The sequence below is a fragment of the Pygocentrus nattereri genome, chromosome 11 (assembly GCF_015220715.1).
Source record: "Pygocentrus nattereri isolate fPygNat1 chromosome 11, fPygNat1.pri, whole genome shotgun sequence".
NCBI classification, from domain to species: Eukaryota; Metazoa; Chordata; class Actinopteri; order Characiformes; family Serrasalmidae; genus Pygocentrus; species Pygocentrus nattereri.
This window is the reverse complement of record NC_051221.1, coordinates 9,245,001-9,317,089: the sequence shown is the minus strand read 5'-3', so window position 1 is coordinate 9,317,089 and position 72,089 is coordinate 9,245,001. Positions and strand designations below refer to the sequence as shown.

At 40.5% G+C, this 72,089-nt stretch overlaps 2 protein-coding genes and 1 non-coding gene across 4 annotated transcripts; all 3 read right to left on the bottom strand.

The window, feature by feature from the left end:
• Nucleotides 1-17,225: 17,225 nt before the first annotated feature.
• Nucleotides 17,226-22,770, bottom strand: LOC108439810 (calphotin). Of its 2 annotated transcripts, none has more exons than XM_017718415.2 (2): nucleotides 22,417-22,770; nucleotides 17,226-21,775 (listed from the first exon to the last, which is right to left on the bottom strand). In XM_017718415.2, exon 2 carries the CDS (start codon nucleotides 21,703-21,705, stop codon nucleotides 18,958-18,960), a length of 2,748 nt encoding a protein of 915 aa, XP_017573904.1. In that variant the 5' UTR covers nucleotides 21,706-21,775; nucleotides 22,417-22,770; the 3' UTR covers nucleotides 17,226-18,957. The 2 variants fall into 2 exon arrangements, with proteins under 2 accessions (XP_017573904.1, XP_017573905.1); XM_017718416.2 differs by lacking the exon at nucleotides 22,417-22,770 and adding an exon at nucleotides 22,261-22,365.
• A 15,172-nt stretch (nucleotides 22,771-37,942) lies between these two features.
• Nucleotides 37,943-71,180, bottom strand: sncb (synuclein, beta). The gene is made up of 6 exons (XM_017718381.2): nucleotides 71,019-71,180; nucleotides 70,132-70,263; nucleotides 55,852-55,881; nucleotides 53,876-53,994; nucleotides 45,288-45,377; nucleotides 37,943-38,806 (listed from the first exon to the last, which is right to left on the bottom strand). The coding sequence occupies exons 2-6, from the start codon at nucleotides 70,250-70,252 to the stop codon at nucleotides 38,774-38,776; spliced, it is 393 nt and encodes a 130-aa protein (XP_017573870.1). The 5' UTR covers nucleotides 70,253-70,263; nucleotides 71,019-71,180; the 3' UTR covers nucleotides 37,943-38,773.
• On the bottom strand, nucleotides 39,871-40,059 carry LOC119264549. The gene has a single exon (XR_005131116.1). It is a non-coding gene; the product is annotated as a U2 spliceosomal RNA (small nuclear RNA).
• Nucleotides 71,181-72,089: the final 909 nt, after the last annotated feature.

The window sequence follows — 72,089 nt, the reverse complement described above, 5'->3', positions numbered from 1 at the left end:
TAGACCAAGAGAACTCTCCTGGTCTGAATGCTAGACCCCTGCAGCGACGTCTGGATCTCCCAGGAAGGGGCCCTGCAAATCAATACAAAGCTGTTCTCCTTGATTACCTTTCTGCTACTATGAAACATTTCTGTCCTGACTGGGGTGGTCTTTTTCAGAATGACAGTGCCCCCCATTCACAGGTCAGGAGAACTCACTGAATGGTTTGATGAGTATCAAATTGATGTACACTGTATGGCCTTCTGAGTCATCAAGTCCCAGTTTAACACCTATGGGCTATTTTGGTTGAATGTGTTCTTCACATCCACCATCAAAACACCCACTGAGGGAATATCTTATGGAAGAACGATGTTTCATCCTTCCGGCTCCAGATACTTGCAGAATCTATGCTAAAGCATACTGAAGCTGTTCTGGTTGCTTGTGGTGGCCCAGTACCTTACTAAGACCCTCAATGTTGGTGTTTCCAACTGTACAAACTAAACATTCTTACATATACAAACAGTATAGAAAGAAATACTAAAAATATACACATTGTGGAGAGCCAGCCAGCCACCTAAAAGTGGTAAAAGATACTGTTATTTTAAGTAAAACTTTGAATGTTAAAATATGGCCTTAAATATGCCTTCTTCTGTGAGTTTCTTGGCTGGTTTCAAAGCAGAAATCTGATTACTGTCTGACTCATGTAGACCTGGAGTTTCTCCATTATCTGATTACTCACGTGCATGTAAACATGTTGATCGGATTACTGACAAAATCTGATTTTCTGCAGTTATTGGATTATCAAGTGCATGTAAACATAGTCATCGTTTGTGCCACCTGTGGTTTCAAACAGGTAAGAGGGGCGTGACTGCACATTCGCACCACATAGAAGTCCACTCTTTCTAGTTCCTTAGGCCAGCAGGTGCTGCCATGTGTACTTTTGATTACTGGCATGCGAAATGTAGAGTGGTTAGCGACGCGACACTTGTCGCGACTCGACGCTTGTTTGACCACCAAGCCTAAGCACTATTTATGGTTTGTAAAATAAAACAAATTCAATTGTTTGTTGAAAGAAAATAAAAAGAATCGAACAAACTAAGAAATACGAGAAGACTCTTCAGAATTCAGAAGTGCAGGTCCTTTATTCCTTTTGAGCATGGAGAATGTATTCCCAATGGGCCCTTGGGCGACACTCATACATACACAGGGTTTGTACACATGTTTTATACCCTCGGTGAAGGTGGGGTGACATCGCTCCACCTCTTTTTGTCATCTTCTGATTTCATAAAACCACCATTATATCCAAATTGACCTTCATACGTCTATCATATAGGGTCTTGTGTAAACCATTATCTCCAAGCCTAGTCTGAATCTATTTTTTTTTTAAAAAACATTGTGCCAGGCGCATGCTGGTACTTTTTCATCTCTGCTTTTGGCCTTCACAAGTTCACAAGTTCACTCGCTCCCTATAAAGTGTCTGTCTTCTCTCTTACGCCCTACTGAGGAAGTTTGTTTTAGGGCACTTGCTCCAATGTGCTAGGCCTTTATTTTTAATTTACATCAGTAGGTGAGCGTGGTTAGGTTTTGTTGTTAGGTTTTCTTTGGTGCTATGCACAGCTTGACTCTTCCAATGTGGTACTAGGTATCATAGCGCATCAGTTTCATTGTGGGTAGTTTTAATAAAATGGCTTCAGAAGCTCTTCTGGAGTGTTCCTCAAGGGTTTAATCCATCGCCACCAGTTCAGTCTTTTAATGCCACATTGCTGTGGGGTCATAACAGGGAGTCAATCCAAAGGCTTGTCAAAATCTTTAGAAGAGAATACAACACAATGATTGAATATAGAGTTTTTGAATATTAACAATGTTGGAACCATCATTCACTCACTCTGTTATGAGTGATTCAGCAGAGGATAGGCAATTTTATGTGCTACACAGCAGTGTCGCTCTGTGAGTTCATGTGGTCTACTGCTTTATAGCTGAGCTGTTGCTGCTCTGAGGTGCTTCCATTTCACAATAATAGCTCTTACAGTTGATTGGAGCAGATTCAGCAAGGAAGACATTTCATGTCTTCTAGTGGAAAGGTGGTGTCCTGTGACAGGCCCATGCTTAAGGTGACTGAGGTCTTCAGTTCACTTGATATTACTGATTGTACAGAGTTCTGCGATAGTAGAAAATGGAATGGACCATGATCTGTTGAGCACCAAGATCAGCAAAATTTGTATGAGGAACAGTTATAATAGCAATATTATCGCTAGTTATTTGCCTTTCTGACAGCATGGGATCATGGTTCCTCTCATATACAACATCAAAAAAGTAAACGATCTGAAAACACTGATGAGTTTGTATGAGCTCATGTGAGAAGGTCATGAAAATAAGATGAGCATACAAATCAAATAATAAAATTATTGTGTTGAAATTATTTATGGTCTCTTTTTTTCAGATGTTTATTGTTTGGCAGTGATCTGCAAATGGTAGATCCATGGCAGCGATAAAACAAAATAAACACATTTGTTTAAAAGACAGTGCCATCTAGCCACACTGTAAATATTTGTCTGCAAATTTCCAAAGGCAAGATACCAGTGGGTAACATACCCATGATCTTAGTGTTGAAATCATGTTAATTATTTCAGGTTAACATTACCCAAGGCTGTTTTTGATGTGCACCAATGGGCTGATTTTTCATGCATTTTGATGTGGTTTGAACAATTTTATGTCTAGAATACACAGAAGCAATCTGGCAACCCTGATTTGGCTACAGTGTGGTTTGCCTACTACTTGTTACCATGCCAGGAAATTAAGATGACACTTGAAACCTCAGTATATCTTGTTCCTATTCTCCACCCTGTCTGAGATGTCACTCACATTTATGACAGTTATATCATGTGGATTTTGCCTTGTGCAAACACACATCTGAAATGCAGGCTGGAACAGGCTGTACAGCAGGCAGATGTGAGGAACATGTCTTTGCAGAAAGCCAGGCTGGGTCACATACAGTCATTTTTCATTCGCAGTCAGATTTAAATGCGTCAGACTTGGTGAACATCTGAAACTAATGGCATCCATAAATCAATGAAAAGCATAACACTTTGCAGGACGTCGGTCTTCATGTCATTAATCTGCTTGTCGTCTTGCACAACTAGTGAGTGATTCATTAATTAATTCATTGATTCATTGTGGAACTGAAAGATTTTGCCTCAGGGAATGTGAGGCAGAAATAGGCATGGGTTGACTAAGCCACCATGTTTTTCAACTTCATCTATAAATGAATGGTGTGAGCTAAATAGCTAGCTAGCTAAAGGTAACCCTCCTCATAGTTCTAGCGAATTCTGCAAAACTGCTCCAAGACTGGCACAACTTATCACCTAACCAATGTTACCTTGCTAATAAGCTTAGACACCACAGTAAAAACCTTAAACTAGCTAGCTAGGCTAATGTGTTGGGATAACAAGCTAGCTTGAAGTATTAAAACATTGCGAGAAGGGGACTATGCCGAGCTAGCATGCTAATCTAAGAATAACCACAGATTACCAAAAAACTGTAAAATGACTATCAGCATGAATAAAATCATAAATACTACTGTATGACCAAAAAGTTGAAATAATCTTAAGATTTTTCCTGGCTTGATACTATAATTCTTCTGTTCCAGTGTGTTGCAACATTGCTTTACAGCTTGGGATTACAAACGATGCTGCCTTAAAATTCAGTTCTTTTAAACTGCCTGTTTAAGTATATCAATGATCACTTGAGTGAGTTTTTAAGGCTACAACTTTGACTGCCAATCCACACCTCTGCTCAATGATATTTTGAGATTTAAAAAATCACTTAGTACTGTCACAAAAAAACATTAAAACACAATAGAAATGGTTTATAAATGCTGGCTTGTTTACAGATCTAAGATGAAAATCCAGGTTGGTTTTGTAAATTATACACGTTTCCATCAATGCACAGTGAGGTCCAAAAGTCTGAGACTGCTGATGAAAATGCTTCTATTTTACATTCTTTTCGATTTTAGTACAAGGCTTTTCACCACAAATTCTAGTTTGAACATAACAACTTGAAGGAAAAGCAGAATCTTTGAAACATTTGCATGTATTTCAGAATTTTAGTATTTGGCCTGTCCTGCTTTTGCTTTAATGACAGTGTGCACTCAAGCTGGCAGGGGCTCAATACCTTTGTCAAAGACATCTCAGATCAAACGCAGTGGCTCGTCAGATCTACCTAAAAAAATGACCTTGTGGTAACAAGCAATTAAACAAGTTTTATTCAACTCAAAAAATGACTTTGATTGAAAGAACCCTTCATTCAAAGTGTTTATTTCGGTTGAATGAAACTGGTTAATTGTAAAAAAAGGACGTAAAAAAAAGGACATAATATTGTCAATGTCACAAAATTTGCATTAATTTGATCCAAAAATAGTGCAGAATCTTGTCACAACTTTTTGTTTAAAATGGTTTAAAATGTAAAAAACAAATGATTATTTCTTATTATTATAAGAAATATTTATTTCCAGTTTTTGTGTGCCCCCCCCCTTTTGGACTATATATATATTCCATTCCATTCATGTTATTAAAGAAAAAAAAGACATAGATCAGTTGAGGGAATTTAACACTGGGAGAAATTGCATTTATGGCTACTGTGAAAAAGGGTTAAACAAATGTTTGTTTTTTTGTTGTTGTTTTTGTTTTGAGGCCTGAAAGTAATGGGACTGATTCAGTTTGAACTTAAACTATCATCAGTAAACATGAAGTCACTGCACAAATCAGGTTAGCTAGCTTACCACAAAAAAGCTTTAGGATTTGTTCATGCCAGGTCTGCCTGAAGAGTCATTTCAAAACTGAGCATCACACAGAATGAAACAAAGGAGCCATTACACTTCTGCAGTTCCAGATAATGAGACATAGGCCCTGCCAGGCCGAACAGCAACTATGCTCCTGGTTCATGGGTGAACATTTTGCAGAGGTCACAATGTGCACACCTCCAAAGTCCTGTGTCAAGCAAATTCTGCCTAGCTGTTTTGTACATGGGACAAGATCCCAAAATCAAAACGGAGCAGTTCCAGGATTGACTGGGAGAAGAAATGCAACTTTATAAACATTTATATATGACATTCAATTTATTACATTATATAATTTTTACTATATTATACATTATTATATTTATTGCAGCGAGTGATGAATGAAGCGAGTCTTCTTTCTTGGAGAAAAGAAAAACACCAGACTATCTTATTGGTTTTCTCTGCAGGTATGTTGGCAGACACCTATGCAGCACATGTTCACAGACATGGAGGTGGAGAAGTATAATTAAACTGTCAACACATCATGAATGTTTAAAAAAATACTCTGTAGTTTTCCATAAAATATAATAAGTCAATAACTCTGAAAGACCTGCACAATGTCGATAGTACAAGCAGTAAAATGGCACCCTTGTGCATATGTTGTTGATTTGTAAAAATAAAAAAGAAGTAAATACAACCACTAAAACAAAGCAAATTTTTGTGGTGAGGTATTGCAGGTACAGCTGAATCTCCTCCAATCACACAATACTAAGGAGGGTTAAGTCAAGCATCTGCTTCCAATGAGACATATGAAACACCACAGCATCTTTTTAAACTACAGCTAATGCAATGCTATTGGACAGCTTAACACACTTGAAGGAGCTAATTGTCAAGTGTGTTGCACTTCTGGTGACTCCTCTAGGTACACTATATTGCCAGAAGTATTCAGTCACCCATCCAAATCATTGAATTCAGGTGTTCCAGTCACTTCCATGGCCACAGGTGTATAAAGCCAAGCCCCTAGGCCTGCAGACTGCTTCTACAGACATTAGTGAAAGAATGGGTCGCTCTCAGGAGCTCAGTGAATTCCAGCGTGGTGCCGTGATCGGACGCCACCTGTGCATCCAGTCCAGTTGTGAAATTTCCTCACTACTAAATATTCCACAGTCAACTATCAGTGGGATTATAACAAAGTGGAAGCGATTGGGAACGACAGCAACTCAGACATGAAGTGGTCGGTCATGTAAAATGACAGAGCGGGGTCAGCGGATGCTGAGGGGCATAGTGCGCAGAGGTCACCAACTTTCTGCAGAGTCAATCACTACAGACCTCCAAACTTCATGTGGCCTTCAGATCAGCTCAAGAACAGCATAGAGAGCTTCATGGAATGGGTTTCCGTGGCCGAGCAGCTACATCCAAGCCTTACATCACCAAGCGCAATGCGAAGCGTCAAATGCAGTGGTGTAAAGCGCCGCCACTGGACTCTACAGCAGTGGAGACGTGTTCTCTGGAGTGATGAATCACGCTTCTCCATCTGGCAATTCCCATAAACGCACTCCTAACCCTTGTGGAAAGCCTTCCCAGAAGAGTTGAAGCTGTTATAGCTGCAACGGGTGGGCCAACATTACATTAAACCCTAAGAATTAAGAATGGGATGTCATCCAAATTCAAATGCGTGTGACGGCAGAAGAGCGAATACTTTTGGCAATATAGTGTAGATCATGTTCATATAAGTATTGCTGCAGAGTAGAATGGTGCATCACCACTCCTGTGTCAGCTAAACCTTCCTGCAGATGCTCTGCTGTCATGTGGGGGTTTTGCTTTGCCTTTCTGGCTGGTGTATAAGCAGTTCTATCTAAGAGTTTTCTTAGTCCTCCACATCTTGCCTTCACAATACCACAGTTCTCTTTTACTGCCATTTCTTGAAGACATTTCAGGAAGTGAAAAATAGAAACACTTTAGCTTCATTTTCAGACCTGCAACCAGCTGCTTAGAGGAGCCCCTGGTTATTGAGCATTACAACAAAAATGCCCCCCCCCCCCCCAATAAATATCCCTATTTATGCTACATCATAGCACAGGGTCTGTCCTTTACATTGTATAAATAAGTTCAGGATATATGGACCGATAGACATGCTCCAAAATCACTTGGAATAAAACCTCTTTACACCAACATACATTGAAAAAATGAGCTAAGGAGAACGTTCATGCTTTCTTCTGTACTGTTGCACTATTTTGGATACATATGTTTTCCTTTGGATGCCAACAATATGTCATTTGGCCAGGTGTTTCCAAATGTCTGCATACAGCTGTGGTTCTGGTCTATATCTCTGTACTTTTTGCGCTACTGTTGTTTTTGAACTCATTAATAATACACATGCTAAGCATTTATGTCTTCTTCTGGGGGGATTTCCAGGGCGATGTCAGCTTTCATCTGTGGGCCCATCACATTAGCATGCTGTTACTCATCATCTGTGGTCAGGGACGAGGATGACTTAATCACAATGACATCTGCATATGTTATGGATCCTTGTTGTATCATGTGAGAGCGGTAGTTCCCATTTAAGCCTTGCCTGAAATACTGAAGGGATACTGAGCAGATCTATAGTATTTATGAACACTGCCATGGGCGCCAACTTGGGTTAAACATTGGGGGGGGCAAAAGAATTTTGAATTTACATCCTAATCTGGTGACATATGTTTAATTTGGGTGGGGTTGAAGCAAGAGTAAGAATTATGGGTGAATACATGTAAAACTATTTATTTAGTTTCATTCTCATACACTTTTGTGTAAGAAATGTTGACAATGTGATCTGCTTATCCTGTTAATTTCTATCATTATTAAGTGAACATGGTTTTAATTTAAAACACCACTTCTGCAGAATGTCCTGCTTTTCATTTTGACGTTCCAGTTAACAGGTCAGAGATTTTACACACACATTGCGAGCAGAGCAGCAGAGCGTTCAAGCTGTGGCACAGGGACAGCACAGTGTGTAGGGAATAGACTGGGAACATACAGCAAAAGTGAAACAAACAGTCAAATAAGCCACAAGAATCAAGGAAAATGAAACTGAAAATCAAAAAACACTTTTAAAAATGAAATTTCTTTGAGTCATGACTATATAAATTTCAATACTTGCCTCCTAATCTTTAACACACATAGATGATTCTCTCCTTTCGTGATGTTATGTACGTTAGCCGCTCAGGTTTACAGTGCTCAGGGCACCTTGAGCTATCAGTAATGCCACCAAACAAGCTTTACTCTTCTGCCACTTCCCTTACTGGTCATGCCTGTGTGTCTTTCAACAGGTTCAGTATACACTTACAAATGATTTGCTTCAATTTCCACGGTACATCTGGAAAATTCTCAAAACAAAATGCGCTCCACAACTATATAAAATCCAACCACGCTGCACTTTCAAACTAGACGGATGTGTCAGGAAAACTGAATGTGGTAACCTTGCATGACAGGAAAGGAACTCATGAGTGAAACACATGCATGTGCTAAACCCTGCAGGCTTCAACACACTGCCTCATAAAACACAACTGATTCAACTCATCAGTTAATTAGCAAGGCCTTCATGACTGAATTTAGAGCGTTACATGAGGGTAAATGTTGATCTCTGTAGCACTTTTGCCCAGAGGGTGCTCAGTTGGACATGCCCCCTGTAGTGACCCTGCAGCTTAAACCCCCCCGCCCCCCTCATTGGTAAATGCACTTCAACTATAGCAGCTGTTTTCAGACTATTCTATGGAATTTCACTGCTGTGGCTTTTCTCCAGACTTGTGCTAGTATTGGTGAGGCATTGCCCCCTCCTTCTTTAGTTTTGGAGGGTGTGAACGACCCATTGCCCCCTGTAGCTGGTGCCTTTTACTAGTGCACTATCAGGTTACAATTTACGGTGGGGCTTTTCTGGCTGAAACAAACACCCAGTTCATTTCAGGAGATTTAAGCAACAGCGCATCACTGGGCTTCAACACAATGGAACATTTTGTTCTTTTCCTAGAAGATATCAAACATTTTATTTGCACCTCACTGAAACTTTGGTTAAACTGGCACAAAGTGCTAATAAATACATTAAATTCAATTCAATTCAATTCAACTTTGTCATTATACAATACAGGGTAGTACAGTATAACGAAACACTTTCGGGCTACTTTTCCTGTGCAGTAATAAAAGATAAATAGCAAACAGTGCAAAGACAAAAGACAGTAAAAGACAAGATAAAATGTGCAGAGTCAGTAAGTACAAGTATCGAACATACAGTAGACAAGATGTGCATAGGCAAAGGTTATAACAGGTGTATTGGACATATAGACAGTTAGTGCGTAGTCAGATATTCAAGTGTATCAGATATATAGACAGAAATGTGCTCACGAACTGCAGGACAGTACAGTAAATGCAGAAGCACTATTGGTGCAAAAAGAGATGTAAACAGTGATCTGTATATAAAGTGTACAGTGCAGGTACAGAGTAGCAGCATAATTTTCAGGTAACATCTTAAATAAACAGTTACAGTATAAATATAAGTATACTTGAAATAAGGCTTAGTCAGAGATGAAGTACACACGCATACAGTCCTCTGATCTAGTGGAGCTCAGTGTGTAGTGTGCTGGGTGATCAGGCTGATCAGTAACAGACTGTAGTGTTGTTGTTAAGCTCAGGTCGATGCTGCCGGTGTGACCAGTTTGACAGCTCGGGGATAGAAACTGTTCTTGAACCTGATAGTTCTGGCTCAGATGTTCCGATACCTCTTTCCGGATGGCAGAGTTTGGAACAAGGAACATCCTCTGCAGGGCCTTGCGTACAGCAGCAGTGGCGCTGCCGTACCAGACGGTGATGCAGCTGGTCAAGATGCTCTCCACTATGGCTCTGTAGAAGTTGTAGTTGTTGTGTCAGGTTGACGTTTTTTAACCTTCTGAGGAAGTGATGGCGTTGTTGGCTTTTCCTGATGATGTGGGATGTGTTGAGTGACCAGGTGAGATGCTCGGATATGTAGACACCAAGAAACTTGAAGCTGTTGACCCTTTCCACCATCGCCCCCTCGATGCTCAGTGGTGCATGCTCTCTACTTCCCCTCCTGAAGTCAACAATCATCTCAGTCATTGCAGAACCTCATGTCGTTTATCATCTGTGACAGAAATGAAACCATTTATTGGACTGCGGCCTAGAATAACTGTTATTTTAAAACGGGTTAATGAGAAGATGAAGGTGTGACACGCCACTATTGTGGCTTCTCTATCTATAATCATTTCCCTGTTCCTTATTTGCATGTAGTCAGTTGGCTACAAGTCTCATGCTTTTCATGTTTCTATCATTACAGCGTCAGTACAGATTTCAAACTACAACTCTGACCCACCATGGTGAAGCATACAAGCAAATGTCATAAAATATCTTTTTATATCTCTAAAATATCTTTTTAATAAGTTTTACTTTCTGGTTCACCTGTCCTGTTCTAGTTTTTTTAATCTTTGGACGTTCACCATAAAAATGTACTATGTCATTACAGTAATTAACTTATTAACAAAATAAATGACTAATACCTCTCATTTCTTACAAATCATTAACACGTTTTTCTAGTTTGACCCTTCAAGCCATCTGAACTTCCAGGCTGAAGCCCAGCTGCAGCACGCTGTGACTATTACACCATTTCATACAGCTTTTCAACAGTAAATTCCATTGAAGGCTCTCTTGATATCAGTTATTTCCAGCTACTGCAATGGTGAATATGTTTATCACTGAAGTACATAAAGTCTGAAGTCATTGGCAAACAAAATGCAGCACTAATTCCAGGAAAATCAGTAATATCAGCAATGTTAGTACTGGAGGATGCCTTAAGCAGGCTACACTGGAGAGTGCTCATGGGAAACCTATGGAAAAAAGTCAATGAGTAGCTAATTTAAAAATCAGCAGCATGTTTCCCCTTAAAACAAGACATAACACACCAGTATAAGAGGGAGGGTCTATAATTATAAAGCACGTGTAGCTTCTGTTGCTCTCACTGGACATCAGTGATGAAATTTCAAAAACTGTGTTTACCCTATTTTCGTGTTCACTCTGCAATCACGTCAGTGGTAGCTGGGGATGTCTGACATGAGGGAAGCGCATGATGATAAGCTAATGGGAATTTTTGTGTCAAAAGTGTCAAAGCAAGCAAAGTGAATATCATTTCATATTCAGTAATACTTAGAAATGGAAAGTACCAATATTATCTATATTCAAAACACACTAAAATACATGAATGGACATTTTACTCAATGGTTTTTACTCAAAAGAAGTATTTTTAGGGAGCAATAAAAAATCGTGGCAAACAATTTAGTGTAATTATCTATTTAGAATTGTTTTCTGAAGTGTTCAGACTTAAGATTTGACCACTCCATTTGACACACAAGGCACTATTAATTAATTATCATTTTTTATGTTATAGAGATTTATTAGTCTACAGTTTTGTTCATCATTTGAAACAAAAATCTAACACTGGCTTCTATTTATGAATATGTTCTACTGGTTTTATATATTATATAAAATGATTAGAATCATTTATACATCTGTCTGCAGCCAAGTGTGTTTTATTTTATAGAAAACATTGATTCCAAACATTTCTTTAGCTAATCCTCTATAACAAGGTTGATCTTAACAGTAGTAGTTAAGTTACCAAATGTTTTACTCGTAACATTTCATTTACAAAATACCAGAATTCCACATTTGTCATTTATTTGCAAGACTTTCCAGGCAACAATTGAAAAAGACAATTAAAGCTTGTGGGTTTTATCAAGCTGACTGATTTTCAGGTGGGACAAAAGCACATTTATTAAAATCCTGCATGCCAGTAAATGTAGATACTTTTAATTTTGATTTGATTTTCTTATGCAAAAATGCACTTGCATTAACCTCATAGACTTCTGGTAAAGCACTGTTGCACTGTCATTATTTTTTTGTGATGTTACATTTACCTATTTCTACTTATTCAGCTTACCATTTAAGATTTTATTTTTGTAAAAAAAAAAAACAAATGTGTTTATTTCTCCTAAATATGTGGGTTTATGTATAAAATGGTAAAAAGGACATTTCCCATTAATTATGTTAGTATATTATTATATTAAGCATTATAAGTGGTGTAGTACCACTTATCATTCTTCAAGGGTTATTTAGTAAAGAAAATGGCTCTACATAGAACCATGAACACTCAAAGAACCCTTTGCATGATTAAGGAGCTCTTTGCATTTTGAAAGGGCTCTTCACTTTAACTGAGAATATGCTGTAGGTGGTTCTATGTATATTGTAACTTTTTAAAAAGGGTACTGTACAGCACCAAAAAGGGGTTCTTCTGTAGTTACGATGTCAAGCTTGTAACAATAGAACTCTTTTCCAAAAGGTGCAATACAGAACGGCCTACAGCATATTCTTCATCTGAAGAATCCTTTCACCAGGCAAAGAACCACTTAATCAAGCAAAAGGTTCTTTGGTTCTGTATAGAACCATTTTCTTTACTAAAGAACTCTTCAAGAGCCATCTTTTTTAAGAGTGTAGCTTAATAGGAGAAGGAAAAAACATTCTTAACCTGTAATGGAAGTTAATGTAATGAGACTTTTTCCAAGAATTTTGGACCATTTTTGCTGGTCCAACTGTTATGAAATTTTAACTTGCAGATGGTGCTCAGTTTTCAAATTACGTAAAAAAGTAGAAAACACCAAAAACTGAGGTTTTTTTTCTCAGTAACAGAAACATGTTGGCAGACTATGTAATAAAAGAAAAAAAATTATAATACCTTATCTATCTATCTAATATCTATCCGGAACACTGAGAAGAATATAATGACTTGTATTTCACTTTCGACCAGTCTCCTGTCTGCAAATCTCTTGAAGAACATGTTTTACAACCAACAATGAGTGAATAGAGTGTTAATAATGACATCTAGTGGCCGGATTTGAGTGCACACGGTTTAGTTTACACAAACGGCCACATCAACTTGAGAATTGCACTCAAGATTCTGTTTTAAATGCTGAGATTTTCATTGGGAGTGACAAGGCTGGACAAGATTAGAAATGAGCAGATCAGAGGGACAATGAAGGTGGAGCAGTTTGGAGATAAAGCCAGAGAGGCCAGGTTGAGATGGTTTGGACATGTGTTGAGGAGGAATAGTGGATATATTGGGCAAAGAATGTTGGAGATGGAGCTGCCGGGTAGAAGGAGAAGAGGTAGACCTCAGAGAAGGTTTATGGATGTAGTGAAGGTGGACATGGAGATGGTTGGTGTGAAAGTAGAGGAGGCAGTGGATAGGGCAAGATGGAGGCAGATGATCCGCTGTGGCGACCCCTTAAGGGAGCATCCGAAAGAAGAAGAAGAAGATTCTGTTTTAAATGTGCTACTTTTTAGCTAAAGAATTTAGGATTTTACAATTTGTTGTTCCTATGAAATTCTCAGAGGCTTGGAGATGGTGTGAGTCAGATTTCATGCTTGCAGATGCTGTGATTTTGGGGCAAGGAAGTGCCAGTTGGCCTTCTAGGCCATCAGAGAAGGCTTAATGATCACTGTGAAATAAAAAAGGAATACATGTGTGTAATGTTTAGTTCATTTTAATGTAATATGATTATCAAGCTTGTTGAATTAAAACTCAAGTACTGCAAGAAGTGTAGTAATACTCTTATTTCACTGTCACAGTTTGACAGCAAAAGGATTAAACTCTTGAAATGCCCAAAAGATATTACCCAGGATATTTTCTCTATAGAACCAAGTGAGCTCTCCCATTGGATAGGACTTCAGGAACTGAACAGAAGGCCAAATGTATTATCTTAACCACAAACATTATTAGGAACTAACATCTGAAATACACCAATCATGCTTTGATTTGACATTGAGTTGAACAAATTTTGTGAGAAATACATACCTCTACACTCTACAAAAGATGGCTCTTCAAAGGCTCTTTACTAAAGAAAGTAGTTCCATGTAGAGCTATGAACATTTAGAGAATCCTTGCATGATTAAGGGGTTCTTTGCATCATGAAAGGGTTCCTCAGGTTGATGGAGAATGTGCTGTAGATGGTTCTATATAGCAAGTTTTTGGATGAGGTTTTTTATAGCACCCAAAAGGCTTTTATTGTTACATAAGTTTTACATTGTCACAATAGAGAAACCCTTTTGGGTGCTATATAGAACCCTTTTCCAAAAGTGTTTTATATAGCTCCTAACCATCTTTTTTTAAGAGTGTTAGCCTTCTGGAAGTTCTAGATATGTCACTGACTATATCGCTGTTGTATCGCTGTACATGTGTATGTATATATATATATATATATATATATATATATATATATATATATGTGTGTGTGTGTGTGTGTGTGTGTGTGTGTTTTATTTGAGCAGGTATTATTTGGCTGATGGTTCATTCTCAGGTGTAGGTGTACCTAATTAAATGACCATGGATGTGTATTGTAAGAAAAAGGATGTAAAATTGATAGTACTGCTGCTGCGGCACAGTTCTGCATTTCCCTCCTCTCTAACTGACCTGATTCACCTCATGGAGGGTTTGATAAGTAGCTGATGAGCAGTGAAAGCACTCCACTGTGTACTGCAGTACTCTGCGCAGCTCGGGGTCTGTTGACAAGTGGCTCTCGTTCAAACATAGCAACCTACCGTATTCTCACGGTACAAACCTGTGAGTGCCTTTTCTACATAATATAGAAATAAAAATGTACTGCTTGTATACATTTGTACAGATGTATTGTACGGTGCAAAAGTCGTGGGCAACCATAAAATCTGTCAGTAAACTGTACAGTAAACTACACTTTGGATGTAACTGGTAATGCTGGCGTCCATCGTTTATTTGTCCTCACACTTACCGTGTAAGTGTGGGTCTATGTTTACCAGTGTAAGTTAATATCCATGATTTCTCTGCTAAATGCAGAAATGGTTGCAGCCTCTGAAGAGCAGTGCTTCGCTTGTGTGAAGTTACGGCTTTGGCCTTTTCCAAATTGCAACAAAAAATCCCATTCACCACACAGCTCCCTCCCACAAACATCCATTTAATGCCTACTCACCTGCTCCACTGATACATCATCAGGGTTTGTGTTTTAATGCACCTTTTTTGGTCAAAAGTTAATTCTACTTTGGCAGCATTAAGGCCAGAACATTTTAACCAAACATTCCGAAACAATCACCAATATTCGGATAGCGCAGCTGTCTCATGTCACGAATGTTCAGAGAAACTCTGACCAGCCAGATGAAACAGAGTGAAAGGGGGAGCAAATTCTAGAACAGTGTGAATGGTAGAAGAACATTTTAGAACAGTACAATTGAGTATTATAAAGCTTAAGAATGTGAAAAAGAGTGAACACTCTAGAAGAGTGTCAATGGGGAAAACAATGCAGTGTGCGCAAGAGACAACAAGCTAAAACAGTGCAAATTGAGGCTAACATTCTAGAACAATGTAAAAAGGGAGAACATTCTAGAACAGTATAAACGGGGGAAAAACATTCTAGAATAGTGTGAAAAAGGAGAGCGTTCTTAAACAGTGTGATTGGGGAACATTCCAGAATGTTTAGAATGGTGTGATGAGAGAACATTTAGAACAGCATGATGACATTCTTGAACAGCATGAATGGGGAACATTTCAGAACATGAAGGACAACTGTATAAAATGTTGTGAGGAGAAAACATTTTAGAAACACGTGAATGGTGGAACATAGTAAACCAGTGTGAATGGGGAGAGTACTCTATAACAAAGTGAATGGTAAATAACGATCTAGAACAGTAAATGGGGTGAATGAGAGGAAACAATTTAGAACAGTGAATGGGGTGGACGTTCTAGAACAATGTGAATGAAAGAGAACATTTCTAGAACAGTACATGGGGTGGGCATTCTAGAACAATGTGAATAAGAAAACATTGAAGAACAGTGAATGGGGTGGACATTCTAGAACAATGTCAAAGAGAGCACACACTGTAGAACTGTGAATGGGGTGGACATTCAAGAACAATGTGTATGAGAGAGAACATTATACAACATTATACAAATGGGGTAGACATTCTAGAATAATGTAAAAGAGTGAACAATGTAGAACAATGAATGAGGTGAACATTCTAGAACAATGTGATGAGGGAGAAAGTTCTAGCATAGTGAATTGGGTGCACATTCTAGAATGATCTGAGGAGAGAGAACATTACAGAACAGTAAATAGGGTGGACATTCTAGAATAACGTGAAAGAAGGCGAACATTAGAACGGTGAATGAGGTGGACATTCTAGAATAATGCACTTGAAATCAAAAATTCTAGAACAGTGAATGGGGTGGACTTTCTAGAACAATGTGGTTGAAAGCAAAATTCTAGAACAATGAATGGGGTGGACTTTCTAGAACAATGTCATTGAAAACAAACATTCTAGAACAGTGAATGGGGTGTAAAGTCTAGAACAGTGTAAATGGGGGAACATTTTAGCTGAAAGTGAGTGAAGGAAGTGTGTTTACAGTCTGCAGTCTGTTTAGTCTACTTAGTTTATGATTAGTCTGTTCTGCAAGTCATTATTTAGCCGTTAGTAGTTGTTCAGTATTAATTTAATTGTTTATTTATTGATGAACCTGTCCTGTTAAATATCGGTGTGTTCCCCTCAGAGACCTTATCTTTCCCATTCCTCCTCCTAGAGGCAGTGCTTTCGTTGTGTGACGCATGCTGTAATGGTTTGTGACACTGTTGCTTCTTGATGAGAAACAGTCTTGATGTAAGCATCAACAGCGGGACACGACCTGACGTCCCCATGGAAACTCACAAATGAATGTAATCACAGCAGGAAAATGTGCATAAGATGTATTAAATGAACAGCAAATGAGCAGCAAATTCCCATAAAATCTAGCTATTTTAATCCCTCGAATGGACAGGACCTGCTGGCAGTCCAAAGATTTATTACACACTTAAGAATAACTGAGCCAGTTTGCATTGCAGTTGTAGTTACTGAACACAACATGGCTTAGGATGTAATAAGGCTGAGATTTAAAAGGGTTAACTGTAGAAACCATATCTGACAGTTATATCTGACCAATATCTGATCCCTTGAGTTTGCACAGTTTAATCATTTTATGACAAGAATAATGATTCACTATTGTCAGGGTTTGTGTGCACTTCTAGTTACTTATAAACCAATCCAATAAACTACTATGCAATAAAAAAGCCTTTAGAGCAATTTCAAATTTAAAAGGTGTGGATAACTTTAAGCTTGTAATCACTTTATTTTGCAGGGTCATTTTTAAAGTATATTTTTTAAAACTTGCTATACACATTTTAATTTTATGCTTGTTTCTTTTTTATTGTTAAATAGGCAAATGGAGTCAAACCTATTTAATGCTAACTGGTTTTAAATAACCTCTTATATCCAATAAATGACAATGTGTGATGTTTACTTTTGACTCCTGTCCATTAAAGCACTTGAAAAAGTGACCCATTTTCAGAATGGCCACGTGTGAATGACACTATTACACCGGTAGTGGAGCTTCATGTAGAATGTTTATGGACAAATGGGCATCATAAATCAGCGAAAGAATATCATCATCAAAAAAAGAAAGGAAGTAATCAGCTGTAATTAAATTTAACAGTCCTTAAAAAGGCAGAATGCTGAACCATGTGTCTACACACCTTGTAGTGTCCACTTTATTACAATGATGACTATAATGAGATCAACCATTTTATAAAAGTAGTCATAAAAATTGTCAGGTACAGGGCTGCGTTTTGACCATGTGTAAATAACAGTAATGTATTTCTACTGCCATCACATTACTAAATTTTAAAACATTGCTATTTCACTTTTACAATAGCCACAACTGTCACAGAACATAACATAAGGCCTGCGGCTAACTGCGACCACAAATACAGGATGAATCCACTGAAATGTGGTGTGATTGTACAAAAGCTGATAGAAAAGAGTAATTATTAATACAACCAACAAAATGTGCCAAACATTCTTCTAGTAGCTTTAGAATAGGTCCAGATCAAGTCCCTCAACCATTCCTTCTATTATTTCAAACATTTTCAAAAATTGCAATGTACAACATACACCTTTTTATGTTCACTTCATAATACAGGTCAAAATGAAACCATTTTAGAGTTTGGTGAAGATATTTCTCGAAAGCATCACAGAATCGTGTAAGCAATCTGAGCGTAAAGAAGAAGAATATTAAATACACAAATATAAAGGACGCTTAGTTTTGTGAAAATGACCTTCTGTGATCATTAAACCATTCAAAAACTATAGCTCTGACACAGGCTTGAATACACCGAAAATAAAAGTCAGTACACAGAAAGAAATAACCAGGATTGTCTATGCTATTACCATTTATGTAAAACTATGCTAATATATCAAATTATACATATATCTATGGAATATTTTTTTCCTGCTAATGCTATTCCAGTGTCAGTCATTAGCCTGTATTTATCCCTGCAGGTCTCTCTTATTCAGAGGTGGGTGGAGTAGCCTAACATGAAGCAAAAGTATTGTTACTCTGTGAAATCTTAGCACAAATTAACTTGAGGGGGAAAAAACATCAGGTCACAAGTACAGAGGTCTCTGTAAGACTTCTCTGGAATTAGCACATCTTGCTTCAATAAGCATAAAAACTGATCTCAAATAAGTTCAAAAATGAGAGATAGTGACAGTAAAGTAGTACAGGAACTGAACCAACAGACCAGAATGACCCAAAAAGGGAATTAGCAACTCAATGTGAATGGCTAAAGTGAAACCGAGTAAAATACATCTAACTGAGGAAATGTAATAAACTTCTACTTTATTGTACTTGCATGGGAAGGTGAGGGCTATCAGAGTCTAACTATGCTTGGAGGAGAACACTACATACCCAGTAATGTCTCACTGATTTAGCGAATGGCAAATTGTTCTCTTGTGGACGTCTCACCCAAGAATTGTAGGGCACATAGTTAACATTTCTGCTTAGTTCCTTGGGAGTGCAGTATTGTGCTCATTTGATTTCCAGCACAGAAAAGCTTGATAAAGGAAACACAGTTATCCAAAAGAGGTTAAAAACATACCCGGCCACTGGGGGACAGCTTGCCATTAAAGGGAACCCATCATTGGACAGATCCTGTAACTGGATCTATGGCTACAACTAGCGAAGACACATGTGTTTTGTTATCAGACCAATCCTGTCAACAGTCAGAACCGAAAATGTAGCTGGACTGCCATCAGGCCAAACATTGCAAAGCATTTCTTCAGTGTCGCTCCTCTGAGTGCGCTCGAGAGCAGCAGCTTGGCCTCCGCACATTCCTGAAAAACAAACGTAAAGGGTTTTGTCTCCGTCTGCCCCTTGTCCCTCTCCCTTCCTCCTTTTTCCTGCTTCCTTTTGCTGAACTACACCGGCTAGATGCTGATGTTGCAGGTGGGCTGGAAGGGAGAGGAGAGGCTGTGTCTGCGATGCTTGAAGATGGGGCCAAGGCAGGTGTACCCACAGAGTCCTTCTGTTGCTTCTTTACCTGTTTCTCCAGGTGTTTCTGGATGGCGGTACCCAAAACAGCTACCTCCACCACAGCACCATAGACTTCCCATGTCATGCCTTTTTCGTCCCAGCTCACATCTTGTACAGGCTCTGGCGGTTCTTCTGGCCCTGGCGCTGCTCGTGGCTCAGGCAGTGGGATCAGCTCAGGGGAACTCAGGACTATAGGGTTCATAGGACTTGTGGCGATTGAATGCGCTTGTAGCTCAGGTGCTTTTCTTGCAATGGGAGTCATGGGACCCGTAGCAATTGAGCGAGTCTCCACATGCAGTTGAGGTGGTCTTGTTGCAATGGGAGTCATGGGAGCTGTGGCAATAGAGCGAGTCTCCACATGTAGTTGAGGTGGTCTTGTCGCAATTGGAGTCATGGGAGCCGTGGCAATTGAGCGAGTCTCCACATGTAGTTGAGGTGGTCTTGTCGCAGTGGGAGTCATGGGAGCTGTAGCAACTGAACGAGTCTCCACCAGCAGTTGAGGCGATTGTGTCACTATGGGGGTCATGGGAGCTGTAGCAACTGAGTGAGTCTCCTCATGAAGTTGAAGGGCATTTGTTGCAATAGGGGTCATTGGAGCTGTGGCTATTGAGCGTGTATCTGTATGCAGCTCAGGCGCGGATTTCACAATGGGGGTCATAGGGGCTGTAGCAACTGAATGAGTCTCCACATGTAACACAGGTGCGGCTGTTGCAAGGGGGGTCATAGGAGCAGTGGCAACTGAATGAGTTTCCACATGCAACGCAGGTGCAGTTGTTGCAATGGGGGTCATAGGAGCCGTGGCAATCGAACGAGTTTCTACCTGCAATTCAGGTGCTGCTGTTACAATGGGGGTCATAGGAGCGGTGGCAACTGAACGAGTCTCTATCTGCAATTCAGGTGCTGTTGTTGCAATGGGGGTCATAGGAGCCGTGGCAATCGAACGAGTCCCTACCTGCAATTCAGGTGCTGCTGTTGCAATGGGGGTCATAGGAGCCGTGGCAATCGAACGAGTCTCTACCTGCAATTCAGGCGCTGCTGTTGCAATGGGGGTCATAGGAGCAGTGGCAACTGAACGAGTGTCTACATGCAATGCAGGTGCGGCTGTTGCAATGGGGGTCATAGGAGCAGTGGCAACTGAACGAGTCTCTACCTGCAATTCAGGTGCGGCTGTTGCAATAGGGGTCATTGGAGCAGTGGCAACTGAGCGAGTCTCCACTTGTAGTTCAGGTGCAGTTGTTGCAATGGGGGTCATAGGAGCTGTAGCAACTGACCGAGTCTCAACCTGTAAGTCAGGTGCATTTGTAACTACAGGCGTCATGGGAGCTGTAGCAACTGACCGAGTCTCAACCTGTAAGCCAGGTGCATTTGTAACTACAGGCGTCATGGGAGCAGTTGCAACTGAATGAGTCTCAACCTGTAAGTCAGGTGCATTTGTGACTACAGGTGTCATGGGAGCAGTGGCAACTGATCGATACTCCACCTGTGCACCCACCTGGAGTTCAGCATCCTTCATTGTGACTGATGCAATTGCTTCACTTCCTCCACTAGAACCCAGCTTGCTAAGAGAATATGGGAAGAAGAACGCAGCAGAACCCTGAGGAGGGGTCATAGGGCTGGTGGCCACAGACTGGTACATGGCCTCCAGGCTAACCTGGGTCTGCACATGCTGCTGTTGCCCAAATGTCAGGTCCTGTCTCACTCTACAGAGGTCCTCTGCATCTCTGTGTTCCAAAGGTTTGGTTTGCTTTAATGCCGCTTTGATCTTGAGATCCTTCAGGTCAGAAGAAACAACAAACTCTGCATTAGCAGAGTCATCAGAAACCTTGGTTTGTTGAGTTTGTACAATATGAACTTCTCTGTATCTCTCGGTTTGTGGTAAGTCACGTTCAACTGTGCTGACACTTTGCACTGCTGAACTATTGCTGATCATTTTAGTCTCCTGTAGCTGGCTGAGCTCGATTAGGTCTGCCACAACCTTGGAAGCGTCTAGACTGTCGTCTTCAGTTGGTGTTGTACACTCACCTGAGGTGTTTGGCTCAAGAAAGGTGGGAATTTCTATTTTTTCAGTTTCTTCAATCTCCATCTCTGGTGCCTCATGGTTGGTTACCAGTATGGTGATTTCTTGGCTGGCCTGTTGTCGGTCTGATGTAAAGCGTTCTCTACGTGTGGGTCCATCACCACTGATCAATTCATACTGGTAAGCGCTGTCCTGAACCAGTCCTGGACGAGTGCCTAAATCTTCCATTGATGCATGGCTGTGTGGGACGGCTGAGTGAAGCTGGTCCACTTTGGTTGTCTCTGTCTGGGAGATGGTGGGGACATCTTCCTGAGTACCTGTTTCTGTTTGTTTACAGGCTTCAGTCGGCTTGTTATCCACCATGATGTTCTTCACGAGGGTCACACAGGCATCGCTTTCGTGGGTATCCTTGAAATCAGCACAAATCCCCGAGTCGAATTTCCAGACTTCACTCTGGGTGAGAATGGGACCTTCCATTCATATGGAGGTGGAGGTATCCTCTGACTTTTTGTGTTGTTCCATGGTTCATAGTCTGTAAATGAATTTGCTGAAAATAAAGAGTAAAGCCATGCTTTTAAGAACATCTCAATACAGATGGTAGAGACAGATCAGTACAGCATTGAAGTAGCATGTAAGTGTTCATATTTATGTAGTGGACATAAATATGACCAAAAAAGGCAGAATTTTGTCTATTTTATTTTAGCCATGACATAAATCTATTGATTGCCAGGAAAAATGAATGATATACAGAGAATACCATGCAATGGCAAATGTTTTTGCTTGTTTATGAAAGACATTTTTCAGGTTAATGCAGAAAACTATTGTCATAGAGAGAAAAAAGAACAATTACCCAATGCTTCTTTCTGTTAATACAAGTTACAAACGCAGAATATTGCTCTACATAAAAAGCCATGCAAGGACACAATGTCTCTTACAAGCACTATTTAGGAGGAAAAAATATGTATAATGACTAACAAGAACTCTATCACTCTATTTCTTGAGAAAACATAGAGTAGCCCTGTTTCTACTTACCCTGCTTTGCTGCCGTGTGCAACGGAATGCTCTGTATTCCACCTGTCTGATTCAGTTTAATTTATACTCATGCATAAAGACACCTAGCAACAGCACAGCCACGATGGTACATGCGCACAAGGGAAGAAATACAGACATAAAGCAAAGAACACATACCTCAGCTGCAAAACTGACTAGCAGCGATGTTTGTATTTCACCCCAAAAGGTTTCACATCCAAGGCATATTACTCTCCCTTCCAAGCTGTGGGTGCTCAGAGAGGCAGACTGCAAAGGGCTGTGTTTGTTTTACAGAAGACTCTTCTGTAGATGGAGGTCCTTGGATTTCAGCGAGCGCTCTGAGTATTGAGAGCTTCTGATTTTCTGTTTCCCTGGAAACCATGCTCAACCTGGCAGTGAGTGGTAACGCAATGACAAAGTCTCTCCAGCTCTTTAATCAGCAGCAAATGGTGGTGATTAATACCCAGCTTTCACAGCGAGACCAGCCTGCTTTGTAATACCATACAAAATGGGTGCATTCACTCCAACTTGCAGTGCGCTGAATGGTGCTCCCATACAGACTGTACTTTTTTCTCTGACGCATTAAAGTTGCAGAAAAAACAGTAGCTCATTATCCTTCACTTTGCTACAGTACCTGCTGTCAGTGGCGGATGATCAGAGAGGGGCTAACCATGTTAAAAAGTCTGCTGCTCCAATTGACAAATTTGTACTTACCATTTTATTTCCTAGCAAACTGATCCCTGAATATTGCCATATTAATGAATCATGTTCACAAACCCTCAACTTTGCTTTAAGTAGATCTGTGTTTTGTAGAGATGACAATAAAGCTAGCTGTCTACTAGACAAGCTAATTTGAGCTAGCATTAGCAGTGCTAATTGCTAGTTAATTACCTGCTTCTGAACACAGTGTAGTTGGTGTATTGTAGTGATAATACTGTTGCTTTCCATGCAGCAGGCATGCATCCTTTGGCAAGACTCCTAATGCTGTGTTCACTTCCACATGATTAAATTGAGCATTTGGCTAGCTGGTTACCAGATTGACTACCTTGACTGGCCAACATTAGCAATGTTAGTTAGCAATTAGTTGAAAGTAGCCTTTGTTTTAAATTATAGGTCATTAGGCAGCATTGCTACACATTCAACCCTATAAACCATTGTGATTCTGATTCTAGTACACCTCCAACGTACCTTTTACCCCACTGAAAATAATAGTGCTATCTACAGCACCCGGGGAGCAGTTGAGGGTTAGGTACCTTGCTCAAGGGCACCTCAGTCACAGACTGTTGGCTCTGGGGATCAAACCGGTGACCTTCTGGTCACAGGGCCAGGTCCCTAACCTCCAGCCCATGACAGCCAATTACAAATTTAAGGCACCATCAAATTAAAGCCAAGGGTGGAAACAAGCTACCAAAAAACAAATTTTGAGCAAAATCAGCCAGTATGTAAACAGCCCTCAGATAACATAATTTTCCTGAATTATGAGCTCAATTTAATTTCATCGAGAGGTTAAAACTAAGCAAGCAAAATGTTTTGTATAGTTGTGAGCCATTTTATTTTCTATTCAAAACACCATTGGACCCACAACTATCTTTTGAGTTTACATATGTAATGTTGACAATAGTAAACTAGTGGTAAAAAATTGTTTGAGGACTGTTTTTCCTTAGAATGCCCTGCATGTACCTCTCCACCAGGAATGTGTTTCTTAGCATAAAAACTTCTCAAAACTATCGAAAAACAATGCCAGAGTTGGGCAACACATTCATAAACACTTCATTTAATTACTTTCTGTGAGGGAGCTTTTAGACGCATTAAACTCTTCTAACGTCTGGTTCCTATCAGCACCACTGTGAACATTCTGACTCATTTCACACCAGCGTCTAAATTAAATAGCTTACTTCTAATTTAATCCCCTTTAAATGAATGGATTCCTCTTTAAGAGACATTAAAATGTTCAAAAGTGGAGACTGCACACTCGCACAACATACTGCACAGCACTCAGGACAAGTGCATTTCTGCTGGTTTTGAGATTGTTCTTGAGTTGAGTGATCTATGTTTGTATCTGCTGAATGTGCAGAAAGGTGTCATCACTATTTTTACAGGCAACAATAAAAGAAAAGGGAAAATCTTTACATAAGCAGTAGTGGACAGCAATGAAGTAAATGTAATTGGTTACTGTACTTTTTCCTTTCCTTTCCAACTTTTTCCTTTCACTCCATTACATTTCAGAGTCAAATATCTGACTTTTTCCTCCTACATTCTGAGAAATCTGTCGTTCCTTTTGGTTTCTGTGTGTATAAAAATGTAACGTCAAAATGGAAGAAGCGCAAAGCCAGAGCACCAATCAGGGCCCAGCGGTCACTTTGTTTAGAGCTGGTTTTGACCTGTTGGTCATACCGACCCAGTGCAGCACGCGGTTCAACGTCAGCGCAGCAGCGTAAAACTTTGGGAGAGTCTGTTCAACATAAATGATGAACTAACCTAACTTTGTGTAAATAGAGCTCAATATAGAAATATGTCCATATATGCCTGTCGAGACTGGCGCGGCTGACGAGACTGACGCGACCATTTCATTTTATAGTAAATTAGTTTGGGCTGGTTTATGTTTATGAACAGACGCCTACAGATCAACATAGTAAAGGAGCTCATCTGTGATCCTGAGTTTAAAGCCAGTTTTTTTTTTAACACACATCTTCTAAGCCTTGAGTTTGTCAGACTTTGGCTGATAATAATGTAGAACAGAAGGCTTACCTTTTTACATGACACAAGTACAGCAGCACACAAAGGAATGCACTTCAAAACATATTTAATCATATAAGAACAGCCAATCGATAGGTTTTGTGTTGGATGATTACAGGAGGCTGCCTCTTCAGATGAGCTAATGAGCTCATAATGAGGCAGTGTTGAAGTCTGCAGTGTTGTGGCCTGCGGGGTCTCGACCCTGACACATGTTACTCAAATGAACCTATGCACCTTGATCCATGGGGAAATTTGTTGTTTATCAAGCTAAATATTTGTGTAAAACCAGTAGTATGCAGCTGCCAGCTCTCTACACTAGACTCACTAATGATGGAGATTTGAGACAGCTTGTGAGACTCTTGCAATTCAAGGAGAGGGTTTTAATCAGTTTTAACTCCAGATGGAGTGCCAATAAGTGTCCAGTTTGCTAGTTAGCTGGCCTACACTCAGTTGCATTCATTACTGAGAATGAATGAGGGTATGAAGACTAAATAGTTGTCCAGAGCTGCAAGAAAATGATACAAACTGCACCGGCTGTGAAATCCCTCAGTTTGTGTTTGATTCTGTACAAAGCAGTTTGGAGCGGCTGAAAAACCTTCAACATTCCTTCTTTACTGACAAGACTTTGCTAAAAGTTTTCATTTTTAAGACACTGTTGGCTCTACTTACCTGCCCCACTCACTGCTGTTCACACAGAGCCAGCAACTGCTGTGTTCAGGGTTGCCAGATTGTACAGGGCCCCCAATTTAGCAGTTTAATTGTAACATCCTGGGAAAATAACATCTATTATTTATAAGCAAACTTTTGTCATTACGATAACTTTTTAATAGACACATAAATATATATGGTAAGGAAAAACGTTGATTAGTGATTGACTCACTAATGCTGATTACTGAGGTCAGGTACTGATGTTGGATGACCAGGTCTGAACTCTTTGCAAAGGTATTGGAGCTCCATCAATCCAGAGAAGACAGTTCCACTGCTCCACAGCTCAGTTTGTGCCCCTCTGGCCAGCACATACCATTGGGCACAGTGGCCTTAGGCTCATGTGCTCAGGTCAGTGCTTTTCATTGGCTGTGTGGACATCTAGACACTTGTGTCAGAGGTTTACCTTAAATGACACTCTTAAAAAAGATGGTTCTTCTAAGGTTCTTTAGTAAAAACATTGATGCTATACAGAAGCATGAACACCCAAACCTTTTTTAATTCTTACAGAATATTCAGCAGAAATAAAAAAAAGTATTAACATTAACATAACTGACTTGCAAATATCAGCAAAACTCATATAAAAAAATTCTTATTGCTGTTGTCTGAACAAAACCTTTCATCTCCATTTTTGTTGATATTTAGTTTTTGACATAATTTTAAACTGCATATTGGCCTTTATATTGTGTGTAAATTTCATGAAGGATGGACCAAAATAAGGTGCCAAAAATGACTTGGAAAAATGTCTAGTTCCATTGATTTACATTGAAAGTGATGCATATATGTACACATATATACAAATGTACAACAGTGCAGGATGTAATTACAAGATCTGAGGACCTGTAGCGCTAACTGGAAGTAAAAAGATGTGTTGTTCCAAAATGAGATACGTCACACTGCACAGTGCAAGTAGTCCGCTGTGTGTGTGTTGTGCACAAACAGGGAATAAAACCCAATCAAATCGCTCAGATCATCTCTGCATCATTTCTTTTAATCTTTTGATCTGAATGGACAGAGTTTGGAAGGGCACCTCATGTTTGTGTATGTTCTAAGCCTGGCCACAGAGCAAGTGTTCCTGAGAGCTCTCGTCTCACCGGCAGTTCCTCTGCTTTTGCCAATCACATGTTCCCTCAGATTTCTGTTGCCTAGCAACGGGCCGTGTGGATGGAGTGTGTTGGTGGCGCTGGAGGGTGGTGATGGTGATGGAGGTGAGTGGGAGATGGCAGTGTGGGCGTATATTTGTGGGGGTTTGAGAAACAAAAAACATGTCATACACGGCTGAAGAACCGGGTACAGACTCAACAGCAGGATAAAGAGGAGGACAGGGATGTAAAAAAAAGAGAGGGGTGCGGAGGCAGAGGTTGAGTGGGAGGGAAGAGAAGGAAAGGGAGGGAGAGAGAGAGAATGAGAGGGAGAGAGAGTTAGATAGAGTGAGGAGGAGGTGAAGAAGCCTGAATAACGAGCCAGCAAGAACTCCAGTGCTGAGATGAGACCACTGAGGAGATATCATGTGTTCTCAACTTCCCTACTGTGCTCGGTTATTCTATTTTCTGCATGGCATATGTATCCTCCAAACCAGCTACTCGGAACAATTTAGGGCCTTAATCTCTCATTTTTTCACAGCTTTGGGCAGAAATACAGCACACCACTGTATCACATCTCTTTCTTCACATACGCCAAAGAAGAAGAACAGCAAACTCCATATGTCCACAAGCCTGTAGACATCTGCTCAACCAATCAGGGGTATTAATAGAGAGTTTATCCTCCTTTACTGCATTCTACTCTACTCTGGAAAGATCTACTCTAGATCTTGCTGCGAGAATTTGATGGAGCACTAGTAAGGTCGGGTACTGATGTTGGATGCTCAGTTCTGGATCACAAACTCATCCCCAAGGTATTGAATGGAGCTCCTTCACTCCAGAGAACACAGCTCCACTGCTCCACAGCCCAATGCTGGGGGGCTTTATTCCTTTTCAGCCAACTCTTGCCATTGAGCATGGTGGCCTTAGGCTCAATGCTTTTCTATGGATGTTTGGACATCTGAACACCTTTGTCAGCCAGAGCTATACAATCTTTAAACAAAAACAGTTCTTCTAGGCTTCTCTAGTAAAGACAGTGGTCTAAAGAACCATTTGCATGCTTAAATAGTTATCTGCATGGTGAAATTGTTCTTCAGACTTGAGAATGGAGAATGTGTTGTATATGATTCTATGTAGAACCATTTTGAAAATGGTTTTATGTAACACAAAAAAGGGTTCTTATATTTTTACAAGCTTGACATTGTAACAGTAGTAGAACCTTTTTGGAAAGTTTTTATGCACAGAGTATTCAAATTTAGGCACAGTCTATTCAAATTTAGGCACAATTCATTTTGGTATACATTGTATATGTATTTAGGTTGGAAAGCTTATCTGGACAAAAAAGCATAAAACTGCACTGAATTAGTTGTGTTCTGAGTTGATTCACCAGACTTTTCAGTGATTGTTACAACTATCCTCTCCATCTGTTACAGTTAACCCCACCTATGGGATAAGTTTGCACTCTCGCTGCGTTCATAAACAGTAGGTGCTGGAAACAAAGTTAATGTTTTCATTTGTAGCAGGTTGAGATGTGCAGGTTACCTGTGTAGAGAAGTATTAACCTTGCTTAGATATTTTACAAAATACAGAAATTGGATATCTATCCATAAAGCTGGCAAGCCAAAAGCCTAAGGTCGCCATGCCTAGTGCCAAGCGTCAGCTAGAGGGGTTTAAAGCCCACCAGCACTGGACTGTAGAACAGTGGAATTGTGTTGTCTGGAGTGATGGAGCTCCATCCAGTACCTTTATCATGGGTTGGAGTGATCCAGAACTGACCATCCCTGACCTCACTCATGCTCTTATGACTGAATGTAATCAAATCCTCACAGCAATGTTCCAAAATCTAGTGTAAAGCCTTCCCAATAAAGTAGACGCTGTTACTGCAGTAAAGGAGGACATAAACCCTATTAATAGCCTTGGTTGAGCAGATGTCTTCAAGCTTTTGGACATATGGAGTGTGTAGTTCCTCTAATTAGGCATGCCTGAAGAAAGAGATGAGATACAGTGATGGGATCTATGATGATCCCATAGATATATATAGAGAGAACTAGGAGTGCTGATGACATACAATATACCTAATGAAGTGAAGCCACTTGGTCGCCATATTGGTCGCCATTCTCTGCGCTGTAAAATGACTTCTTGTCTATGGACGTGATGTAAACATATTCCCAAACAATGGATATGGGACAGAAATGCTGACTTTCCAGCAGCAATATGCAAATTACAGGCCATAGGAAGACATTTAACATAAATATGTCCAGGTAAAACTTCTATGTTCTGACTAATATGACCTATTATAATATAATCCATTATAGTCTCGATCGCCTGCCACTTTTGTCTCAGAATAAACAGTGCACTTTCTTGAATTAGCTCTAAATGGCCAACGTATTTCTGTGCAAAACCTCTGTACAACTTAACTCTGTATAACCTCTGTATAACTGCAAGCCAGGCACAGTTTGGTGGCATCCGTAAATTTATGATATTATTCATTTACAATCACTGGCCACTTCATTAGGTACACCTTGCTAGTGAAAGGTTGGACCCCCTTTTGCCTTCAGAACTGCCTTAATTCTTCATGACATACTTTCAACAAGGTGTTGGAAACGTTCCTCAGAGATTTTGGTTATTTGAGATCCTGTTGCCTTTCTATCATCTGGAACCAGTCTGCCCATTCTCCTCTGACCTCTCACATCAACAAGGCATTTCCGTCCACACAACTGACCGCTCACTGGATATTTCCTCTTTTTCGGACCGTTCTCTGTAAACCCTAGAGATGGTTGAGAGTAAAAATCCCAGTAGATTAGCAGTTTCTGAAATACACCAGCCCGTCTGGCACCAACAACCACGCCATGTTCAAAGTCACTTTAATCCCCTTTCTTCCCCGTTCTGATGCTCCGTCTGCACTTCAGCAAGTTGTCTTGACCACCTCTACATGCCTAAATGCACTGAGTTGTGGCCGTGTGATTGGCTGATTAGCTATTTGTGTTAACAAGCAACTGAACCGGTGTACCTAATAAAGCGGCCAGTGAGTGTATAGCAGCCTGACTGCACAGTGTGAGATACTGGGAGGTCTTATTTGGCAATAAATATACCATAATGAAATGTCTACATGATGGAAACAACATAGAATGGCACTAATAACAACATAGAAGTTGGCTTCTTAGTCGAATTTTCAGTTCCACCCTAAATGGTGCAGCACTATAAACATGCACTAGGATGTAACTGCTGTGGCAGTTAAGGTGGAACATGAAAATTTGAACAAGAAGTTGCTAAAGAAGAAGCTAACTTCAGCTTCATCGCAATGACCATAATCACTCCCAGTTGAACAATTTCCCTCCATAATCGTATGAAAACCTCAGTTTTTATAGCTTTTTGATCCAATTGAATATTTTTTTTTATTTGATTTTGGTTAATTAACCCCTTAAAATGTCAGGTGTATTTCGTACTAAGGCTTATTTTTCAGTAACTACAGGGACTTCAATGCAAAGCTGTTCTTAAGTTATAGCAGTGTCTAGTAGAACTTTGGGCCCAGCAGTGGGCTCTGGCCCTTTAATGCGTTAAAAGTCACATATGACATATTTTAATATATTTACATTTTTAAATAATATTTAATGTTTTAATATTTAAAGTCACTATTTTAAAGGATGGCTGCAAATGTACACCAATAATAAGAAGATGAAGTATTATAATAATAATAATAATAATAATAATAAGAAGAAGAAGAAGAAGAAGAAGAATACATTCTTTAGATGAGCTAAATGCAATTATCATTGTATAATTAAAATCAGATCTTCATACGGAATTTCCACAATGTTAGAATAACTGTATTTTCTTTGCCTAAGAAATCCTCTTCCAGAAGTGCCCTTACAAAATGTCCTCCTGAAAACCTCAGCCTCTGCCCTCGACAGTGTCCGTGCACCACTGTGGCACTTAAGGTGAACCTCTGCATAACAATGTACTTAACTAGTTCGGAGCCACTGAGGCACAACAAATGTGAATAAGCTGAATAAAACACCGTACAATTTGTCGACAATAACAACTGACTTTTTACGGATCTCACCAGTGAAACAGTCAAGAAAACCAGGGGAAACAGTTTTTGCAGGTGGAATACTAAATGAAGCAGAGCGGGATCCTGCCTGAGGCCATCTGAATGAAAGCTCATAGCTATGTCTGTATTACGTTGCCATAGCGACACACCATCACTTCTCTAGAGCCTCTCCATATAGCACTCTTCCATTGATCGTGCAAAAGACAAATAAAAAATTAATAAAAAAGCAGCGTATACCACTGGGAGGAGATGACTAAGCATACAGGGCGAACACCATACAAAACGTGGGGCTTGGCTCTGAACCCTTATGCCAGAGGTCGGCCTTGTTTATGTGGTACAAGCACAGACCTCTCGCAGCTCAGAGACGTTGTTAATATTTTCTAAATTGATATTCATAACTCATACTCACTCATACATTTTTATCACCATGCAGTCCCGTCAGGCGTGCCTCTCCTGAGCAATTATGTTCCCTGAATATTCAATGGCTCTCATTTGTATGCTTTATGGACTGATTAATGACGTAGACACACGAAAATCACATCTTTTATTGTCCCAACGTTACAGTTAGCAATATAAATGCAACACTTCCGAAGGTAGGGGTCCGGAAAATGGTTATCAGCTGAGTGGAATGTGAAACCTGCATTAGAAAAGGCTCAACAGGGTTTGCAGTGTGGCAATACAAGAGAATGAACTGGTTTGCTTTGCGGTGGTCCTGATTTAAATGAAGGGCAGGTTGCAGCAGTGCTGTGGTTACTTGGTCCCCAGTTGGTGTCCAAATTCCTTTATGGTGTCTGAGGCTTTGCCTGCCGCTGTGCTGATAGCAGACTGTGTTTGTCTGGATGCCTCCTCAGCAGCTGTACACAATACAGACACATGAACATGAACATTAAAATGAACATGAACGTAATCTGTAAACTGTACAGCCCAAGACAACAACACACACAGGCTGTGTTCGAAATAGTACACTGTGTACTTTATAGCGCAGCAGCAAACCAGGACTATTACAGCTCGGCCTTCGGTTCTGCCCACAGAGTCACATGACCCCAGGTTGAGTCATTTTCTGGGTGAAAATAAGTTAATACACCTTCTACAGCCCATGTGTCAAACACAAGTCAGGCTCATGGCACAATCGTATTCGGCTCACGAAATGACTTTAAATTTCTAATAATTTTAGCCCATGTCGCCATGAGCTGAACTACAGTTCCCAGCATGCACTGCAATGTAACGTGTGCTCCCACCCCCAATAATGATCTATGGGACAGTGCTTCAAAATCTAAACAGAAAACATGCCAGGTGTCCAGTGCAAGCTAATGGGCTGTTTTAAAAGCAACTGCTGTACATTGGGGACATTTAAAGAGGCTTGACAGTGACCTGCAGCTAATGTAGTCTACTGTTTTATATAAAACTATTTGTTTTTATCTAAAATGATTTTTGAATCATTCAAGTATTCAGTGCTTGATAAAAACACAGCTGGCCCACGGACTTGTTGAGATTTTTTAATGTGGCCCTTTTGGTGGTTGAGTTTGACACCCCTGCTCTACAGTGAACATACTTAAATATGATATTTCACATGAACATTTTTGGCCGTTCTAGACTAAACACTGACATTCAAAGATTGGAAAAGAAATTTTCATGGCTTATTTGAAGCTTCTAAAAGACATATTATCATTACTATTACATACAGACCATATAACACCACATATTTTCCCTCAGTTTCACAGTGACCTCTTAAAAGGCCTGTAAAAAGAGTCCTGACAAAGAGCTATGGCTGCTTTCCCTTCATAACAACTAATTAAAACACACTGGTCAGGCCACCACTCATACCTGCAGTCAGTGGCATGTCTAGAACTTCCAGAAGGCCTAGAGTGACATTTTTCTCACAAAATGTGTCCCACCCATTGGTCCCACCAAAACAAGATTGGTTGATTTCACTGATGCTAATTAGTTTGACACATTAAGCCTTCAGCTCCCAGAAGAGTAGAGTGTGTTGCTGCACGAAAGGAGGAATAAACTCCCTATTAATAGCCCTGATATCAGAGGAGACGCGGGAGGAGCAGGTATCTACAGACTTCAGACATACAGTGTAGCTTTGACGCAAAGTAATGAGGACATATAGCTGTTGTTGGGAGAAAACCTCGTATCTCCATTTTTGTCATTTTTTAGTTTTTGACATAGTTTGAAAATGCCTGTTGCTCTTTACATTGTGTGCAAATTTCATGATCAATGGACCAAAAGAAATGACCCAAAATTACTTGGAACAATGTCTGACTCCATTGACATCAATAAAAGTAAAGTGGGTTTATTCCTTCTCCTGTAAAGTTCCCATTTTGGAGATATGAGGTTTTCTTCCGACAACAGCGACACATTTGTTTATAATATTTGAATTCAATGCGAAATGTGTGGCTCTTAACTGAAAAAGAGATGTATTAAAAAGTAACAATGAGTTCATCTGATAAGGACATTTGTGTTGAACGTGTATATAAACATAGAACCAGGACCTTCTATGTTTATGTACATGTTTATATCTTTATAGCACTGCAGTCAGAACAAAACCTCTTATCTCCATTTTTCTTTTTCTGTCAGTTTCTGACATATTTTTTAAAAACCTGTTGCCCTTGTGTGTACATTGTGTGTAATTTTCATGATGAATGGACCAAAATGACTTGCTTCCATTGACTTGCATTAAAAGTAAAGTATGTTTTTGGAGATACGAGGTTTTCTTCAGACAACACCGATATGTATATATATATATATATATATATATATATATATATATATATGCCTCCCTCTCTTTCTTTCTGTCTCTGTGTGTCTCTCTCTCTCTCTCTCTCTCTCTCTCTCTTACCCACGTTGGTGGTTTCTTTGGAGGACTCTGCCACCTGGTGAACGGCATCTTGCGCTGCTTGCACTGAAATCACATTAGGAAAGGTGCTGGTCTGCGTTTCCCCAACACACATGCACAGTCATCATCATCATCACCACAGCAAGCCTGAGATATTAGCCTATTTTGTATGGTTATATTAAAACAATACAAAATAAAGATAAACAGTCCAGAATCCAAACACCGTTGTTATTTAGAGCCATCATGTGCATATGCAAAACTAACATTGACTGTAAGTAATACTTTTCTATCACTGGTTGTGAGATGTTGATATGAAAACAGATTAAAACCTCCTCTCAAGATACAGAGGAATTCATGGTGCTTGCTGAATAATTCATATTAGATACTGAATAACATGTAGCAGCTGTTGCTGAATAATGTGTTATACATGCTGGGTAATGTATAGTAGTTACTGAAATATTTGTTGCCCTTACTGAGTAGTTTATAGGGGTTCGTGAGTAATTTATAGTGGCTAATGAATCATGTGTAGTTGTTTTTTGTGATTTGTTGTAGTTACAGAATATTTCATTGTAGTTCCTGAATAATTTATTGTAGTTGCTGATTCATTTAAAATGAAAAGTTACTGAATATTTAAGAGTATATGCTGAATATTTTACAATATATGCTGAATAATTGTAGTTAGTGAATATTTCTATTGTAGATATTGAATAATTCATATTAGATACTGAATGATTTAGAGTAAATACTGAATTATTTAAAGTAAATATTGAACAATTTATAGTATTTTCTGAATAATTTACCTGCCGTGTCAGCGACGCCTTTGGTGGCTGACTGCGTGGTGCTCTTCAGCCCTTCTAGAGATTTCTTAAAGGAGGCCATGTTACTCTGTGGTGGCTCTCAGGGACCCACACGGCCTGTATGAGGGGCAGGAGTGTGGTGGGGTGGGCAGGGTTGCCCTTTTAATACTCTGGCCTGAAGCAGGGTGAACACACCCTCACATTCCCCACCGATTACACACGCTGAGCCGTCAATGAGACCAGGCTTACACTGCTGTGTTGCCCATGACAGAGAGACATTTGCTTCACTCAGCAGCTCTTTACAGCTTCAGCCAGACATCCTGTGGGGGGTGAAGAGAAGAGGAGCAGAGAGAGATAAACAAGTGAAGAGAAGAGAAACTCAACTGTTGCACTAGGCACTCTGTTCATGTGCATAATAGACAGCAGTGTTTCTCAACCCTGGCCCTGGAGGATTTTAATGTCCTGTGCATTTTAATGCTTTTCCTGCTTTAATGCAGCCACTTTACCTCAGTAATGGGCTGCTAATGAGTTGAATCAGGCGCATTTGCAGCAGGGAAAACACTGTACAATGTGGGACAGTGGGCCTCTAGTGGGTCCACACCAGGCATGCCCAGACGTTTTGTATTGAGGATCCAGTTTGCAGTGTTTGTGGCAGGACTAGACATCACACTAACACGGCAAATATTGCTGAAGTGGGACATTCTTTGACACTTTACCCATAATTCTGATGTGATGTAGTTATGTAATCTACAACCCCAATTCCAGTGAAATTGGGATGTTGCATAAAACCTAAATAAAAACAGAATAAAATGATTTGCAAATCCTTTTCAACTTATATTTAATTGAATTCACTACAAAGACAAGATATTTAATGTTCAAACAGATAAACTTTATTGTTTTTTGCAAATATTCCCTCATTTTGAATTTGATGCCTGTAACACGGTCCAAAGAAGTTGGGACAGGGGCGTGTTTACCACTGTGTTACATCACCTTTCCTTTTAACAACACTCAATAAGCGTTTGGGAACTGAGGACACTGATTGTTGAAGATTTGTAGGTGGAATTCTTTCCCATTCTTGCTTGATGTACAACTTCAGCTGCTCAGCAGTCCGGGGTCTCCGTTGTCGTATTTTGTGCTTCATAATGCGCCACACATTTTCAATGGGAGACAGGTCTGGACTGCAGGCAGGCCAGTCTAGTACCCGCACTCTTTTACTATGAAGCCACGCTGTTGTAACACATGCAGAATGTGGCTTGGCATTGTCTTGCTGAAATAAGCAGGACGTCCCTGAAAAAGACGTTGCTTGGATGGCAGCAGATGTTGCTCCAAAACCTGTATGTACCTTTCAGCATTAATGGTGCCTTCACAGATGTGCCAGTTACCCCTGCCATGGGCACTAACACACCCCCACACCATCAGAGATGCTGGCTTTTGAACTTTGCGCTGATAACAATCCGGACAGTCCTTTTCCTCTTTGGCCCGGAGGACACGATGTCCATGATTTCCAGAAACAATGTGAAATGTGGACTCGTCAGACCACAGGACACTTTTCCACTTTGCGTCAGTCCATCTCAGATGAGCTCGGCCCAGAGAAGCCGGCGGTGTTTTTGGGTGTTGTTGATATCTGGCTTCGCTTTGCATGGCAGAGTTTTAACTTGCACTTGTAGATGGAGCAACGAACTGAGTTCACTGACAGTGGTTTTCTGAAGTGTTCCTGAGCCCATGTGGGAATATCCATTACAGAATGATGTAGGTTTTTAATGCAGAGCCGCCTGAGGGATCGAAGGTCACGGGCATTCAATGTTGGTTTTCTGCCTTGCCGCTTACTTGCAGAGATTTCTCCAGATTCTCTGAATCTTTTGATGATATTATGGACTGTAGATGATGAAATCCCTAAATTCCTTGCAATTGCACATTGAGAAATGTTGTTCTTAAACTGTTGGACTATTAGCTATCCATTCTCAGCTCAGCAGTGACACTGATAACATACGTTATTATCAATGCTCGTAGTTTTTTTTCTTCTTCAAATCTTCTGCATATGACATAAACAAAGTTATTTGGAGTGGTTTGATGTGAAAAGCTCTGTCCTACAGAGTCTTCAGAATTGTTTAACAGTTCCAACTGATCAAGAGTTTGATGCCTCTAAAAGCTCCCTCACAATATTATTACACAACACACTTACATATAGGCTGTCTGATATATGAGGCATTGTTTTAAGATAGTTTAGTGGACTTTCTTTGGCCCAAACTTATTTTTAAAGCCTATTCACAGTGTAGGGGTACATGCCCCTTGCACTGTATCACGAACAATTCAGACGACACTGGTCATCACCACCACCGTAAAGAAATCAGTCAGTATGCTTCTCAACAATGAACCATTTCACACGAACCCACTCTGAATGACTATTTACATCTCAACCATTGAATTAGTCAGAAATTCTGAAAAATTGGTGGAATTCCCTTACAACAACTGCTGCACATCTTTTACTGCGCATATTCAAATTTGCATGCGTCACTGGCATTTATCATGTACCTGTGTATATCTTTTAGTGTTATATTATGTTTATAGTGTAACTGTCCATACCAGGCACAGTACATGCATCCTGTTTATAGGATGATACTGTGTATGTATATTATATACAGGATAAAAATATTTGTTGTCTCAGTGGGTTAAAGGGTGGAGTCTTGGGGGTTCGCCTAAAAATTGAGTCTTACAGTTGTGTTTTGTGAGCAGAATTAAGACAAAATACAGTTGTATGCAAAGGTTTGTGCACTTCAGGTCAAATTATATGCATGGTTGACTTTCTCAGTGGAAATAAGTTAAAAATCCTCTGTAAAGATCACACTTAAATAAAGCAATTTTATGTTTAACATACTGGGAAAAATACATAAAATATGAAACATAGTATAACATTTTGCACAGGCAAAATAATTTATACCCAGTCTCTTGGGGTAGTCATGGGCTGGAGGTTAGGGAACCAGCCTTGCAACCGGAGGGTCACTGGTTTGATGCCCTGAGCTGAAAGTACATGACTAAGGTGCCCTTGAGCAAGACATCCAACTGCTTCCTGGGTGCTGCAGATAGGGCTGCCCACCGCTCACTGCCCCCTAGTGTGTGTGTCTTCACTAGTGTGTATGTGGTGTTTCACTGCACGAATGGATTAAATGTAGAGGTGAAATTTCCCTGTTGTGGGACTAATAAGAGTCACTTAATGTAAACTTAATTAAATTCAGCAAATAAACAGTAACTGTGCATTAAAGTGCGATGAAGAGTGTTCAGTATAGAGGATGTGTTACTTATTTACACTTAGAAAATCAACAAAACACGTCATTTGACCAGGGGTGCTCTCAGTTTTGCATACTTTTTAATACAGGAAATACAGATTCTGAACCTGATGACATATTGTAAGACCATATTAACCTGGAGCTGAAGAAGTTTTTAGTGTCCAAACTCTAGAAAAGGAGTCACAGAATGACGATAACATTTTTTTGTTGTTTTTATTTCTTTATTTACAGAGGATTTGCTTGTCTTGCGTGACACAGAAACCTGTAAATCGACATTTCCAGCATTGTAAAGCACTAATCTTATACCCATAAACACCTCAAGACACATTTACACTGACTTTTAAAATCTTCAGTACACAAACGCACGCACACAAACACACAAACAGATACAAACTGCCCATTTCTAACAGAGAGTTCACTGGAATGATATCACAAGCAACTATAAAGTTACAATGTATAAAACTCTTACTTGAAAAACATTAAATAAACAACTTTGCTTCAATAATCAATGAAAAATAAAGGAAGTAAATAAAATCCCACAAACAGGCATCGTACACAGCTTTATATAATATCATCGTTCTCCTCATGTTTATTAGAATATTTTTTTTGTTGTTGTTTTTATTCACCTCCAACGTGACATTGGAAGATCAGAAACATCTATTACACAAATAGAAACACATGTACACAGGCACAAAGAGCCACGGAGGGGGAGCGAGTCTCGTTTCATTGGGAGGGAATCAAGGAAATGAGACGGAGCTGCCCCCTGCAGTCAATAGAGAAAACTACACCCACCACATTACAGCCAGAACAGGACATTTACAATAGATCATATTAAAAGTATATTTATATTTATATATATATCTGATAGGAAGAACTTTTTTTCGGCAGGAATAACTGCATTTTTTTTTTTCGTTTTTTTGCTGTTTTTTGCAACAGGGGTTATTGTGATGAGTTCAGCATTTGTCCTTATTATTGTTAGAAACATTATTGTGCTGCTGGTTGGACATTGTTTCGGCATGGACACTTTACGCTTCGGGCTCGTAATCTTGAGTCTGCTCCTGGTGGAAAAGAAAAGAAAGAGCATAAAGAATTCATTTAGTTGACAGGCAAAAACGTGAACCAAGCCATTTATTTATGCCTTGGCTTCAAAAGTTCAAACAGCCAAGAAACCATTCAAACACACTACATGGCCAGAAGTATGTGGACACCTGACCATCACACCTTTATGATCAAGTTGGACATTCAATCCCAAAACTAAGTGCGTTAACATATTGATGAATCTCTTTTTTGGCTACTATAATATCCATTTTTCTGTCCATCTTTAAGTCCATCTACAAGATTTTGTAAAGCGTTACTGTAATTTCATGTCAAAATGACTTGAATGCTATCGGCAAGATTTCTGAATATGAGGGATTCTGGATATTAATTTGATCAAAAGTCTGTTCTCTTTTTTGGTTAACACAGGACTTCTACATGGATGAATGTGCAGCACTGCATGATTCCACTACAGCTGGGCTACATTGTGAGCAATATTATGATATGTTATCCCCATCAGGATAGACAACATAACAATATGCTTTTCTGAACGTATGGCGGATATGAACAGTACTTAAAAACACTAAACGACTGCATGCTTCATTAGAAAAAGTGCTCAATGAGTCCTGTTTAACTGGATGTGTACTATAATGGAGTATGTGAAGACTGCAGGATGTGCTACAGTATTTTATAGTTCAGTGGTTCTCAAACTGTTCCTTAAGGTCCTCCAGGTGCTTACAGGTGTTACAAGGTGGGATAGAACTGGACTGAAAACCACTGCTGTAAGAACTGATAACATTCACCATATAGGATTAAGAGACCTTTATTAGTCCCAAAATTTTGGGAAAATTTTACCTATGCATTTAACCCATCCGTGACGTAAGACATACACACTAGTGAGCACACACACACACTAGGGGGCAGTGAGCACACTTGCCCGGAGTGGTGGGCAGCCCTATCTGCAGCGCCCAGGGAGCAGTAGGAGGTTAGGTGTCTTGCACAAGGGCAACTCAGACATGTACTGTCAAGCTCTGGGGATCGAACCAGCAATGTTCTAGTCACAGGGTCGGTTCCCTAACCACCAGCCCACGACTGCCCCCAGAACTTTTCTGGAGGTACTACAATACCAGGTCGATGCGTGGAGCGGACAGAGCAAGAACCTCTTCCGTCTCCCTGTTCTTAAAATCAATTCAATACGTAGTCCTCATATAGAGATAGATATTAAACTGATAAGAACAGATACTACACTACTCAAAAAAGCATACTATGAAGTAATTTCTCACAAAAATGACAATATATCTTCATTTATACAACAATTCAGTTGTCACAACCTGACTGGCTGAGAAGCCATGACGTCTGTGACAATGTCACGTTTTTTTCACTGAGGCTGGATGCCAAGTAATGACTGGTTTGCAGCCAAGCAAAGTACACGTCTTACATTCCACATGCAAAAACAGAAAATGGACACATTACATCACTGCTGTCAGACAATACTCGGCCTGCAGCCTGTTTCGTCAGATACTGATCAAGACTGTAACAGCAGGACCACTTTGAATTCTAAACCTGTTGAAGCTTTTTGTTGAACAGCTGTGACAGAACAACTAAACCAACTGGAAATAAAATAAAATGATTTAAAAATAATACTGTCTACAGAAGCAGATTGGATTCATGTTTTGACTTTGTTTTTCTGTGAAAATGAGTTATTTTAATTAGTTTTCCTGGGATCTTGAGTTATTTATGTCATCATTATGACACGATGGATGATGTTTAATCAAAATAACATGTTATGATCAAAATAACATGATAACGACATTAATATCTTGGGATAACATTTGTTATATCGTGATAATGGTACGAATACCTCAATTATTGTTGTGATAATTGCACAAATACCTCAAGACAGTCTTCATTATGTTGTGATGATCGAATAAATGTCTCGAGAACACATCTGCATTGTCATGACAGTGGCATCAGTACCTCGTGATCTTGAGACATTTGTTGTGTCATGAAAATGAAATTGAATAACTCCTGAGAGAGATCCTGAGAAAACTGAAAATACCTTTTTTCATGCTGTGTTTGTTTTTATTTTTTTATTTAATGTGTGTGCGTCCTGCTATGATGTACGGTTTGGAGACTGTGGCTCTGTCTAAAAGACAGGAGGCTGAGCTGGAGGTGGCGGAGATGAAGATGCTGAGATTTTCGTTGGGAGTGACAAGGATGGACAAGATTAGAAATGAGCAGATCAGAGGGACAGTGAAGGTGGAGCAGTTTGGAGATAAAGCCAGAGAGGCCAGGTTGAGATGGTTTGGACATGTGTTGAGGAGGAATAGTGGATATATTGGTCAAAGAATGTTGGAGATGGAGCTGCTGGGTAGAAGGAGAAGAGGTAGACCTCAGAGAAGGTTTATGGATGTAGTGAAGGTGGACATGGAGATGGTTGGTGTGAAAATAGAGGAGGCAGTGGATAGGGCAAGATGGAGGCAGATGATCCGCTGTGGCGACCCCTAAAGGGAGCAGGCGAAAGAAGAAGAAGGGGGGGGATGCACTTGGAACAAAATCTCCCTGTTAACATATCCCTGTTGTCAGAAGAAAACCTTGTATCTCCAAAATGGTCACTTTACAGGAGAAGTAAAAAAAACCTACTTTACTTTTAATGAAATCATTTTAAGCCATTTCTTTTGGTCGGTCCATCATAAAATTTACATATAATATAATATAAAGGGTAACTGGTATTTTCAAATTACGTCAAAAACTGAAAAACGACAAAAATGGAGATACAAAGTGTTCTTCCGACATCAGTGATATATTAAACACTGTGAGCGGTTCTGCAAAGTTCCCCTTTTGGCAATAAATGCTTTTTTCAACATGTTGACAACTTGCTAAACACAGGTGTAAATTATAGGCATTTTTGGCTTGACTGTGCCATCTGACATTTTTAGGGCGTTCTGACACACTTTTGGGTTTGATCACTTCATTATATTATGTGTTGTACTATTATCTTGAGGTCTTGATACAATTAAGGTAAATCTGTTTATATATAAATCGACTGCGCATTATCATTTTAGCAGATTTTTGCAGGTTCAAAAACTATGAAAGTAAAAGAGTTTTAGAGTAAAACCTGGACTTTTACATAAAAAGTTGGCCTGTTGAATATAACACATTAATGACATGATAATAAAGTGTTGATAACATGTACAATTGAATTTTTTTCCCCTAATTTGATGCTTCATCTATGGTAGGACAGGCTGAAATCCAGCTGCAGTGTGCTGTATGTTGTCTTTTAAATAGATTTTAAAATGATATATTTAGCACCATCAGCAGAACACACTGGTCAGTGCTAGTGGGAGACCAATGGATAAATCAATGAGCAGAACAGTGCAGCTAGTCTGGCAGGGCCAGTTTCAAATGCTTAAATTTAAACTGATACAAGCCCATTGCTGTCAATTTAACCGTTTTATTGAGTTTTAATCCCTTAAAACTCCAGGCTTATTACATACTAAGGCTTATTATTCAGTAACTATAGGGACTTCAATGCCAACTTGATGAGCTATTCTTAGATTATTGAAGCGTGCAATAAAGTTCTGCCCATGTAAGGGGTTAAGGGCGAATTACACAGGTTGTTCAAAATTTCTGCTTAAGTCAATCAGTGAAATGTTTCACTGTAGAAAAACTTACAGACTCAGATTTCTTTACTGTGGCGGTATTTACTGTCCAAAACCACCAGAGAACCTACTACACTTCTGAGTTTACAATGTTGATGGTGAAATAGTGGAAAACCAGAAAAAGTATGTTTCCTTTGGGGCTATTTAGCTTTACAACACCCAACATGCACTTCTGGGTCACGAATGTGTATAAAAAATAAGCTTTGGGTCAAAATGTTTCCTCAAAACTATCACACAACAATTTCTCAGACATCAGGCGATGTATTAGTAAGCATTCTGTGTAAAAACCTTCTGTGGTGTAGCTTTTAGAGACGTCTGGTTCCTATCACCACCGCTGTGAACAATCCTGACTCTGTATGTTGCTCTAGAACAGAGCATTTCCCACCAAACTACTCTGAATGACTTTGTTTACACTGTAAGTATTTAATTATGATTATAAATAAGAAATGGTGAATTTATTTAATTCATGAAACTGAAATGCACAAATATCCAGCAGGGGGCAGCCAATGCACAGAGACACAGCCTGAGCATCATTTCTGCGCTCTCATGGTGACATTAAGGAACAGAGCAGGAGAAGACAATGTCACGTGACTGTAGCCTCCATGAAAGTGGTCACATGGTCATGAGATACAGGGAGAATCCATTTCTTCACTGTGGGGAGAGGGGCATGGGGGTTGGGGTCTGTAACTACCCACAGTGCATCATGGCTTGGGACGTCACTACCACACCCATGTAGCTGGACTTGACGCGACAGTGAGGTAATGATGGAGCGAGAGAGAGAGAGATGAGGGGGCAGGGGGCAGGGAAAGAGAGAGAGAAAGAGAGAGACAGAGAAAGAGAGAGAGGGGAAGGGAGAGAGCGCATTTCTTATGGATATTATAGTTTTAAATTATGGTATCTAATACCTGCATGTATAGACTGACCTCTTGTACATCTTCTATTCATATCTAATATCAATATATCAATATTCTGTCCCCTGTGTACCCTGCATCTCATTTATCTAGCTAAGACTCACATATTGCACATATGGAGAGGCGTACAACTGTACAATTCATAGCTTTTATTAGCTTTTAAAAATTGTATATTGGAATGGTGCAACACTGGTATAATGTGTATATTGTGTATATGTATATATATATATATATATATATATATATATATATATATATATTATAATCTAATGTTTGTATATATATATATATATATATATATATATATATATATATATATATATATATACATACTTACATATAAAATTTGTTGGATTAAATGGTTAATGAAATGTTTATGTACTATATATAATTAGTATTTATTATGATATTGGTAATAATTAGTAGTAAGAATGACATTTAACCATTGAGTAAATGTAAAATAGATTTAAGAAAGTTTAAGTAAGATTGCAAAATGCAAAATTGTTGAAAACAGAATTGAACAATATCCGTATAAATCTGTGTCTATGTGAGCACTCAGCACCTTCTCTGGCTCGGCATCAACGGGGCTGAATGTTGTTTCACAACAGAATGTCATTTGTCTCACATGAGTGTCCACTACATTCGCGCTTACATCCCTGAGCATCAGACTGTAGTCCAGGAAATATTACAGTCATCCACATTCTCAGTAGCAGCATCTTTCAGCGGATTTCTCAGCTTAGTTGAAGCAACAGACCACACCGCTACGTGATACAGCTGACTGACGGAGCACAGTCTAAGTCAACAAACTAAGTTGGCTAGTGGGCTGCTATGCAAAAGGCTAAACCAAAGCTAAAATCCATCATTGCCTGAAGAGTCCTGCCGTAACTTCCATATATCTCTGTAATGTTAGTTATCTCGATAACACCTGGAGTAATTTTAACTCAGACTATAACTGACTACACAGTGTGGAAGGCGTGATCACTGAAGGAGGCCTGACTCAGCCATTCAGGTAAAGAGCTACCGTTAGAATGTTTTATGTACCTAAGTGTACATTATGTTATCTGGCTTTTTTGGAAAATGGGTGAAACTAATACCTTAGAAAGAATTCCAACAGATAAATCGTTTACTACTAGTGCCTTCCCAGGAAATAGCGGTGTTAAAGATTTTGCTATGAGCATTTTTAGTGCTGCTTGTTAACCCACACCGCCAATGTGATGTTAAGTTCCATCTACTGGCGCAAATGTCAGTGAGTATTGCTCATTAGTTTCGGGGTCCCCATCACTGACACAGGCTGCTGTACCACAAGGAATTAGTAACGGAGATAAGAAACTCAAATAAAAATGAGTGGTTCTAAGAAGTAAAAGCAATAAAATGCCAAAATTCAAGTGGTTCAGTTGACGGTGAAGAATGATGGAGGAGATGCTTCAGTGAACCCAAACAAAGCTCTTTGCCCACGTTGTACTGAACTTGGAAAACACAATCGATACTACGCCCCCATCAGCAGTGTGCAGACATTGTAAATGTTCTCCTTAATGATTCAATATTAGTTGATATTTTAGATAAGTTTTATGTGTCGTATTATTTCTTAAAGAAGCCTGAACAACTGAATAATTTCTCCAAATTGAACTGCTATTTAGTGCATCTAACTGAATCAAATCTTTCTTAATTTACAAAAAATAAACCTTCCGAATCGAAACGAAAACCAAACCATGAATTAAACCGATCTGCAGCCAGCTCACAACCCTAGTTTTGGGGCAAGGATTAAAGTTGCTGCATTGCCTAGAAACCTTTATGAATGGTTAAAGTTCAGATTAAGACTGTTTACAACCCTGAAAACAACAACATCGTCCATGTGGTGTTTGCTAAGCGCCCTATAACTGACTGAAAGCACTGCTCAGTCAGAATCTCAGAGCATGTGGTGTTTGCTGTACCTGCTGATTCTCGTCGTATGCTTCTCCCTCTGGGTCCATCATTGCCTCCCCCATCTGCTCCTCAGTGGCCTCCTGACCAAACTCCTCAGGCTGTGGAGACACACACACACCCGCAGATGCATCACTGGATAAATACCATTACAATAAATCTTGAGCAAAAATGGGACTTTTATTTTAGAACAGAATACAGCAGAAGATGAAGCTGCCAAAAAACGTGGAATTCCAACTTAAAATTATTTATTTGCATAGATATGAAGGAAAGACTGGATGGACTGACATGACTTATTATGTGGAAGATCTGAGTGCAATTGTTATTGTATCAACCTTGTGGGAGATGCTATACGTATTACCACTGCTTGAAAGTGCTACAACAGTTAATAGGAATAGGTTTGTAATAATTTTAGTTCAAATAAAATGGGTAGTGCTCAATTCATATGATATTTTCCCCTTGCTGATCATCACGTCTAGGAAATAATTGGGAATTGTAATAGTAAATAAGAGTTGTAGCTGTTCTGCACTGGGCCATGGGGTTATTTTTAAACTGCGCTAATCTTAGCCAATTAGGCCATGTTTCTGCAGCCTGTAATCCCTACATCCCAATACAGCACGTCCAACCAACCGTACAACTCCATTATACACACCGTGTACCTCTCTACCACAATAGGATTGTTACAAGAGCTGCTCTGAATGTTCTGGGAGGCTTGTAACTCTGCAACTCATGCTGTAACTTATATGTCTGAAGGTGAGGACAACCTCACCTTCAGATGTACTCTTTTAAGGCTTTGAGACAGACACAAGAATGTGGCTATTCCTGCCGTTTCTATTATTATCCAATAATCACATGATATCTCAGGGATGTTTTGACATTTATTTGATATGTAAAGAATGCAACCTAACAAAGCCAAAACATCTGCCTATTTTTATTTACTTTGTCTCACATGAACAGAAAGATGTCACACCTCAGGTGTATTTTATCAAATTTCTGAATAAACGAAAGAGTAATAAGCTTTTACGTATCTGAACTGCACTGTGAATGAGCTCAGGCAGTTGCTCTGGAAACTTCACAGTCTAACCAGTGATAAAGAAAGTCTTGTGCATCTTATATGTAGTTATAGAAACAGAAAGTGAATGAAACATTTTGTGTGCTGATAGATCAGGCCAGCCACTTAACTGAGCAACTCAACATTTCAGTTTGGTGGCTGCTTGGAACGGCCACCTGAGTGACGCAACATTACAGCAACAAAGCTGCCTGGAATGGTAAACTCAGTGACGCAACATCACAGCTACGAGGCTGTCTGGACCGGCCACATGAGTGACACAACATCACAGCTACGAGGCTGTCTGGACCGGCCACCTGAGTGACACAACATCACAGCTACGAGGCTGTCTGGACCGGCCACATGAGTGACACAACATCACAGCTACGAGGCTGTCTGGACCGGCCACATGAGTGACACAACATCACAGCTACGAGGCTGTCTGGACCGGCCACATGAGTGACACAACATCACAGCTACGAGGCTGTCTGGACCGGCCACCTGAGTGACACAACATCACAGCTACGAGGCTGTCTGGACCGGCCACATGAGTGACACAACATCACAGCTACGAGGCTGTCTGGACCGGCCACATGAGTGACACAACATCACAGCTACGGGGCTGTCTGGACCGGCCACATGAGTGACACAACATCACAGCTACGAGGCTGTCTGCACTGGGCACCTGAGTGACGCAACATCACAGCTACGAGGCTGTCTGGACCGGCCACATGAGTGACGCAACATCACAGCTACGAGGCTGTCTGGACCGGCCACCTGAGTGACGCAACATCACAGCTACAGGGCTGTCTGGACCGGCCACCTGAGTGACGCAACATCACAGCTACGAGGCTGTCTGGACCGGCCACCTGAGAGACACAACATCACAGTTACGAGGCTGTCTGGAATGGTCAACTTATTGACACAACATCACAGCTACGAGGCTGTCTGCACTGGCCACTTGAGTGACACAACATCACAGCTACGAGGCTGTCTGGACCGGCCACCTGAGTGACACAACATCACAGTTACGAGGCTGTCTGCACTGGCCACCTGAGAGACACAACATCACAGTTAAGAGGCTGTCTGGACCGGCCACCTGAGTGACGCAACATCACAGCTACGAGGCTGTCTGCACTGGCCACCTGAGAGACACAACATCACAGCTATGAGGCTGTCTGCACTGGCCACCTGAGAGACACAACATCACAGCTACGAGGCTGTCTGCACCGGCCACCTGAGAGACACAACATCACAGCTACGAGGCTGTCTGGACTGGCCACCTGAGAGATACAACATCACAGCTACGAGGCTGTCTGCACTGGCCACCTGAGAGACACAACATCACAGCCACGAGGCTGTCTGCACCGGCCACCTGAGAGACACAACATCACAGCTACGAGGCTGTCTGGACTGGCCACCTGAGAGATACAACATCACAGCTACGAGGCTGTCTGCACTGGCCACCTGAGAGACACAACATCACAGCTACGAGGCTGTCTGGCCCGGCCACCTGGGAGATACAACATCACAGCTACGAGGCTGTCTGCACTGGCCACCTCAGAGATACAACATCACAGCTACGAGGCTGTCTGGACCGGCCACCTGAGAGACACAACATCACAGCTACGAGGCTGTCTGCACTGGCCACCTGAGAGATACAACATCACAGCTACGAGGCTGTCTGCACTGGCCACCTCAGAGATACAACATCACAGCTACGAGGCTGTCTGCACTGGCCACCTGAGAGACACAACATCACAGCTATGAGGCTGTCTGGACCGGCCACCTGAGTGACGCAACATCACAGCTACGAGGCTGTCTGCACCGGCCACCTGAGAGACACAACATCACAGCTACGAGGCTGTCTGGACTGGCCACCTGAGAGACACAACATCACAGCTACGAGGCTGTCTGCACTGGCCACCTGAGAGACACAACATCACAGCCACGAGGCTGTCTGCACCGGCCACCTGAGAGACACAACATCACAGCTACGAGGCTGTCTGGACTGGCCACCTGAGAGATACAACATCACAGCTACGAGGCTGTCTGCACTGGCCACCTGAGAGACACAACATCACAGCTACGAGGCTGTCTGGCCCGGCCACCTGGGAGATACAACATCACAGCTACGAGGCTGTCTGCACTGGCCACCTCAGAGATACAACATCACAGCTACGAGGCTGTCTGGACCGGCCACCTGAGAGACACAACATCACAGCTACGAGGCTGTCTGGACCGGCCACCTGAGAGATACAACATCACAGCTACGAGGCTGTCTGCACTGGCCACCTGAGAGATACAACATCACAGCTACGAGGCTGTCTGCACTGGCCACCTGAGAGACACAACATCACAGCTATGAGGCTGTCTGGACCGGCCACCTGAGTGACGCAACATCACAGCTACGAGGCTGTCTGCACCGGCCACCTGAGAGACACAACATCACAGCTGTGAGGCTGTCTGGACCGGCCACCTGAGTGACGCAACATCACAGCTATGAGGCTGTCTGCACCGGCCACCTGAGTGACGCAACATCACAGCTATGAGGCTGTCTGCACTGGCCACCTGAGTGACGCAACATCACAGCTATGAGGCTGTCTGCACTGGCCACCTGAGAGATACAACATCACAGCTATGAGGCTGTCTGCACTAGCCACCTGAGAGATACAACATCACAGCTATGAGGCTGTCTGCACTGTCCACATGAGTGACACAACATCACAGCTACGAGGCTGTCTGCACCGGCCACCTGAGAGACACAACATCACAGCTACGGGGCTGTCTGGACCGGCCACATGAGTGACACAACATCACAGCTACGAGGCTGTCTGCACCGGCCACCTGAGAGATACAACATCACAGCTATGAGGCTGTCTGGACCGGCCACATGAGTGACACAACATCACAGCTACGAGGCTGTCTGCACTGGCCACCTGAGAGACACAACATCACAGCTACGAGGCTGTCTGGACCGGCCACATGAGTGACACAACATCACAGCTACGAGGCTGTCTGCACTGGCCACCTGAGAGATACAACATCACAGCTATGAGGCTGTCTGAATTGGCCACTTCAGTGATGCAACATTGCAGCCTGGCGCAGCCTCCTGAGCAGTGCCATGCTGCAGCTGCCTGGAACGTTCACCTGACTAATGCAACATCCCAGCTACAAGGCTGGATAAACAACTAACTCTGCACCGTAATTTCGGAAGTTTCCCCTATGCTAGCTGGGAAAGGAGGTATGTGTGTTGTGGGTTGTTTTGTTTATTGTTGTATTATGTCATTTCCTGTCGTGTTTGAGAAGGGCATTACATAAATTAAACATATTATTATTATTATTATTATTACAGTAATAATTTTTCAATTTCTGCCTTATACTTTATACCAGGCATTCAAACAAGACTACAAGAAGGTAATATAAATATTATAGACACATTTCATTATAGCATAATATGAATATGAGAAGATAAGCATAATTATCCCTTTTCATTTCAATTATCCTTATTTTAATTTTGCTTGGGTGTATTTGGAGTAGCGCAACTGCTACCTCACTGTTTGAACCGACAAACGGCCTTCAAAGCTTTTATAATCGATCACTGGTCCTAACAGAAGTTATACAATAAACAGTTGTAGACATGATACATAATGGCAGCTGTAAACAAGGTACTGTGGAGTTCACACAGCAGATACCAGTAAACACAGAAAACTGAAAGACCAAACTGCAAAGTTCACAATATCTATCTATCTGTCTGTCTGTCTGTCTGTCTGTCTATCTCTTATTAACCTTATTACACTATAAACACAGTGCTGCACTGTTAACAGTGGCAATGTTGTACACTCAACATACTATTTTCAAGATGTAAAAACTTCATTCTTAATGATTTAACACAGACACCATGTAGTAAACACAGACACGGTCCTGCACAGCTAACAGTGCCAGAGCACTGTACATTTAACAGTAAACAGGCTACGGCACAATCAAAGCAGCTGACAGGAAACAGTGCAGCAGTGCACGTGAAAGCTTCTTACGCTGGTTTCCTCTCTAAGAGATTTATGAGATTACTGAGTTGACAAAAGGATCTGACCACAGTATGGCCTACAGTGCCGTCTTAAGGAAAATCCCGAGCAAATCTGCTTATATCTTGCAGACTCTGGCCTTCCCTTCAATCAGTATACAACCAGCCGTCTGAATTACAGGTTAGATAGTCTTTGTTGATATTAAGCCGTGCGTCTGCAGAACTCTACAAGTTAAACGTAATTCTTAAGACTTTAAACGCCACTTCACAATGTAATTTACAAACAAATTTGTAGCGGCAATTCACCAAATGTAAGAACATTAATATATATGGCAGTTTAACATCTGTTTGATGCACACACCTGTGTCATATGATCAAAGAACCTATTCTATTCAATCTGTGTGTGACATAATGTCAAATGTTCTAATGTTTCCAAAACAAAAAACATGTGTATCCTATAATGTAAGACAGCATGAATTCAGATGTAAAGAAACAGTTTCGCGAGATATGAAATTACACAATTTTCCACCTGTCGCAGATGTACTTGATTAGCCGAGACATCTTTGAGATGTAAATTTTGCTTTAGTAGTTAAGTGCCAGTGCTTAACGAGGCTAATCTTGCTAACAAACACTAGAGTCAATAGCCACTCAAATCTTGTCTGTAAATACATCCCCAAAATCCCAACAATTCTTTCAACCTGCTTATACCACATGCAAGCCTTCATTAAGACCACTCAGACATGTGAAATTACGGTATATCGCTGTTGTCGGAAAAAAAACCTCATCTCCAAATGGTAGCTTTAAAGGAGGAGGAAAACGCATACAATTTTAATGGAACTCAATGGAGCCAGACGTTTTTCACTCGTCCATTCATCATGAAATTTACATACAATTTAAAGGGCAAGAGGTATTTTCAAATGATGTCACAGTAGTATTTCACGCCAAGTAATATTTTAGGCAACTTCTGTGCAGAATCTGACTCCACATTTCCACAGCATGTTTTCTGTTGTTCCCATTTGTAAATATTAAATTTCAATCCAAAAATATGATATTAACAGTTATTAACAAAAAGTAACAACATAGTCTGTGGCTTTCTGCAGTTTAATCAACACCGGAATGTGGTTTGAGTGGATTTAGAGTTGAGTACATCTGATTTTTCACCAAACTATTCCTTTAACTCCTTAAAATGCCAAGCTCATTAAACCTTAAGACTTATTAGTCAGTAACTACATGAAGAACAGAGTGAGGAATAGGAGCCTGGACCTGCCTACAGCTTGTGGCCATTTAAAGGGATTAAAACTTTAGGGCTTTAATTAATAAAATGTGATTCCAGACTAATAAAACTGCTGTCTCACTCAGAGAAGACCTGAGTACAATGTAAACAAGCCTGTTCCCCCTCAGTGTGGTTCTAATTGCTCAGTGCACTGCTACCTGACCTTGAGCAAGGTCAAAATGAGAGGAAGTGAGAGAGAGAGAGAGAGAGAGAGAGAGAGAGAGAGAGAAAGAGAGTAAGAGAGAGACAGAGAGAGAGACGATATTCCCAATGAGATTATGGGCCTCACGCTCTGTCACCTGTGCACTGAGGCAGAACTGCATGAACACGATTATCAGAAATGTTGTTTATGCTGCTCTTTCTGTCACATAATCACCATTAACACACTTTACACTATTCAATCATCACTGTGGTAGCAGGACACTGCAGTATCAAGGCCTCAGCTGTATCTGTAACCTGTCAGATTTTTCATATTATGGCAAAATAACCCTAACTTATGGAAAATACTTCGGTGACCCAACCGGACTCTTTCGCTGTGTCCAAAACTGTGCCCAGTTCACTATACAATGTACTGTTTTGGAGTCACGTCATTTCATAGTGGTGTCCGACAGCAGTGGATCCAGTGCACTCAAACAATCCCACAATACGCCACAATAAGTATTACACAATCAATGTACCCTAGCAGATAGGGGATACCCATAATTCTCAGGAGAGGGTTACTGAGCCTATCTACAATGGCAGCATCTCCACAGAGGTTTCATCTGACCTGCTAGAGATGTGAGTAAGCTCTTCTCATGACTGCGGTCAGACTCAGTGGTTATAGTTGACCGGTGGCAGGATGTTTGTAGTGTTTCTATGATGGAATCTGCTGTTGCACAGCAACAGCAACCCCAGATGACGTAATGTCTGCAATCATTTACTATGATCACAAATTCTCTTCCATATAATAGTGTTTTTTATGGTGATCCATGTTTCTGAATGTAGTGCATAGTGATTAGGGGACCATGTGGAACTGGAGCTTTCTGAGTGATACCATGTTTCCTATCACTGTATAAAAGAAGCTCTATGCCGCCTTTGCTGTACAGTTTCAGAGCAAGCTTATTACTGAATATCACAGTAACAATAAAAAGCTACTGAAATGTGAGGTGTATGTCTGTTTAAGGCAGTCATTAACACAAACAGACATACGAAAACATTTGAAAATACAAAAGTAAATATTTTTCGCCTGGCTTGGTGAAAAAAAGATTGAAAATTATTATTAATTTCAAATTTTCAAATTTTTTCAAATTATTGAAAAATTCAATAACTACGTAGAAAATGAACGACTGCAGACATAATTTGCCATACACACATAACAGCTGGGTGAAATCTATGATAAGCACACTGCAACAAAGCCTGTGATTGGTTGGTGCACAAGACGCTCATACACAGCATCTAAAAGAAACCCGCAAAGAGCTGTCAAGCTTGTACGCTCAAGAAGGTGGTTTTGTATTGCAAGCTTCTCTTCGCTGAGAGTATACAGTATACAGCATATGTTTACTGATCATCATGTGTTAATATGCCTCTGATGTTTACATGCACTAATACCCTACAAAATGCTACTAAAGCCTGTTTTGGAGGGCGCTCAGTTCAGTCTTTTTAGATATTAAATATGATTTACATTTAACTTAGATTTTATTAAAACATTTTAACTTCATTTTGCTTACATATTGAACCAAAATATTTTATTTTATTGTATTTATAAAAATATTTGATGAGTCCATTTTCATTCTGCCAGTAGAATGGCCACTAAGAGGCCTGCAGCAAGGGGATGAAGGAACAGTTCTAATAGCTAGTTATCTGTAAAATAATAGACATAATTCCAGTTTTAAGACGGCTGGTATTACTGTTTTAAGTTAAGTGATGTACACTTGTCCATGTTTATAGATAGCAGTATCTTATACAGCATCAGAAACCACATCAGCAAGTCTCTTTGTGAGTAATTAACAACTCGGCAAGGTTTGAGGCAAGTGTGATAATTAAGGTGTGTAGATTGCACAGTGATAATTAGTGAGGTATAAGCTTCCACTATAAGCTTCCATTATTTGTTAGCTGCATTAGACTCACAACTCCAGTATAAAACTAAACACCAAACATGTCTCAACTGACCGATTACATTTACGGTAAGGGGGGAGGGGGGTGTATTTGATTTTTTTTTTCCCCAAATCCTTCAATGCACTAAAGAACAGAAAAGGGTCATAAAGAGTCGTAGACGTACGTTCATGTCACTGGGGAACTCGTCTTTCTTCACGAGGCCGGTGGCTGCGGCGATGTTTCCGGCACCAGACAGCACGACCCCGCCGAGCTGAGACGCCTGCTCCTTCGTCTTCTCAGCCACTGTGACAGAAAAAACAGCTTCAGCCCATGAATAACTCAGACTAGATATAGTAGACTAGCTCTAATTTATTTGTTCCAACAGCAGTCAAACATCTCAATAAGGCGACTTTACAAGGCTAATGTACGCCCATGTATTTGTGTGGAGTTTTCAGTGATATAGAGTATTCTTGTCTTACACTTTGGATTCAGTGTTATTGTGGGGATATTATTGATGGGTCAGTTGTGCGGCTGAGTTGTTTGGGGGTTACTCGACCATGGCAACTCAATGCACCGTTTCATGGATATTCTATGCATATATAGATAAGCATCTTGGATATTTTTAGAGTAATACTGGGCTTACATGCGGGCATTGAAAAAAAAAACATTGTACCATGTCTCATAGTAGAATTAATTCCACAATGTTCCACTGCTTCTCCATTAAAAGAACAAGGAACATCCAGTTTCCATATATCCATTCTTCATCTACTGTCATAGTGTAAACACTTTGATTTAGTAATGCATAACCCTGAATTTAGTTGACACTTACATTATAATGAGCCTACCTACAGCTATATACAGCTAATGCAACCAGCAGCAGGATATGAATCTCTTCTTATGAATCTTCTATTCTATTCTATTTTAATTCAGAGGAGTCAAATCAACCGTAGGCTCTTAACTATCCTATACCTTGTGTTCGTCTTTTATGAGCCATCATTTTAAGAACGGTGCTTAATAGAAGAGACAAACAAACTCAATTCCAAAAACGTTGGGACAGCTTAACATTTTACAAAGTGAAAGATCTGGGCTAAAGCTCATCTGATGGACTGACAATAATAATCATTTTTGGAAAGGATGAACGTTGTGTTCTCTGGGCCAAAGAGCAAAAAGAACCATCCAGATTGTTGTCAGAAAACAGAGGTGTGTTAGTGGGTAACTTGCATATCTGAGAAGGCACCAGTACTGCTGAGAGGTTCACATGCATTTAGTAGCAACAAGCATTACCATCTAGACAACGTCTTTTTCAAGGACGTCTCTGCAACAACAACTGAACATTGGTAAAAGGAAAGGTGACGTAATACAGTAGTAAACTTGCCTCTGTCCCAACTTTTTGGAAACATCAGAGGTCAGCCTCACCTGAATACTGACATTCTCCCTAGTTGCACCCTGACCCCTCACCTGCAGCGCATTTCACCTGACTATTTAAGGACCTTCAGTACACTAACTGCATTGCCTTGACCCCTTTCTGTACTCTTTGACTCTGCTTTTGGACCTCCCTTTGGCGCTTTTGCTCGTTTTGGATTTTTCTAGTGTTTTGACCTTTGGACTGTTTTTGACTCTTACTCTGGTTTTTATGGATTATGGATTCTAATCAGTCTGGCGAGTCTTCCTCACACATCCAATTAAGATATATGTGTATATACAAAAACATTAAAGTTAATAAGTGAAAACATTAAATATCTGGTCTTTCAGATCACTGCTTTCTGTCTGCATTTGCCTTGTACCGACTGTCCCAGCTTCTCCAGAATTGGATTTGTATCATTTCTTTTTATTGAGCTGCCTACAGTTAAATTTTCGCAGCTCACTTGGAACAGAGGTGAAAAACTCAGCGCCGCTGCCTTGGCTCAATAAAGGTTAAATAAATAAATAAAGGTATATTAGGCTTTGCTGAATAAGCACTGTGAGGGAACCGGCTCAGTCTCGTTGTAAGAGTAAGTGCAGCAGAGTGTGTAATTTAATCCTACAGGGACAGCCCACCAAATTTACAGTTTTACACCTGTCACTGTCTCCGTGCTGTGGAGTGGCTGGAAGCCAAGGCATTCTCGTTGAACATTAAATAAAAGCCATTCATTATTTACAAGGCTGAGAGAATTGGCTCACCCGTCGCAACGCTGTCTTTGGTCTTGCTGCCTGGAAAGGAAAAAAAGTGAGACATAAGATGAGTTTTGTGTTTCTTTGAAATCACGTCTGTATCCACACCTTGTCATTAGCTGTGAAAGGAAAGAGAGGAAACGCGCTGAATCAGCTTCAGCAGAGAGTCACGACTGTAGTACAGTGCAGCTCCGAGAGTGGTTATCAGAGCAGAGCACTGCCCTGTCTATTCAGACCATCCCCCTCCAACATCACCTGTTTTCATTAATGAGCTCTCCTCCTTCACAATGAAGGGAGGCTAATTAGTAAAAACAGGTGGTGTTGTGCAGGGCTGGAATAGTAGAGTCTAAACTGTCGACACACGTTTTTCATCTTAATGTCGAGCTGAAATGATATTTTTTAGCTTGGTAGTTTATGCGTCTGATCATATTTACATTTACTAACCCTTCATTTGAACCTGCTACATAAACCTGACATAATAGGCAGAGTGCTCTATTTAGAAGAATCGCCCCCACAGAGCAGGACAGAGGAAAAATATTGATCTTCAAAGGGCAGATGTCCCCGCTGGGGTCGTTCATCCATATAACCTTTAAGCCATTAAACTTAATGAAATTCTACATACAGCCGTGTGGTCACAGACAGCCAGCAGGCCTGGACAGAACGATCCAGAAACACTCTGCACCAGCTTTAGGTTCACACATGCTGCTGTATGTTCACTTACTGGACTTTATCAGAACTATATTATGTATGTTCTACCGTAATATACTCACTTGGCAATCCATCCACTTCCACTACATATGCACACGCATGTTTTATTGATCGTAAGTGGAAATGGGAGATCTAATCTTCTACACAGAACAGACTTAAATATGACATTCTTCAGCAAAACATGAAAAAAAATGTGAAAAGTACATTTTATGAAAAATATAGCAAATAAGCAGTAACTGTGTACTGTATGTTCACTGCAGAGGGTGTGCTAACTTATTTTCACTTCCCAGAAAGCATATATCAAGGTATTCTCTAGTTTTGAATCCCCTCAAACAAAAATTTTAAGTGTCTGCAGACTTTTATTTTGTAAAATAAACACAAATATTACAAACAACCAACAGGAAAAGAATGAATGACTAGGCTTGATATAAAATGTTTTTTGCTTATTTGTTTTTTTCTTTGTAAATATTGTTGCTGACACATTGCTGAATTAAAATGGTTTACTAAAGTGATTTACAAAGATGATAAAAGAAATTAAGGAAATGTAAGTAAATTGAGCTGTGAGTGGAAAGTGAGCAATGAAAAGTGGAATTTTGTCTAAGACTCAGCCCAACCACCAGTGCGTCGCCCAAAAAAACCCTGAGAAAATGCTGGGCCGCCAGCTTTGCCATCAGCAGGCCAACAGCGGCCCACTGTCCTCTTGCTATCTGGGTTAATACAGCAAAAATCTGACCGTTGGTGTCCAAACATTTGCATGTGGACATAGGCTACAACTGTGACAAACTCCACAGACACGTAATTGTGGTTGAATTTGATTCCAACTTTCCTCCCATTCACAGTTCTGTCTTCAGCACAGCTGATGTGATGACTAAGTGACAGCGAGAGAACGTGTATCAGCCTCTGAATGATCTCAGGACAAAGAGTGAAGAGAATGCCTCATACCGATAGGCTAATGGTGTCAGTGGAGAAGGAGAGCTAATGAGACACTGAGCTCATTTTATCTCCTTTCTTCAGGCTAACTGGTAGCTCCCACTCATCATTAGCATGGTAGCATATTGGGGTCTTATTCTTTCTGAAAAATGAGCCTCAGATGGGATCTACGCAGAGGAAGGAGTCCTCTAATCCACCACTAATGGTGTCAGGGAAGAAGTGAGAATGAAAGCTAGCAGGAATTCATTAGAAGCAACATCTCATTTTCTCAGCGCTACCTGCAAGCCTCTCTTCATTTATTAGTATGTTAGTGTTTTTGGCTGAAGTATTCTTTTAATAAGGAAGAGGAGGAAGAGGAGCGCAGATAGTATGGCATAGGTAGCATACATCGGCTCGCTGGCTTGATAAAGTCGGTGCTCCGTTACTGTTTGCTACTGCTGGTCCACCCCCAGACCACCCTACTGTTCTGCACACAAGGTCTTACTAGTTTTTAACCTCCACAAATAGATTTTAAATGCACATAGCCTTTTATTTCACACAAAGACAAATTGATAACTAGGTCTAATATAAAATGCCTTTAATGAAAATGGTGTTGCTGACACTGCGCTAGACTGGTTACAGATGTGTAACCAGCTTTTTTTATGACACTGCTGGTAAAATTATTTACTACGCCAATTTTCAAAGGATAATGAAGGAAGGAAATGAAGGAAAACAGGTAAACTGGGCTGTGAGTGAAAAAATTAGCAATGAAAAAGTGGCTTAACCACCAGCAGTGGGTTTTCCTTCCACCATTTCTTTTGCGAATTTGGAAATGTGCAAAAAAAATTTTAAAAAGCTTGAATGGAAAAAGCCCAACATTTGAAAAAACAACAAAATATTGCTAAAAGAGTTTTAGACTAGGACGAGGTGGAACAGAATAACACTAAAGTCAAAATGTGAAGAAGAGTGACAGAAAATGGTTTTCATTGAACAAACAATTAAATCTCTCCATCTTGCTTGTTTCGATGCAGCCCTTAATCACAAAAGCTTCTAAACCTTCTTCGCAGAACTGTAGTGGACGGAAATATGACATAATTTGCTTTTTTTTTTCTGCCGAAATGTCATGAATGCACATATCATTTGAGAAAGCTTTGAAATCCAGACAGTGGGCCGACTGGAAAACGCTGAGCAAAAAGCCAGTGGGTCGCCAGCTCTCCTGTCAGCGGGACAACAGCAGCCTGCTATCCTCTTGCTATCTGGGAAGGAATTTCCTTTGCAAATGATGTCAGTGAAGAATCAATGCAGGAGTCAGCAGGATCTCATTCAGTTTTCTCAATGCTAACGGATAGCTTCTGTTCATCATTAGCATTTTAATGTATTTTAACCTAGATTTATAAAATAAGGCAGGCATTGGATCAATCCAGCGGGCAATTGTTAGCACAGCGGCATTTTATCTCACTTGCTCAGTGCTAACTCATAGCTTTCATTCATCATTAGCATGTCTGTGTACCACATCTATAAATTAAGGCAGGGACAGGATCCATCCAGAGGGTAACCACTAGCATGATCTCATTCCCAGATAGCAGATAGCTCTGGGCTGATTCTGACTTTCATACACGAGTTTTGGTTGGACTACCGTACGGTTTTGCATCATGTTTATATCTGTGGGCCAATTCTGGCGCTAATGCTGTGGACCAGTGATGTAGTTGGGACAGATCTGCAGCCATATTCTGGGTCAGAACAAACCCAAGGATGTGGCCCAAAACTGGCCTGGACTATTTGTGCTAACTGGGATTTGCTCAGCGCTAACTGGAAGCTTCATCACTAGCACGTTAACTTATTGTAGGATAGATCTATAAATGGAGAGATCAATCCAGAGGGCGAGTCTTAGCATGATCTCATTTAATCTCATTTGATTCATGCTAACTAGCTTCCATTCATTATTAGCATGTGTTTTAGGTGAAGGCATCTGTTCGCTTAGATCAGCAATAAAAAAACAAAGATGGGATCCGTGCAGAAGGAAACAACTCGCGTGATCTAATTTGCTCAGTGCTAGTAGCTTCCACTCATCATTAGCCTGTAAGCTTATTTGGGTGAAGTGTTCTTTTAGCCTAGATGTGAAATATGCAGGGGATGAGATTCATGCAGCGAAAGGAGTCCCCTGCAGGAATCCCAGTGGACTGATCCCGGAGAGGGGGAGGAGAGGGAAAAAGAAATGGTGGAGCAGGGATGCTGCGAAGAGGGATATGCTACATGCTAACAGGAGGCCAGCGGATATATGCATTCCTCTCATCTCCTCCCAGCTGTGCATGTGCAGCTGCTGTCCAAGGTGGAGTGAAAATCAGCTCCCTCACACCCTTCCTCCATACAAGCACATTTCATCTGGCCTCTGAAGATCAAAATCTCCCTCTGTATCATTTTCACTCCTCTCTCGGCCTCTCTTCCTCTATTCTCCCCCTCCTCTCCCACTCTCTTTTCTCCGTCTTTCTGCCTCTCTCTCTTCCTCTCACCTCCTCCCCCCTCATTCTCTCCCCCTTTTTTCCTCTCAGCACATCAGGCAGCTCAAGCGTAGCTTTCTAGGGCACCATTCTCGCAGTGTGTGAGGCCCGAGCGACGCTGCCCTAGTGTTCAGGAACACCTCAGACCAGGGACGGCTGGTATAAATTGCGAGGCCCTCCCTCTCTTTTATAGGAAAACAGCACCAAAAAAAGGTTTCACTCATGGTATACACCATTTTTCATGGGTGTTAATAATTGACTATAGATGCTATGAAATTATTCTAGGCTTTGGACCCAAAACCAATAGCACTATCAAAAGATCGTAACAAAAACATGAATGATATGGGGCTTATTTATCTAGCCCAAAGCCTGATCTGTGATTCTGAGTCAAATACGTTGGGGGTTTTGAAATCAACAATGTCCAGTTCCACCTTGCAGTCTGCAGCCAGGCAGACAGGTCCAGTTCTAAAACCTGATTAGCTGACTGATAAAAACAGTAGAGATTGGCATCCATGATAGTCTGAGCTAGTTTACGCTGGTCTGGTGCTGGTTTAGCCTGGTCACCCAGTCTGGTCATGCTAGCTGACCAGCATACCAGCATCCAAAACAGAGCATATGCTAGTTTTGCTGGTACTAGTCAACGCTGGTTTTTCTAGTAGGGAGACATGCTTGAATCTTTAATTTACGTTGGTTACATTCAAGTCATATACATTCAAATTGTGAGCATGTCATGCCATGGCAACGTTTAATGTGTAAACTTTTTCATTTGCTTCGTAAGAATCTTGTCATTACCTATTTTTAACGCTAACTTTCCATTAGCACCTGCAGTGTTATGCTAACACCATGCTAACTGGTGCTGTAGCAGATGCACACTGATGTTTGGAGGGAAACTGTTCTAACAGACATTCAGGTGAGACATTCTTCACTTTTGATTATTTAAAAGAGTCCTTCGGTAATGAATTTGAATCATGTCATGTTGTAGCTGATAAAAAGTGTAGTACTGCAGTGAAATGTATTTGTTTTGTTAACCGGGGCAGTCGTGGGCTGGAGGTTAGGGAACCAGCCCTGTGACCGGAAGGTTGCCGGTTGAATCCACTTGGCTGACAGTCCATGACTGAAGTGCCCTTGAGCAAGACACCTAACACCCAGTTGCTCCCCAGGCATTGTAGATAGGGCTGCCCACTGCTCTGGGCTAGTGTGCTAACTGCCCCCAAGTGTGTGTGTTCATTAGTGTGCATGTATGTGGGTGTTTCACTGCACGGATGGGTTAAATGCAGAGGTCTAATTTCACAGTGTGCAAACACAGTGACAGATGGTTGTGAATTCTGTAACATCTATAGCTGTTAGCTAATGGTAAACATCAACTTTTAAACATTAAAATGTGACCAGTCCCATACGGAAATCTGATATATGGCCATATACACTCATATATCATATATCACAAAATATATGGACATCATCATACATCAGATATAATTGTCACTATGTAATTTGAAAAAAAAAAAAAAAAAAAAAAAAAAAAAAAAAATATATATATATATATATATATATATGTGTGTGTGTGTGTGTGTGTGTGTATATATATATATATATATATATATATATAAAATATTTCATGTTTTAAAAAATGTATTACATGCATGTATTTAGAGTTTAGTTATGTGGCTATTAGACTAACTTTCATTTCATTAGGAAACATGGAAAAAACAAAGATGTTTAAAAACCATATATAACATGAAGCCATATATGAGATCATACCTGTAAAAATAAAGTTTTCTATCATACACTGCTAAATGTGTTTTAAACATACATGTTTGTATGCGTTGATATATGGCTGAAATATATGCCCCATATTTAATAAGTTGGCATTGAGGCCACATAAATCTCCATACGTAACAAGCTGGATAAAAGGAAAATCCTTATAGCTAATATACTTCATATATTGACATATATCAGATTTCCATATGGGGTAGCTAGTTAGACGCCATGCTTCACTGATTTATTGCTGTAGCTGGGGAGGGGCTCTGAAACGTGACACAGTGCGTCAGCAGTTTAGCTGGCCTGAATAATTCATTTAGCCTTCGGAAGCGTCTTACTTCGCTAGTGTTTTAGTCCCCACCACTCTCAGACCATTCTAGACCACTCTCGTGGATCACTGACAATTCAGAGTAAGAGGCTTATTTTAAACAAAACAACTGATCATAAACCAGAAAAAACAGCTTTACTTTATTTTAAAAATCCAAGTAATGTTAGCTAAAGTCTGAACACAGGCACACACCTCATTACGATTTTCTTTGAAAGACTGCAAAACCAACATGTTTATGGATGCTGGTATGCTGGTCAGCAGCAACAGTAGTTATTATGCTGGTCAAAACTAGTATATGGTGCATTTTGGATGCTGGTATGCTGGTCAACCAGCATGACCAAACTGGGTGACCAGCTGCACCAGCACAAGACCAACATAGAGCAGCATACACCAGCAGGGATGGCAAACGACATTTAAACAAACAAACAAACAAAAAAAACAACATGCTCATTTGTTTGGCTACAGTTTGAATGTTGAATGATACTTATTTAAAGAAACTATTTTTAAAGAAATTTAAAGAAAATGTATCTTGTCACTTGTTTAGCTGTGGAACTAAGAGACAGATAGCAGGATAGATAATCGGTTTAGCTGATTCTTAAAAGATATGAATGGGCATAAATCTATACAAATGAAGCATAAAACTTTAAAATACCTCAGAGGCGTCAATCCTAAGCAATATTTACGTTCCACCTGTTGAAGTTTCATGTGCTGAGGTTGGACCAGTTCTTAAAGACTTATAAAGCCTTGAACTCACTTCTACAAGACTCTTCTCTCAATATGTCAACTCATTCGACATATTGTTACAGCTTATCTGTCTGCTGGCATGTTTGGGACATAAATAAAACGAACAAATATACTTAAAATGATGGTCAAATGTGAAATGAAAATATTCCTTTTAAGTGTACTATTGAGAACGAATATCAAGCAAGTATCCAAAGGGTATAAAATGCTATGCAGGCCAGCCCTAATTGACAAGTGTTATTTTTTAGACCTGTCTAGTGTCATAACCTGCCATCACTACCTCGTAGCCTACAAGCTCACAACACAAACAAGCAGATCTCCTATCGCCTGTGTTTGCAAACCACCAGGAGACCGGCTTAAGATATCTGGGGTAATTGGCTCTCTCTGGGAAGCCAGCTGCATGTATGTACGCACATGTTCAGCAGGTTTTGCATCCACACAGAATATCATTAAGATATCATAAGATTATATGATTTACAAGACTTAAACGGTTATACTAAATAAAGACTGCAGTATGACCATTAGAGCGCCCAGTTGATCAATGAAAGTGGGTCAATAAATAAGATCAATTTCTCGTCCCACAGCAAGGACGAAGCAGCCAATCAGCAGCACCTTCTGCTGCGCTGCTCTTTAATATATTCCTCATTGATTTCTGATCAAAGTGAGTATTCTCAAACTGAGCACACAGAATATCTTAGCCTTCTACACCCTTAAAAATATGGCTCTCTGAACTACTTTAGAACCTTTGAATGGCTCTTTTAAGAACCATCGTTGTGTGAGCGTGAAGAACAATTTTAAAGGTCAAAGAATCTCCACATAATGTAGAGGGTATATACCAATCTAGCTTTTTCCTAGAACCACATATCCAAGCCAAGAAATTGTTTAGAAAAATATTGTTTAGATCTAGACTGTTGAACTTCATGAAAGGTTTACTGAGGTAAGGTCAGCCAAAAAGTTCCTAAGAGAAATGTGGAGTTATAACAGGAGCTGTAGATGGAAATGTTTAAAACAATAAGGTGGCAAATTCACACAGTGTAAGTTGTATTCAAGTAATATCAGTGACAAATCGCCATTAGTATTAGATTTTGGCCTTCAGTTTGAGCCATGAATAACCTCCTCTCCAATAATGCTCATTTCTGCTACCACCGCTATGGGACTAGTAGTTTGTTAGCTCTAAGCTAAGAGCAATTCACATGAACATTTATTGGCTGTTGTAGACTAAACACCCACATCCAAAGCGTGCCAAAGTCATTTCATCCTTTATTTGAAGCTTGTAATAGACATATTAACATATATTTACTTTGTACGTAGAGGTTTTACAGTGACGTTCAGTAAAGAGTCCAACAACTAAGTGAGACCTGGTTTTGCTTACATTCACAGTCAGTGACATATCTAGAACTTCCAGATGGCCTAGAGTGATGCTTTTCTTTCACAACATTGGTCTGATTTATTGTAAATCAATACACTGTCAGTTGAATCCAGTGTCAGTTTCTAATTCTGTTAGTGGCTAATCCGACACATCAGGCCTTCAGTTCAGCTCCTGAAGCCCTGACCAATGGAAGAGCTCGCTTGGCTAGACAGAAAATCCTGATATATTTCTGTTTGATCATTCAAGAATTTTAATCTTGTGTTTCCAATCAAAAGTTGATATATATATATATATATATATATATATATATATATATATATATATATATATGAACAAATATTATTGTATTCTAATTTGTATTATTATTATTGTATTATTTATTTTTTCAGATAAATCATTAGGCCTAGAAGGCCCCGAGTGTTTCCCAATAATATTCACTTTAAAGTTGTTGATATTCAAACAGCAAAAAGGCCTAAAAAGTCCATCTGTAATAAAACCAAGCAAACAAAAACATTTTCCTCAGTGCTTCTTTGGTCTGAATGGCCATAGAAATGTAAAAATAAGAGCAATTCAATATTGTAGGATTTAATTTTAAAGAAAGGGACTCTGACAGCTCTGATATGATCTGTAACCCCAAAGAAAATGTCACAGGGATAGAGCATGCTATATCCTTGCCTTTTCCCTGTACTCTGTGGTCGTGATCTTATATAAGACAGTCTCCAATTTGTGACAAGAACATTGGTTCTCCTTGGGGCTGAGATTCAGAGAAAACGTTTAGGACAATCATATAAAGCCATTCTGTATAGCAGCACTATGAAACAGTTATACCAGACGCCACGCAGGGTTCCATTATGAAACCATTATGGATTCCCCGCACAGAGCTATGCTAAAGAACTAAATATGAACCTAGAACAATACAGCATGTCTCAAATGCACAGGAGTATATGAAGAAAACCTCATAGCCCTGCCTCATCCCCCCCTACAGTGCAGCAGACAGTGCACAGAAAGCTCTAAAAGGCTGCTGGTGCTTATTTCCCTGCTCTTCTACTGTACTGTCACTGTGCTGTTCACCACAACAAACTCCAATTTGTGTCAAACAGAAACCCAAGACTCTCCTCCCACAAATGAATGAAACAATACTGTACAGATTCTGCATTTACACAGCAAGGAGCACCAGTGTAATATTAGGGATGGACTGATTTTGAAATTCTGGACCAGTACAGACACCTGATTTTTTTGTGTATGGATGTTTATGCCACTACAGGCACTTCTGGTAGAAAATGGAGCAGAATTTAATGTATCCGTGTCTGCAATACAAATAATGAGATACATAAAACTGCACCTAATGTATAACATTTAAATTAGAACTAAATGTGACTTCACAGTTCATTTAATCTGAACTGAATTTGTCTTCATACTCTGAGCTGCTGCTGTAAGGATAATAATAATAATAGTTTTAAATAGCATGGTCTGTTACATTACACGCTCTAATAAACCTGGATTTAGTTCTAATATATTTTAGTGTAACATGGATATAAAATTGTTTCAAACGTCAGAAATACATTATATATAACCTGTGCTCATATGTGTTGGTTTTCCAAGTGAAATTAAGTGAGCGCATCCTCTACAGAGAACACACTTCTACACGTTTTATTGCACAATAACTTGCTGAATACTATATTGGGGGGACAACAAAACATAAAATGTGACCTGTTTGGTTTGGTTTATTTTTTTCCAATATGTTAAACTTAGTTAATAAATAAAAACTGAGTATTAAAATGTTGTTGAAAATGCCATATTTAAGTGTGTTCTCTGTGTTAAAGTATTCTCTGCGTTGACGTCTGATTTTCACTTAGAAGATCAACAAAACACATATTTTCGTCAGGAGTGTTCCAACGTTTTACATTTCCTTCGAAAGTAGTGCTGTTTGGCTTTGATTGTGAGTGTGGTTATGCTGGTCCCCTTTACACTATAAGTTATGTTACCAACAATGGTTCCATAGCCTTCACTGGGAGTCTTCAACTCTGGTCCTGGATGGTATCCACCACAGTTTGGTGATTTTCTTGCTCAAAACACCTGAGTCAACTCATGTGTTCATTACCACGTTTAATAGGGTTTTATAAGTAGGGCAATTAACAAACCTGGCTGGACACAAGCCCCCCGTGACAGGTGTTGAATATCTCTGGCCTAAATTGTGAAGCATTAAAGAGTTTTTCATAAAATCTTGATAAAAACGCAGCTACTGTGTACTTAAACTGGCTTCAATGCACGCTATACAGTGTTCTTTACACCCTCACAGCATATGTTGTGTAAGAGCTAATGCCATCTAATGCACTTTTATATATAGGCCTAAGTTACCGTGCTCTATGCTATATTTGACTTATTCTGACCGTAAAATAGTACCGTAGATGGTAGTAGGTGGTTCTACATGATTCATATTCAAACCTCCACAACTGATTCACAGTTGATATCACTACACGACAATGAAACCCAAAGTCATAAGGAGCTTTAACTGCGCTGCCCACCAATGACACCCAAATGCTGCTGATTTGTGGTTGGTCTTTTGATGTACAGCCACACGGAGCTCTTTCCTCTACTGTAGGTGGTCTGTTAAGCTTCATTCTGTACTCAGAGGGCTGAATGGCTGAGTGTTCTACAGAAACCTTTTTGTTCACCAAAGGGAATCGTTTCTAACTAATCAAATTCAGAGCTACACAAAGACCACCTGCATGGAAGGTCCAAAACACACAATGCACATCAACAACACCTTAAAGACGAATGGCCACATAGCATCCAAACCCTTGTCCGCTAAGTCTTTGACATTTTTGCAGCAGTGTTACCTCAGTTTGAGCCTTGTTATAAAAGCTACAGTACTCGTGGGCCAGAAGGAGGTTGCTGGAGGACCATATCTGCCTTGTATTATGTACCTGTGCACTACAGGGCCAAGTTGTTGGACTCTAGGCTTTATTTTATGTACCCCTGCACTGCTGGGGCAAGTTGTTGGACACTATGTCTCATATGATGTACCCCTGCATTACAGGATGAAGTTGTCGGACCCTAGGCCTCATATGATGTACCCTGCACCACAGGGGCAAGTTATCGGATCCTAGGCCATATGAGAAACACTAACTATATGGTCACCTGGAGTCAGATTCTACACTACAGGGACAGTTTGTTGGCCCCTAGGTCTCATAATATGTACCCTACACTAAAGAGTCAGTTTGTTGGAGTTATAGTCATATTATGTACCCCTATGCTTCAAGGTCAGTTTGTTGGCCCCTAGGTCTCATGTTATGTACCCCTACACTACAGCGTCAGTTTTTTGGTGACTAGGTCTCATATTATGTACCCCTACACTACAGGGTCAGTTTGTTGGCCCCTGGGTCTCATATTATGTACCCTTACACTGCAAGGTCAGTTTGATGGCTCCTAGATCTTATATTATGTACCCCTACATGTCAAGGTCAGTTTGTTGGCCCCTAGATCTCATATTATGTACCCCTACACTTCAAGGTCAGTTTGTTGGCCCCTAGGTCTCATATTATGTACCCCTGTGCTACAGGGTTCAAGTTACTGGCCCCATGTCTCATATTATGTATCCCTACACTAAAAGATCACTTTGTCCTGAGAAGCATCGATATAGTCACCATAAGCCAGAATCAACTTAATGGTACTTGATAATAATAATACCAGGCCTCATATTATGAACCCCTACACTACAGGGGCAACAAGAACGATGAAATAAATGTACTTGCATTTTCTGAGATCTAAATCCTAAATGTGTTGAAACAGAAACCAAGCCAACTTACACTAATTTGCACTCTGCTCCGCATGCTGAGCAATGTGTCACTGTACCATGCAAACACATGGCTTTACACACACACACACACACACACACACACACACACACATACACACACAGTATATGGGACAGATCTCCTCCTATCTTTCCACAACTACACATCTACCATATTTAGCCAAAAAAAGCCACCTACTGTCCTAGATAAAATACATGGTATAGCATCGATTCTCAGTGCACATACATGCTGTCGTGTCCCTGTTGAGTTAAGGGAGGAGCCTGTACCAAAAGCACAGAGTGATACTCTGTGAGCTCATGGAATAGTGTGACATGTGGCCGGCGAGGCTCCTATCCAACCTGGGCAGGAGATCACAGAGAAGCTGGAGCAGGTCCAAATGACACTTTTCATGCTTCTCACTCCAGCACAACAGGAGAAACAGATCTTCTGCGACAGTACAGCTTCTCTTATACACTTGTATTATGGCTTGTTTGTCCTAAATGGGTATATGCTGTGTGCTGTATGCATACACTTACATGAAATCAATACACACTGCAAGTACGTGACTTACAGGGGAATTTCACAGATTTTTCATCATACCTGTATAATTCAACACCCAAATGTGACGTCATTCAAAGCAGTTTGGTGTAAAATTGTTCACTGTACATAAACCTACTGTCATTCATAAAGCCATTTTGTTTACCATCCAAAACCACCAGTGAACCTACACTTCTGACTTTCAGTATGTAGCCTTGATAGTGGTCAAAAATGGTGAACAGTTACACACAGGTTTTTTTCTCCACCCTATATGGATTTTTTTTATGGAACCATTTTGCTAAATAATTTTCTGTATGAGAAATTTTAGAGCAATAACCTCTTCAGACGTTTGGTTCCTATCACCACCACTGTGAACAATTCTGACTTGGTAAGTTTCTCTAGAATTCCACACCAAACCACTCTGAATGACTCATCTCAAAGATTTTTTTTAATCCCCTTCTCAGCTCACAGTCTTCCATTACATTCATATGAAATATTCAATACATGTCAGCACACCTTATGTTGCAACTGCTCACTGCTTAGAGATTATGATTGGTATCTCATGGTTTATGCCACTTCTACATATATGGATGCATTTGGGAAAGCCTCACATTTGCTTAACACCTTAATGGATGAGAGACTGACTGCAGATACAGATTTTCAATCCAGTCTATTGGTTACTGATCAATGCTCTCTACACATATGCCTATATCGCTGTTGCTGGGGGAAAAAACCTTGTATCTCCATTTTTGTCGTTTCTCAGTTTTTGGCATAATTTGAAAGTGTCTGTTGCCCAGTACATTGCATGAAAATGTCATGATGCCTGGACTAAAAGAAATGACACAAAATGACTTGGAAAACCGTCTGGTTCCACTGACTTCCATTAAAAGTAAAGTAGGTTTTTTCCTTCTCCTGTAAAGTTACCATTTTTGCAGATACGAGGTTTTTCTTCCAACAACAGCGATAAATATCTATATCATCCTGGTATAATATATAGTGTATGACATCATGAAATGTACACACACTTTAAAAAATGCTCCGTAGGGTTCTTTAGTGTTCTAATTAGAGCCACGAGTTCTACACAGAATCATTGGTTCTCTGTATGTTTCTTTCCATGCTTAGTTCTGTCCAACGTGCTCACATACACTCTTTAAAAAGATGGTTCTTTGCAGGGTCATCAGTACATGCTTAAACGGTTCTTTTCGAGCTTAAACAGTTCTTCAGGTTGATGGAGAATGTGTGGCATACGGCTCAACACAGATCCTTTAGGAAACTGGTTCTGTACAGCACCAAAAAGGCTTCTGCTACTGTTACGATGTCGAGCTTGCAAGATATATAGAACCACATCAGAAAGGAACCATATACAGCACATTCTCCATCAACCTGAGGAACCATTTAGGTTCTAAACAGAGCCCTCTTTTGTAATGTGAGTATGATACATAATATGACGTCGTGAGTGGTTGTAGAACGTGACAGGAGGAGAGAGAGCCCCACCCATCCGCCAATGGAGTAATTACACAATCGTGGCTTAACCCATATAGACGCCCCCCCCCCCCCATCCTCCCCCCGCCCCCCCCCCCTCCAACATCCTCACGCTCATCCTATATATTTATGGCATCCCCCCCCGCCCTCCTTTCTCCTTACCCACGAACATCACGCCTTCCTTGGTCTTCTCGGCTGCCACCGCGACGCCTTCCTTGGTTTTCTCCGCGGCCACCGCCATGCCTTCTTTCGCCTTGGAAAGCCCCTTCATGAACACGTCCATCCTGGCCCCCTCTGGGTCGGAACAGAGCAGCTGTTAGTGCTGATGCGCTGCCTTGCATTGCATTGCACTGGACTGTTTTACATCAACGACGTGTTAATGGCACCCCATCGCCACCAGAGAGCCACGGTGGACAAAAGATGCCATCAAAAGGAAATCTTATCAAGCTCAGTTATTTCCTCGCGCGCACAGTGAGCCCTCCCCCCAAGCCCCCCCCCCACCCCATTAAACCAAGATTCGTTTTCTCTTTCTCCTCGCCTTTAGAGGCACATCGTGTCCCTGAAACGGTTAACGGGCACCTGCTCATTAATTATGACTGAATGCAATATCACCCGGGGTGAAGGAGAAGGAGAAAACCCTGAACACTGTCATCTACAGCAGAAGCTGGTGCTGCCTCACCGCGCACATCCTTGCATTCTGATGAAGGGATGAAAGGAGACCGGGGGAATAAGATCTGAGGAACGCCTCTGTCACGACACACTTGCCCTCTTAACTGTGCCCAAAAACGCTCATTTTCACGTTCAACGTGGTGCCCTTACTGGGCTGCCCACTGGCTGCATCCACAGGGATGCAGGACACGACTGGAACGAATTCAGCAACGGAGCGCAGCGTTTCGCTCATAATTCAACCCTGAGATTATTCCCATCCATCACATTAACACTCAGCCTGTCCTTTAAGGCGCCCCGTCTGCATGTCCGCCTCCCTCCCTCCTTCACTCACACGCGGAATTATTCTGATTTCAGCCCTGACTAAAACCCCGTTTGCTCACCTTTTTCAGACGCCTCTCGTGCCCCGTATGGCTGAGCTGCTGTGCAGATTCAGTGCTGGGTTAAAGGGGACTGTGGCAGTGGAAGCTGTGCTGGGCCTTTTGCTCTCAGGGCGCTCAGCCAATGGCGACCGACCGTCTCACAGCACCACCTTCAGCATCCGCCTCATTTAATTTCCCACCCGTATTCAGACAAACCCCGCCTCCAGCGGCACGATTGTCCAGTGCTGTGCTGTTTGCTTTGCTGAGATTGGCAGGCCGTCTCAGGGCATCTGCTCTTGGATTGGCCAGTAGTATCTTACCTCTCCTCCTCCGCTGGGATTGGCTAATAATGTCCTGTCCTCTTCAAAGCTATAGGCGAGTAATGTCCAGCCCTCTGTGCTAGAAGTGACTAGTAACGTCCAGCCCTCTGTACCAGAATTGACTAGTAATGTCCAGCGCTCTGTACTAGAATTAGCTAGTAATGTCCAGCCCTCTGTACTAGAATTGGCTAGTAATATCCAGCCCTCTGTACTAGAATTGGCTAGTAATATCCAACGCTCTGTACTAGAATTAGCTAGAAATGTCCAGCCCTCTGTACTAGAAATGGTTAGTAATGTCCTGCCCTCTGTGCTAGAATAGACTAGTAATACCATGCCCTCTGTATTAGAATTGGTTAGTAATGTCCTGCCCTCTGTGCTAGAATAGACTAGTAATACCATGCCCTCTGTATTAGAATTGGTTAGTAATGTCCAGCCCTCTGTACCAGAATTGGCTATAAATGTCCAGCCCTCTGTATCAGTATTGGCTAGAAATGTCATGCCATCTATCTGTACTAGAATTGACTATTAATGTTGTTCCCTCTGTACTAGAATTGACTAGTAATGCTGTGCCCTCTGTACTAGAATTGGCTATAAATGTCCAGCCCTCTGTATCAGTATTGGCTAGAAATGTCCTGCCATCTATCTGTACTAGAATTGACTAGTAACGTTGTTCCCTCTGTACTAGAACTGACTAGTAATGCTGTGCCCTCTGTACTAGAATTGACTAGTTATATCCTGCCTTCTGTACTAGAATTGGCTAGAAATGTCTTGC

Coding starts and splice junctions, on each gene's coding strand:
- LOC108439810 (XM_017718415.2), bottom strand. CDS start 21,705: ATGGAAGGTCCCATTCTCACCCAGAGTGAAGTCTGGAAATTCGACTCG.
- sncb (XM_017718381.2), bottom strand. CDS start 70,252: ATGGACGTGTTCATGAAGGGGCTTTCCAAGGCGAAAGAAGGCATGGCG. Junction 55,882..70,131: donor GGAAGGCGTGATGTTCGTGG/GTAAGGAGAAAG, acceptor TTTCCTTTCCAG/GCAGCAAGACCAAAGACAGC. Junction 53,995..55,851: donor CAAAGACAGCGTTGCGACGG/GTGAGCCAATTC, acceptor TTTCTGTCACAG/TGGCTGAGAAGACGAAGGAG.